At 37.6% G+C, this 72089-nt stretch overlaps 4 protein-coding genes and 1 long non-coding RNA gene across 13 annotated transcripts in view; 3 read left to right on the top strand and 2 right to left on the bottom strand.

Annotated features, from left to right (window-relative positions):
- The first annotated feature begins 2515 nt into the window (after positions 1-2515).
- On the top strand, positions 2516-5769 carry LOC131430390 (solute carrier family 35 member G1). The gene is made up of 3 exons (XM_058595325.1): positions 2516-2760; positions 2933-3263; positions 3420-5769. The coding sequence occupies exons 2-3, from the start codon at positions 3058-3060 to the stop codon at positions 4252-4254; spliced, it is 1041 nt and encodes a 346-aa protein (XP_058451308.1). The 5' UTR covers positions 2516-2760; positions 2933-3057; the 3' UTR covers positions 4255-5769.
- Positions 5770-13208: 7439 nt separating this feature from the next.
- LOC131426967 (tetratricopeptide repeat protein 39C-like) lies at positions 13209-51912 on the bottom strand. Of its 9 annotated transcripts, none has more exons than XM_058589797.1 (8): positions 51802-51912; positions 51659-51738; positions 44795-45016; positions 29791-30254; positions 29282-29728; positions 21432-21801; positions 19592-19743; positions 13209-18326 (listed from the first exon to the last, which is right to left on the bottom strand). In XM_058589797.1, the coding sequence occupies exons 3-8, from the start codon at positions 44954-44956 to the stop codon at positions 17687-17689; spliced, it is 2235 nt and encodes a 744-aa protein (XP_058445780.1). In that variant the 5' UTR covers positions 44957-45016; positions 51659-51738; positions 51802-51912; the 3' UTR covers positions 13209-17686. The 9 variants fall into 9 exon arrangements, with proteins under 9 accessions (XP_058445780.1, XP_058445771.1, XP_058445776.1 ...); XM_058589788.1 differs by having other exon boundaries at positions 51343-51738; XM_058589793.1 differs by lacking the exon at positions 51659-51738 and adding an exon at positions 51196-51232 and having other exon boundaries at positions 44795-45035; positions 51802-51896.
- A 4974-nt stretch (positions 51913-56886) lies between these two features.
- LOC131432431 (uncharacterized) lies at positions 56887-57669 on the top strand. Its single transcript, XR_009229861.1, has 2 exons — positions 56887-57325; positions 57378-57669. It is a non-coding gene; the product is annotated as an uncharacterized LOC131432431 (long non-coding RNA).
- Positions 57670-63421: 5752 nt separating this feature from the next.
- On the bottom strand, positions 63422-65417 carry LOC131430501 (soluble calcium-activated nucleotidase 1). The gene is made up of 3 exons (XM_058595535.1): positions 64585-65417; positions 64240-64523; positions 63422-64183 (listed from the first exon to the last, which is right to left on the bottom strand). Exons 1-3 carry the CDS (start codon positions 65126-65128, stop codon positions 63737-63739), a joined length of 1275 nt encoding a protein of 424 aa, XP_058451518.1. The 5' UTR covers positions 65129-65417; the 3' UTR covers positions 63422-63736.
- Positions 65418-70564: 5147 nt separating this feature from the next.
- The window catches only part of LOC131428782 (tubulin alpha-1 chain-like), a 2157-nt gene continuing 632 nt past the window's right edge, over positions 70565-72089 (top strand). Inside the window, exons 1-2 of the mRNA XM_058592827.1 lie at positions 70565-70715; positions 71304-72089. The exon at positions 71304-72089 is cut by the window's right edge and continues 632 nt beyond it. Of these exons, the coding sequence (XP_058448810.1) occupies positions 70713-70715; positions 71304-72089 (789 nt within the window). The 5' untranslated portion in view covers positions 70565-70712. The remainder of the gene's footprint in view (positions 70716-71303) is intronic.

A 72089-nucleotide genomic window follows, 5' to 3' on the forward strand; every position in this document is an offset into this window, starting at 1 on the left:
CCCAACATCACCAAGACAAAAATCGCCGAGCTCAAAAAAACACGTCTACACCAGCCGCTACAAGACAGAATGTAAACAATGAATACAGCTGAAAATTTCACCATACATTAGGGACATATGTACCAACACAATTAAAAAAATTGACCACCGGACTCTCCAGACGCGCGCAATTAAAAAATTCCGGGAACTTTTTGAACAGACCTCGTATATTTATTTTAAAATAATTTTCTGCTTGTAAAATACGGTTGTTTCTAACAAATGATGAATGTTTCATAAAAACATTGGTTGAATTAAACCAGAATTGTAATTGTCTCTATATCAACCAAGCAATTCATTAGAGTTACATGGAATTTTTATTGTTTTACAATATTTTTTTCTATGTGTAATATAAGGTTATTAGCGAACCTTACACGAGTCATTTAAAATTTCATTACTAAAAAATAATATTATTTTAATGAACGTGTATGGTGCAGTAATGACGAGTTTTCTATGCAAATTTGAAATATCATTACATAGTCATCATTAGTAATGACGAAAATAATTTTCGTCGCTATTGAACCCCGAAATTAGGTGGAAAGTACTTAATATTAGATAGTTTAGAAGTTTCGTACACCCTCATTGAACATTACCCAAAATTGAGTGATACATCACTCAATTTCATAAAAGTGCATGTAGTCTAAACTTGAGTTACCGCCCTTCTACTCATTTTTGAGTTAAGGGACGAAGCTGTCAAAATTTGAGTTGGTTTTACTCAAGGGGCAAATCACTCTAAACTTTGTCTGAACTCAAACAAGTTTTACCGGGAGTAAAAAAGTTTAGCAGGGATCTCGCTGGATTAGAATGGGATTAGAGAAGTTTAGCCGAAATCTGGAAAAGCATTATTTTGACATAAGAAGCTGTGAACGTGGGAGCAGAGATGCCAAATATTTTTCATAGAAAACCTGTATTGTTTTGTATAAAAAATCTGTATTTATCTGTATTCAGAAAGGAAATTTCGAAAATAAAATGATGTTTGAAGATGTTATTCCATTAGATTATTGTTATAGAATGGCAGATGCAAAGAGCATTCCTTTATATAGTAAGTCCTTGCTGCACGGACATGAACATTCAACGACGAAATTTAATTGTTTTTGTTATCAACCATAATTGAATTGTAAATCCATATACTTTTTTCGTTTGAAAATGATGACTTGGAATTCAAACATGGAATTCAAACGCCCATTACGCAACGTCAAGTCAGGTCATACAACTTTTCAGTCTGACAATAAAGTTTCATGACGCTGCACGAAAAAAATTTCATTTGAATATGGGTAATCAAACACGCTCAGACGGAAAAGTTTCATTATTTCTTTCTTACTTTTTGTGGTATCTGTATAAATCTGTATTTAAGTTGAGAAATTTGTATAAAATCTGTACTCTGTATTAAATCTGTATGCGCATGTAAAAATCTGTATAATACAGATAAATCTGTATAAATGGCATCTCTGCGTGGGAGCTCGAATGACAGATACACTCCAAACAAGATTAGGCAAAACTAGGTTGGATTAGTTTTAAATTACCCAAATTTATCTAGACTAGTTGGGATTAAAAGAGATTAGAGAAAATTGTTTTGGAATGACATGAGTTTATTAGTATGAGATTGTCTAGAGTTTAGAGTGATTTGCCCCTTGGTTTTACTCAATTTAGGAAGAAAATATTTTGCGGCAGTTTGACTGAGTTTACCCCAAATTTTGAGTTCCTTGCGCTCAAAATAAAGAAATGTTCATTTGTCATTTTTCAATCTTTTAAATTGGAAGCACAGAAAAAGATTATAAACCGTTCCATTTTGATCGGTTTGGAGTCAATATAGAACAATTTTGATGTATTTATGTAAAACTTCTCACTTAGCATAATTGAAACCGCTGAATTTATATTGATATCATCTATGATGGAAGATTCATGGTTTAAAAACCGGATCTAGAAACGACAATGAAAAACGATGTATTCTTGCATTCTTAAATTCGATAGGAAGGATTTATCATATTGTTCCAGTTTATGGATAATTGCGGCCCCCTGTCACGACGCCATCTTGATGAGATCAAAATCGGAACTTCAAAATCAGCTGATTGCAACGTAAACAAACAAACAATAATACATTTGTTTTACTCGTTTACCTTGTTTAGTACACAAAAGTTAGTGAATTTTGGGTCGACTCTCTCACAATAACTGAAATACAGCAGACAGTGTTTTGGGACATCAAGTGGAGATAATTTTCACAATTTGAGAGTCGCGATGAGTATCAAAACATCGCAGTGTTTGGGGCTCGAAACGCAAGGGGCTCAACGTAATCGGTATACTTTCAAATGGCTGGTGCTCACATACCGGTGTCAGATGGGTGGATAATTGCAATTAAAATCATGAGTTATGTTCAAAGAGTGTGAACGGAACCCTGCTATGAGGTAGAAAATAGTTAAAATTAAAATGTTTTACGGTTTCGTGTACGAAATTGAGGATTATCTTTGCGCTGCATAGGCTTCTGGAAAATTTATAGCTGTCAAATGAAGAAAATCAAGATTCCAGATCGTAAAATTTGTAAATTCACAAAACTATGAAAAATAGTAAAATAGTCGAATGTGATGTCTGAGAAAAATTATTGATAGAGTTAATACGATTAAAGTTGAACCTGGTTGGACGGTTTACGGGCAATCGTAGGCTTGGAACCAGTCAAACTTGTAGAAAATTTTTCCGTAGACCACGAATGGAAATGCCTCCCAAATGAGGGTAAGTGCTTTCTTGTTTTAACATAAATTATGCCTTAGGTATAATTTCGACTGTGATATAAAATAAAGTAAAGGTTTATTTGCTTTATGGAAATATGTACGAATCTGAAATTAAATGTCTATCATATTTTCATTTTTTAAGAACGAAAATATCTAAGCTCTCATATTTTCAGTCTTTGCCAGAAAACGTACTAGTCAGTAGTTTGCGGTGCTTGATTATAATCATTTCGCTCGCGCTGTCGGATCGTCGACAATTTCGGTTAGCGTGTGGGCTAATATATCACGGATAACGGGAACAATGCCGGAACACTTGGAATTGCAGCAGCTAGTTGGTGGAGTGCTTCAGGGAAGCGTTCGTCATCAATCGTTGTTCCCTTGGAGCCAGTGCTCATGTCCCTATTTGGGAATCATTCTTGCAACAATTTCATCTTTGTTCTTTTCGTTATGTTCAGTGATTGTAAAGGGACTGGTCGACATCAACCCGATTGAACTGGCCACATTCAGGTAAGCTATACAGCGAAGAATTTTGTGATTTTCGCTATTAAATATGTTTAAACCATAGTTTAAAAAATTACAGTTTTTCAAATGAAATTAAAAAAAGATTCTCAAATAAAACTGATTTTGAATGTAAACCTCATTGAAATAAAAAATTAATTTCAGATTCATCGGCGTCCTGCTTCCGTCAATACCGATTGCGATTTACAAAGAAGAAAGTTTCTTTCCTAAAGGTAAGAGGATAATATTGGTTCTTCGATGTTTCGTCGGTACGACCGGACTAATGCTGAGCTTCTACGCGTTTCGCCATATGCCGCTGGCAGACGCTTCGGTGATTATATTTTCCACACCAGTATTTGTTGCCATTTTCGCGCGGCTATTTTTAAGGGAATCTTGTGGGATGTTTAACGTGTTAACGATATTCCTAACATTGATCGGAGTGGTACTAATTACCAGGCCTCCATTCCTGTTCGGATATGGAGTGCATAACGTCGCCGACGAACAGGTCGTATCGAACTACGATGTTTGGGGCCCGGTGGCAGCCCTTTCATCGACGCTTTTCGGAGCAAATGCTTATGTTTTGCTACGGGCCCTTAAAGGGTTGCATTTTTCTGTTATTATGACCAACTTTGGAGCATTTGCACTGATTTACACTTTGATAGTTTGCTATTATTTGGGGGCTTTATGTTGGCCGTTATGTGGCTCCGATAGACTGCTGGTTATAGCGTTGGCACTGTTCAGTTTTGGTGGACAAATTTTACTAACCCTTGCTCTACAGTACGAACAGGCCGGACCAGTTGCCGTAGCTCGATCAGCCGATATCGTGTTTGCCTTTATTTGGCAGATTATGTTCTTCGAAGAAACGCCTAGCGTTTACTCGATACTGGGAGCACTACTTGTTGTCAGTTCGGTTGTTTTGTCTGCACTACGGAAGTGGGCACTAGCCCTTCCAAGAGACTCGGAGCTAAGGAAAAAACTGTTCTTTTTGGTTTTGGATTAGATAGTTAGTGGAAGAGTTTTAAGCTTCCACTATTCGTTTCAATAGAAAAATAAATGCACGGATGAGAACAATTTGCTTGCATACACACATCAAAGCACCAAACCCAAGATCATAATCTTATCTGTAAATATAGGCTAATAGATCGTGCTCCGGCCTAATGACATATTCACGGCAATGTGCTATTAAAACAAAGAAAATAATGATACGAGATATACTGCAAACATACCTATGCACACCACCGCAGATGTTTTAAAACAAACGTAATGATTTTTATCAGAATCATAACCAACTGTGAACACGTTGAATAGTTATGAGAATTACAAATCTCGCGTGAGTGAAATAGCAGCCGGGCAGTCCTACTTGTACTCAAATTATCTTGAGTAATATCTAACAGTTTTTATGACAACTAGGAACTAATCATGTAAATTTGTGGTGTATCTGTCAAAAAGAGAACATCGGTTTTGATTTTTTTCCTGGGATTTTAGATGTTTATCGTTATCATTCACGTTATCGTACGCGGGATTGTAGATGTTGGAAATTATTGTCTGCGTCCAAAACCACAGTTCTTGAAAGCCACTACATATTTCGGTTTAGTTAACTACTTAATCGACCAAAAATATATTTTTCTTTTTATTTCCACTCCAGATAATTAGGTTCCATTACAAAGTAAGCTAGGTGAACTCAGTTCTATTTCGACCAAATCTGTTTTTCAGATATAATTCGTAATTTAGAAAATCTCTCTGATATCGCACCTCAAGCTGGGCTCTGAAAATCCAAGTCATCTATTGATATTGTTAGGTCTTAGGATTGTGAAAGAAAATGCACAGACCCTCCTCTGTGTAGAAAAAAAACCATTCTTAGATAGAATTTCACATGAATACTCAATTTGTGCCACTCTTAACCTTTAATTAGGCATATACAAATCTAATCTCTTGATTGCAAGCATAAAGAGCGTCAGAGCTGCGTAAGCTTACACGTTTATACATAGATTTAAAGACTTTTAATTGGGTACCATGATAAACTCAGATAAACGCCTGAGGAATTAATAGATGTTGTATTAAAAGTAAAGTAAAAAACAACCTTATACTAGGATAACTTTTTTATGTTAACTGTAAAGTTTGAACGCCATTCAAGCCCACAAAGAAACAAGTAAACGAAATGTTACCAAAAGGTTAAATAACGGAATATTTTACGTAACAACAAATGTGATTATTGCTGATAATTGATCTCATGAATGTGTTTTTAAATTACAATCAACTTAAGTTAGCTATCATCAATTTTGTTAACGTAGCTTGTTACGTCGCAGATCAAATCTATATAAATAATTTATGATATTGAAACACGTTATGTTGTGGGTAAAAAAAAGTGATACCTAAAGCTAGTCACGCATCGATGCAAAGCAGTATTTAAGAAATTACAAACCAAAAATATTTAAGCTTTGTCGAGATACGATGTAAACTGTAACATTAATGAAAAATCTATATGATATTAGATACATCTATCAAATACTTCAAATCGTGGTTAACCTACTTTGTTAGAAAAAATAGAGAAAACCTTTAATTATAAGCTCTTTTTTTAATTTCTTTCGATTTCGGAAAATTTTCTCCTGTTTGCATTATGAAGTTGGTTAATAAATCTAGACCAACATTTGAATTTCTTTTACATTTCGCCTTCAGCTCATCAGTGCATTAGCAGATTATGTTGTCCTGTCACTGCGTCTTGGCGGATCTGCATGATCCTTTAAGCAGACGTAAAGTTTTTTCAATTTGCAACACACTTATGTTTGCACCGAAATGCAATGTCTTTTCTGTCGTGTCGAAAAAAAAACGAAACCAATTGACGACATACTGACCACCAACAGATAGTAGTCTTTTGGGGGCTTCGTTTTCTTTCGATACGACATTGCATTCCGGCGCGAGCGACTGCTTGGCGGATGGTGTTGATCCGCGAAGTCGCATTGACAGTAAAACATTATCTGGCAATGTATTGATGAGTCGAAGGCGAAACGTAAAAGAAATTAAATATGTCATGTGCACTTTTGCACAAACTAGATATCCAAACCCCAAAATGAAATTGGCCAAATTCCGAAGGGAAAATCATCTGATAACGGGGTTCTTTACGGTTCGTCTTCAACTCGTCTGAACCAAACAGTTCATATTGAACTTCAAAACCACCCGACAGGCATAAAGATCAAAACGAAGTCGCTTTCGACGTTAGTTTTAGGAGACTTGAACTTACACGGTACGGGATGAGTTTGTCTTCACCATGATAGCAGATCAACTTTGATTTATGACCTTTGCGATAACTTCAATATGAAGATTTTATATACGGGAGAAAAAATACGAATTCCTGCACCCCCATCAAGACCAAGTGCGCTGGATTTATCTCTTTGCTCGACATCGCTAAAGACTGTCCCAGAAAGTATGGACGCACTTTGATTTCGCTGTAAATAATTCACAAGTCTTAGATATTCAAATTTTATTCGATATACTGATACTACAACAACAGAATGTTATTCTCAAAATTTGCTACTTAGCCATTGTAGACTTGCTGGCGTACCTTCTTGCGACCGTTCCTCATTAAATTCCGTACAGACTTCTTGACGACAAGTTTTGACACTTTTTCCAATCTTCTTCGAACTGTTGCATGGTTTCAGCTGCCGAGACATGTTTCCTAAGATGTGTCTTCGTTAATGCCCAAAATTCCTCAATTGGTCGAAGTTGTGGGCAATTTGGTGGATTCATGTCTTTTGGGACGAAAGTGACATTTTCGGTAGTATACAATTCTACCGTTGATTTCGAGTAGCGGCAAGAAGCAAGATCTTGCCAGAAGACAGCAGGATCCTTGTGGCTTCGAATCATGGGTAGAAGTCGTTTTTGTAAGCATTCCTTGATGTATATTTCGCTGTTCATTGAAGCGGTGGTGATGAAGGGTTTCGAACTCTCACCGCAGCTACAAATTGCTGGCCAGACCATAGCTTTCTTACCAAATTTTTCGACTTCAATCGATGTCTCGGACTGGTTTAACACTTGTCCTTCTCGCACCGTGTAATATTGTGGTCCCGGCAAGGATTTGTAATCGAGTTTCACGTAGGTTTCGTCGTCCATGATTATGCAGTTCAAATTTCCAGGAAGAATCGTATTGTACAGCTTTCGAACCCTCGGCCTGATCTTGGTTTGGACTACGTTTTGGTTGTTTCTGCTTCTTATAGGTTCGAAGATTCAAACCGATGACACGACCAGGCACTCCGAAGAAAAATCTGAACAAAAACTGTTCGTGAGTGATTTACCGCCAGTTACCATGAATATAGCGACCCCTCGATAATCATGAAAATAATTTTCTTGAGCAACACTGTTTAAGTTGCTATGAACTAGTTACCAATGAGCGCTATAATAAATAAACAAATCATTTGAGAAAGTTGTGAGTCTTTTATATAAATTTAAATTTTGTTTCAACGTTCTTTTTAGATTTGCGCCGACCACAATAGTACAATAACCAAATCTGGTACTAGAAGTAGTGTTGCGACAGAAAGGTGTCATCCTATATCATTCACAGCTACTCATTTGCTTTATCTGCAGTATAGTCATCTAACTCATCCATGATGATGGTCTTTCTTTTTAGAAATATCCAGTCGAGTTTCCAAAACAAATCACTTTTGCTTAAAATACTGTCATGTATGCTGATTAGCAACGAGGGTTGAACGATTTGGAACAAGGGGTGAATTGAAATGGTTTTACTTTAGAAAGTCATTAGAAAATAACAAATATGCTTTCAATACTAAATTCTGATGATCGAACTGATAAAAAGTTTTGTAATGACGGATTGAATGACTGCAAAACTTAACACCAATTAAAAACTCATTTACATAGCAGATAGTCATTATAGATCTAAGTATGGTTACGTTGAACTATTTAACAAACATCCATGAGTATTGAATTGTGTGGAAGTCATTTTTAATATGTTCGAGCACCAGCTAGCCTTAAACACTTAAAACCATTTCTTGAGCTCGGTATAATAAAATGCCGAAACTGATCAATAATTGCTTGCTGAATTTATCAGCAGACAACAGATATGCCGACATCAGCAGAGACGTTTGCCGAGATTTCGGAATATGCGCTAGCTGTTGCCGAGATTCAGCACAACACCTGTCATTTATTGCCGCGTAACATTTTCGCTTCGCATTGCGCGATTATTTTCTGATGAAATTCTCTAGTGAAAAAATGGATAATCTTCGAAGAAGTGTGGAACCACTTGCAAGTAAAAATATTGAATAAATAGCTTGAATGTTTCGCTTTATAAAAAGCGACTTTATCAGAGCACTCGCGATTATAAGGGAAAACACCAAACTCGGGGCTTAAAGCGTCCTTGAGACAAAACTTTGGGGGATATGCGAAAAAATAACCCCCCATATTTTTGCCGAGACTCAGCTATAAAATTTAAGTGTGTAACGAAGACCTCTACCCGATTAAAATAAATGATAATTCCACTCGAGGCAGTTTTTTTTGTTTACATTTCTCAAGTCTCCAATATGCAATAATCAAGGTTGGTAACTGTTATTTAAAATCAATAATCTTGTGTTGCCAGTTTCAATAGTTTTTCAGGCAATTTCGTTTTGACATTACCAGTTACTGAGGGGTAGTTAAATTTGCGATACAGTTTCAATAGACGAGTGGCAGGTCGTATCGTCGTTCAAACGTTCTTTAGCACGAAGAACATTTGACTTCGAAGTGCCCACTTTTTTGGCCACATCCCGAACTAAAACCTCATTCTTTTGCTCGAACGCCTTCAGTATACGTTTATCCAACTGAGGGTTAGCAGGACCTTTTTTTCGATCCGTTTTCGGTTTATCCTCAAAGCTGTTATCCTCACCGAACTTCCTGATTGCATTTCGCACGGCTTTATCACTTACACACTTAAAACAGATTCTTGAGCTCGGCATGATGAAATACCGAATTAAATCGGCAACACGACATTTTACTGATTGTTCAGTAATCCATATGCTCTTTCCGAAATTCGTTATTGTATTATTCTGATATCTCGGTTGAGCGCGTTCTTTTGCCGAAGTTTGGAATAATATTATGCTGAGCTTGTCAGAAAACAACAAATATACCGAAATCAGCAAATCCGTTTGCCGAGATTTCGAACAGTGTGATAGCTTTTACTGAAACTCGGTGAAGCACTTGTCATTTAATGTCTCTTGTCGAATTTGCAAAACACCACGTAGCCATTGCTGGTGGAGCGGGAAAATAATTTACATCGGATGAGATAAGTGATTCTTATATTTCTTGAGAAGATAAGTGAAATAAAAAATTCTGCTGTTCATATATACTTACAAAAGTCTTCTTATTTTCAGGTAAATGCATTGAAGAGCACTGGAAATAATTTTCTTTAACCGTGATGTTTTCTTTAGAGGTTTGTTTTGCTTTTTTGTATACTGCATTAAAATGGACATCAATAAAACACCCTTTTCCCCCAATCTTAGCTTTTGTGATATTTATTTCATACGATAATAAAGAAAAATCCTTTCTACCTTCGATTACTGATGACTCGGCAATTCATTAATCGATCATGATCGTTAACAGCAAAATTGCTGCTGACAAGTTCGGCAATAATTGACAGTTAACAAACTTGGTATTGCCGAGATTCTCAGTAATTATTATTTTGCTGAGATGATTACCGATCTATCGGCTGTGCAAATCTCGGCATTTTTTTGCCGAGATTCAGCATTAAAAATTAAGTGTGTACTCTTTCCATTTTTGCTATATTTCTCAGTGACAGTCCGCGTTCTGTGCACCATTTGTACACAATTTTTCGACGTTGTTCTGCTGAAAGTTTACGCATTTCGAAACAAACTAATGAAAACGAATTAACAACTGCACAAGTGGTTAGGGAAGAGTATAAAGAACAGGATGCAGCCATAAAAATTGACAGATTCTGAACCATTGCGAAATGACAGCGGTTTTTGGTTGCGTCCATACTTTCTGGGACAGTCTTTACAATTGGATTGCACGTGAAAGATAATCTTTGATCCCCATACTCAAAACCATTGAAGACAATCAATGTTTTGTATGACCTCACATGAAATATTGATTGAAAAACCACGCAAACTTGAAGTCTGCGTAACTAGAAACAACACAAGAACTTCCTTACAGAGGAAGAGTACCCGTTTTTTGCTAGCTTGATTCTATATACGAGGGCCACTACCTTTATTTCAGGAATAGCGAATAGAAACAAACATTTTTAAGTGAAAATGGTTTTATTGTTTTTCAAAGTATTCTCCCAGATGATCGACAACTTTTGCATACGTTCGAATCAAACAGAAAAGCATTTTTGCCGCTGTGAAGATGGTACCTCAAAACATAGTTTTTGAATGCTTTAACAGCATCTTCTGGCATCGAAAATCGTTGACCACGAAATTTCTTGATATGCAGGAATAAAAAGAAATCATTGAGTGCCAAGTCAGGGCAGGGATGACCCATCAATTCGACGTTTATGCCGGTCAAAAAGGCGCTGGATTCGCTTTGTGAATTTGTCCAAGACTTCCGGCAAACAAATGGTTGTGTATCATTCAGAATTGACCGTCTTACGTTGCCCAAGCAGCACAGTTGCCACATTGCTCGTTCTTCCGGAAAAACTGGCGACCATTTGCTTAGAAGTGCTTCGTGCGCGAACAACTTTCGTTGAATATAGCTCGCCTTGGAACACCCACACAGTCGATTGCTGTTTTGTTTTCGGCTTATACGTATATATCCATGATTCGTCACCTGTTACGATCGTAAATATGTCGGGTGATGCACCGCGATCGTATTTTTATAACATTTTCTTTCCTTTCCTTTTTTTCCTCTGTCTAATTGTGAGGGATCCAACGGAAACAAACCTTTTTTACTGCTAGGTGTTCATGCAATATACAAGAAAACCGTCAAGCGCTGCCATGCCAATTATTTAAAGAAGGTACAACATAGGATGAAGTCTAACCCAAAAGCTTTCTGGAAGCACGTGAATGAGCAAAGGAAGGAATTTGGATTACCATCGTTAATGCGATTCGGTGAGCGTACCGGTTCGAGTACTCAAGAAATTTGCTAGCTCTTTTCGGAACAATTCGCCCGTGTTTTCTCTACTGAAGCATTATCCCCACAGCAAATCGAACGAGCGGCAATCAACGTTCCGGTATCTAATTGCTTTTTGCACTCCATTGACATAGACGTGAATTCGGTACAGATGGCTATCGCTGGATTGAAGTCTTCGAGTTCTGCAGGACCAGATGGCATACCGGCAGTTATTTTGAAAAAATGTTCTGCTGGAATAATATCACCACTATATCGTTTATTCAGAATCTCATTAACTACAGCAGTGTTTCCGGATTTATGGAAAGCTTCGTTCATGTATCCGGTTTACTAGCAAGGCGCCAAAAGCAATATGAACAACTACCGCGGTATAATTTCTCTTAGCGCAATTCCTAAATTGTTCGAAAAAGTCATTCTGACTCAAATTTTTATCCATTGCAAGCAGTACATTGATGATACTCAACACAGGTTTATGTCGAAGCGTTCAACAGCTACCAACCTCGTATCTTTTACATCTTACATAACAAACGCTATGTCAGACGGGTTGCAGACGGACGTTATCTATACAGATCTCTCTTCTGTTTTCGATAAAATCAATCCGAAGAATTTGTTGCAACGTCTGGAATTCCACAGGGAAGTCATCTTGGCCCTTTGATTTTCTTACTGTACTTCAATGATGTAAATCTTTGTCTGGATGGACCACGAGTTTCTTTCGCTGATGACCTCAAGATCTATAATACCATCCGCAGCTCAGAAGATGCGGCATTCTTTCAACGGCAATTGGGAATCTTTGCGAATTGGTGCAAAACCAATCATATGATAGTGAATCCCGAAAAGTGCTCCACCATTACGTTCACAAGGAAAGAGTTACCGTTCAAATTCGAATATTATCTTGAAGGATTCATGATTAGTAGATCGACATGCGTCAGTGATCTTGGTGTCTTTCTCGATGAGCAGTTATCATTCAAACAGCACATTAACTACATTGTTGCGAAAGCTTTGCGCTGTTTGGGATTCATATTTAGAATGGCTAAGCACTTCAATGATATTTACTGCCTGAAGACTATATACTGTACACTCGCTCGCTCTACTTTGGAATATTGCTCAGTAGTCTGGAACCCACTCTACCTCAATGGAGCTCATAGAATAGAATCTATACAACGTAGATTCGTACGTTTTGTTCTTCGACGATTACCTTGGGATAATCCACATCAACTGCCGAGCTATGAAAGTCGCAGATTGCTGATTGGGATTGGGACACACTACAAGTACGACGAGAGCTGTCGCGAGCTTTGATGATAGTTGATATTTTGAATGATAGGATTGACTACCCCGCTTTGCTCCGTGAGGTTAATATCAATGTTCGTCCCCGTGCTCTCCGTAACGACGCCTTTCTTCGACTACCTCTACGTCGCACCAACTATGGAACAAACGGTGCCGTTATAGGCTTGCAAAGATCGTTCTATCGTGTATCATCTGGATTTGACTTCAACCTTTCACAGAAAATAATTCAAGCGAATTTTTTACTTAGTATTAGAAATTATCATTAGGACTACAATGTGTCTGTTGATTTTACAATATTAAACAATATCAAATGCACGCGTGTGGAACTAATGCCCAAGGATGTCTCTATCTCACGGTATGTCATATGACGATCTTGCATCATCAGTTCAAGTACAGCATCGATGGTTTCTGGCAAAACAACTATAACTAACCAATATAACAAATATTGGTACATTGAATACCTTAATATTTATACACGACATTCATGTTAGGATCCTAGGTAAAGATTCGACACTTCCTTCAATTATTAAAAAACGCATTAAAACAATAAAACATGTTTTAATTGAGCGACAAGTTCGGAATAAAAGAAATCACGGTTACGTCCCATTTCAATATATTTATCTGACATTTATTAATTACAACAATACAATTCTATGCTGTTCGACTTAGTTTATCTGTAGTAGCTTTCACCAAAAGGTTGTTTATTGATTTAATATCAGAATGCTTCACCGTCTCTTCATCTTTATTGAAACTCTTATACTAATCTATCAATTTATTGTTATTATTTTTCTTAATCCTTAAGCTTTTTTCTTATAAGTTATTTGCCGTAATTCCTGCTCATCGGTAATATGTAAGCACAATGTAGTTAAATTTTGACAACTGTAAATTGTTTTTGAAAATATATTCAATTTGATGAACACCGGTGACGTAAAGTCATCCTATTGTCAGTGCCATAATATTCTAGTTGTCAAATCCTAAAACTAATGTTTGAAATTCAAAACTATAATCACTAATCTCTCATCCCATGGATATGCGCTATTATGGACACGTTTGAATCTGCACTTGCTTAGTTGGTTGAAACTAATGATGGGAAAAAAGGTTACGATCTTCCAGTTATGTCATTTATTTTGCTGATAACCACGTACGAACCTTACGGACGGTTGATATAGCTTTATTTCATTCGTTTCTTACCCCGTAAGTGAAACCGAAAAATTCTTAGTTGAGTGACATCACAAATGAAACATCACTAGAGAATTGTCATAAACGTTAAAAGCGCTATCTTGTGGTAATAGAAATGCACTTGCAAAATTAGTAAAAAGTCATTTTTGCAATTTAAGTTTTTTTTTCTATCAATTTGGTTCCATTGGTAAGTATAACTACATAAAATTTGCAATCCCGAATGTGCTGTGATTCTAGTTCTTCATTCTTAAAAAATGTACAAAGATGCCGAGGCATACGTGATATCGGACTTCAATCAGATACCAGAAAACCTGTATGCAGAGATGTCCATCTCCTCTATGTGACGAAGAGTAAACAAAATTTCTCCCACGCAAAATCAGCAAAATAAAACAATTTATCGTAAAATTTTCGGTTTTCATTGCAAATTTTTCAATTCTACTCACTATTAATTGAAGTTCATAGAAGTGTTCGCTCACCATCACGCGCCAAAGATCACTTGGGTGTATTTAGGCGAGAGCACGTGAGAGCGATTCGTGCGAAGAGAATGTTATTCTCTCGCACCAGCTTCTTTCAACACAAGTACGCACTCAAAGTCTGTCTGTCTGGACACTGAGAAGAAGTGCGCTTTCCTCTTTGTGTGGAGCAGAAAAAATGTATCCACAGTGTTTAATTGAAACCTACGCCCTGGTGTATCAATCTAGTGAAATGCCATCTCTGCCTGTATGTGACGGATAAGGATAAGTGTGATGTTTCGGATAACCCTCGGATACATAAAATGTCGAGGTTCGACAAGAAGTTCTCAATTTGGCAAGAGATATGTACTTTCGGAAAGCGCAAGACACATTTCGTACCCACAAACACCATTAATGGATAGGTGTGTTTGAAAGAATGGCTCCAAAAGCGCCTTCTCCCTCTCCTGAAGGATCACGATGTTCCGACGATCTTCTGGTCGGAATTGACATCATGCCACTACATGAAGATCGTACTAGAGTGGTATAAGGCGAATGATGTCGATTTCGTGCCGAAAGATCTGCACCCCTTAAACACTCCGGAACTGCGCGCAACAGAAAAATACTGGTCATTATGAAAGAGTACTTTCTTAAAACTATGTATGGTATGAATGAGGAATGGTTGGATTGATATGCAAAAAAAATCGAAAGATGTGCAGAACCTTATAGCAAGGGTTAGAGCTAAGGTTCGTCACCCGTACTGACGAAACTACCCATGCAGCATCAATCATAGTAACCCATAAGTCAACAGACAAAGTTTGTCAGCTCTATCAGTCGAAATCTAACCGTGATGTCAAAAATAGTGAAGCAGCTTCGTTCAGAAGTGTGTAGGTTCAAAGATCGGCACAATCAGACCCTGAGAAGCTTCAAGGGAAGCTAAAGAAGAAGACCGACGAACAAGTGGCTACATCCCTGCGTGCGCTTGGACGGAAGTGAAAAAATACTGGCGAGCATAAACATACTGGAGTTGCAGGCGATGACGCAGCGACAGCGGCTGAACAATTGTTTAATTGTTTTTGTTTTATTTGTGAAATTTGTTTTCTCTAAATTTAGCAATCAGTTTTCTTATTATCCTAACATCACAGACAAAAAAGATATATTACTTAAAAAGATACAATCGTTAACACAAAAACTGGGTTTTTTACGCGTTCAAGTGTAATCCCACTTGCAGCGCTCTAAATGCTTAGTATTCGAACTTTTGCACGGGCAAAGTTCCGATTCTACAAATGAGCAAAATAATTCATGATTCTGTAAAAACATCAAATTTCCATGTTATGATAATACACCAGGATTAAAAGCTCTCGGATCATGAACCATTTGGACTAGTTTCGCTGAAATTTAAGGCCATCGTCCAAGTACCATGCACGCGGGTGGTTTTTGGAAATTTTCGACGGAAATTTTGAAAAATTTGCCGAAACTAAAAACATACATACCTTTGAAAAGCTTTTATCTATTTGCAGGGTAAAAATGGCTGAAAAATTCGGAGAATTTTCCGAGTCTTATCAAAGATAACTCTGAAAAATGAGTGTTTTTGTGATCTTTCACAATTATCTGGAAAAATAAAGCGATGACATAATTTTTTTTATTCGAATAAACCTAATGATGGCTACAAAGATTACATTCATTTTCACGCTTTTCATAGAAAATCCACGAATTTCAAAAGTTTCAACGAAATCGGTTATATGAAATTCGTTGATTTTCCATGAAAAGCGTGAAAAGGTTTTCCAAAAATGTGTCCGAATGTGATCCTTGTTGCCAGCATAAGGTTTTCGCCCTTATTCTTAATAACGTCGTATCGTTTTTTCGCTCGTATTTCATTTGTATTCCCCATAACGCTAGCAAAATCAAACGTAGCTATGATTCGATCGAACCACATTCGATCGAAAAATCAATACGTCGTTATTCAGAATAAGGGCGTTTTTTTTTTAACAAAATTTCATATCATCGAATTATTTTTTCAAATAATTGAAAGATCACAAAAAAGCTCATTTTTTCAGTACTATTTTTGATAAGACTCGGAAAATCCTCCGAATTTTTCAGTCATTTTTGCCCTGCAGATAGATAAAAGCTTTTCAAAGGTCTGTATGTTTTCGGCTTTGGAAAATTTTTCAAATTTTCAATCGAAATTATCCTAAAACCATCCGCGCGCATGGTACTTGGACGATGGCCTTAAATGTTTCAAATCGATGGATGCAAAACAATTTCGTGTATTAATATATCATTGTTTCTTGATGATAAAATTTACTGTACTAGCTCAACAATTGCTTCAAAGTGTTTTCCCTGCTCCATCGAAAAGAACCATTTGATATTGGCTTACTGAATTTAAATGTGGTCGTAAAGACACCGATAATGGTAATCGTTCTGGTTGTCTAATTGAGATGGTTACTTTAGAAAACATCAAAATTCCCCAAAATGGTTATATCTAATCATAAAGTAAAATTGCGTTAGATAGCTGAGGCCCTAAAGATATCAGAATGTAGTATGTTTACAATTATTAATGAACTTGACCATGAGAAAGTTTTTTTTTAATGTGGGGTTTTTTGCGTATATGTGTGACAATGGATGAAACATGGATCCACTCTGGTATCAATTGATCATCATCTAAGTGAGTTGCAGCCGGTGAACTACGTCCGAAATGTCCAAAAGAACAATAGTCAGCTGGGAAGGTTGTGGTTTCAGTATTTTGGGATGCATATGGTAAAATCTTCATCGACTATCTTGAGAAAGGAAAAAACTTTAATATCGAATACTACACAGCGTTGTAAGATCTCTTGAATGCCAAAATATTTCTATGTCGAAGAAAAAAAACACTATTTTACCAAAACAATGCATCGATTCACTAGTCGATGGCAACGATGGTTAAATTGGACGAATTACACTTCGAATTGCTTTCTCATCCACCACATAGTCCAGATCTGGCTCCCAGTGAACAAAAAAACATGCCGTATCGACACGGAGCCGAAAATAAGTATACACGACGCGAGAAACGTAGTTACTGCTGCAAAAATACCACTCTATTTAATTTTTTACCTCACTTTCGTCAAAATGACCCTTTCGGTGAAATGATCCTTTCGATATGTCAAAATCGATCAGCTTTTACTGCCAAAGCCATGTATTGTCAAACTTCGAAAGAGTTGAGTAACGATGCATCATTGAGGCAGCTAGGTTTTACTGGAATGAATGTTGGGATGAGTGGCATGTAACATTAAATGTAAACAAATCTCCGAAAGATGTCAATTATGAACTTTGTTCATCACCGGATGAATTATCACATTATGCAATCGCTGCCGTCACGGTGTACGGCTAATTGCTATACCGATAGAAATCACTAACAATAAATTGTAACAATCTTATAGCAACATGATCTAGAAAACAAATTAAATTAAATCACTATCTTTATTCCATCTTTTTAAGCAAAGAGTGTATCCTAACGTTTATTCGATTATCGAAATCATAACCGCGATAGTTTTGCTGAGCAGTAAGCAACAATTGTTTCGCTTCCATTTTCAGTTCCTGATCCGCTTTCTGTAACAGCAGCACGGCCAATTCATAATGCGCAAATGCCGATATGTGAATATCCTGCTCAAGTTCTCCCTCTCGCATTGCAATACATTCTCGGTACGCTTCGATGGCCGCGTCGATTCGCTTTTCACAAACTAAACTAGCTCCTAGAATCAATCTACCTAGCCCGTGTGATGGCTCATTCAATTCTGACATTGGTTTATCACAGTCCTCTATAATGGTTGTTAACGTCACACGGGTGCAGCTGTTCAGTGCATTCCACATAAACAGCATTTCATAAACTAACAGCTTCCAATACTGACAATCATACTTTTTTGTTTCCGACTCGGCCGTCGGTATCTTGTGACATCTCCGGAAAATGTACTTCTCTATTTGTGACTCCTTCTGACTGGATCGACTTAGCAAGCCGGAGATTTCTGTTCGCCATTTGATGAGTTCGTCGAAGTAGCCATGCGCACCTTGGCAGATGGTGGTTAAGTAGGCGTAAAAACTTTTCGAAAATTGACTACATCGCCTGAAAGATAAGAAAACGAATAATGGCTTGGTAAATGTTTTTTGCCAGCTATTATAAAAGGTTTACCCAATTACATACTTTTGTTCGAAATTAAAAGCATGTAATCAGGTTTTGCAAGATGACGTCACGAATTAACCCGTTTGTTCATATTTGACAGTTACAACTGGTTTGTTTATATCACCCCGGTGGCAGGATTGTCATCTGCATACAAATGGTTTGGTATACAGGAACAGGGCAATCTTTTTAGTTTTTTTCAGTTTGGAACACGTTTTTTCACAGGTACTTTTTCGTCATTTTTCAATTTTTAATTTGGAGTCGCAAAACAAAACAAACCACCGGCAGCTGTCAAAGATGAGCTTGATTCATCGGCAGTTAATTTGTGGCGTCATTGTGTAAAACCTAATTAGGTTTTGCACGAACATGACATAACCTCACAAAAATGAACAGAATGAACTTTTTTTGACAGTCGACGTGTACTTGTTTACAGTTTAAAAGTTCATCAGAAGTTCATCGTTCGAATGTAAAAATTGCAAGTCGCCTCACACTCAACAGATTCATACATATATCGCTCCTTGATGCTGGAATCACATACAGGGCAATTTTTTTAGTTATTTTCACTATGGAATACGTTTTAAACAGGCACTTTTTCGTCATTTTTTCAAAACAAAACAAGTACACGGCAACTGTCAAAGATGAACTTGATTCATCGGCAGTTCATTTGTGTCGTCATCGTGCAAAACCTAATTAGATTTTTTATCGTGAATTATGTGAGGTTATTAGATTTTTTATCGTGACGTCATCACAAATGAATTCGCATTCATCCTTGACAGTTCAGCGGTACTGTTTACAAACAAGCTTAAACAAAAATCGAAGAGCACATCTAAAACAATCATCTTAACACTTTGCAACTAGTCACTTTTATTTAATAAATCTCAATAATAAACCGTATCCAATCGTGAACACATGTTTTAACACTTTATTTAGGCAATACGGACCGTAAATGGTATCATCTAATTTGCTAACAGACAAACAAAAAAATCTCTGTTTGCAATGTGTTCATCCGATTGAGGTTAGCAGTGACGATAAAAAACCTAATGTCATGATCGTGCAAAACCCAATTTGATTTTCCAAGATGTCGTTACGAATGAATGAGTAATGATCAAGTTTGATAGCTAAATAAATTTACTACATTCAGCTTATTCTGAGAGGTTTATGACATATTCGTGTAAAACCTAATTCACAACGTTTATATAGGATAGCCATACCGCAAATCTTTGAAATTATTCATTGCACTTCCGTACTCCAACTGAATCAATCTGCACCATCCGATTTCGTGCAGACAGAGTAGCTTAATCTCTCGTTGTGGAGACGATCGGTACGCCATTTCGTAAGACTGTATTGCCTCCGTGATGTCAGACTGAAAAATAGAGCAATAGAAATTTTTACAATTGACCCATTGAAATTCATTGAATTAAATCATGAATGAATAAAGTTCATTGGTTTGTTCACATTTTCAATTTCACGAATTAAAATTTTAGTTTACATCTATTAGGTTTTACAAGAAATTGACATAACCACAAATAAAAGAATTGGATAAAAATTTTTTGACAGCTATCAGTGGTTTGGTTACATGTTCAATCCATATCATTCCACTCTGCTTCATGTTATTCCATTGTCATTCAACTGCATTCCTGTGTAAACAAACAGCTGTCAAATATCAACTCAATTCATCGTTCATCGTTCAGTCTTAGCACTGATTGTTGTCAAACGACGTTCATCCATTTACTTTTTTAAGGTCATGTCATGTTCGTGTAAAACCTAATAGTTCTTAAGAACTGAATATGTATGTAAGAAATCACGAGGTCCCCAATCTGAATGTAGCAGTTTGTATAACTTGGAAAATTCTCAACAGATTCCATTTTTTTCTTCTATTATTACGATTACCGTTTTACCAAAGATAAACTCAAGATAGAGTGGTTTTGTATCACTTGAATAGGACCCCTCGATGAGCTCGGTTCACTGTCAGTTACATTTATTTGAAACAAAACAACATGTGGCTGATCGCCAGATGCGTCGTAACTATGACAATAATTGTTTATGTTTGAAACGTTATTCGTTACAGTATGAACGAATTTTGCTTCATATCCAGTGATTCTTAAAATAAGAAAGTAAAAACTACTTAGAGCAAAGTCTTGGCATTACATTCCTTTTGTGGAATTTGGCCTTTCTGTTTCAATAGACTTCGCAGCCGATTCTTAGTGTACAGAATCATGACTAGTACTAGGGATCCTACTGACACTAAGAACCCTTCCAGGTCGGGGCTCGAGCATACGACAACTGGCTTGTAAGACCAGCGTCCTATGCATTGAACCGCCAACCCGGGACAAAAAAAACTACTTAGAACTATTGCTTATTTAGTTTTTGCTTCATCTCACGAAGCATTATAGTCAATTGAAACAAGAAATCATTATATGCTGAATGTAAACAGATGTTTGCTTCCTTCCTACCTTGTATTAACGAAAGGTTCAATAAAATTACATTATTACTGAGCGAACTGGTTCACAATGACTGACCCAACATGAAAGTAAAGTCCAAAAGTCCATTGGACTATAAACGAAAATTTGCTGGATATTTAACCAACATCCGACGTTATCTGAAGTGAAGTGGTGCCATCCAGAAGAAGAAGATATCTGCCATTTCGGCTCGAATGTTGTCTTTAATAATCTTAAACTTTGTTTTTCGAAAATGCCCTTAGAAAAAGGTCCGATTAAGATTAAGAGCTTTTGGGTGTACCAATTATAAAGCGCCACTTTTTTTGACGCGCTCTCCGAAAAGTTAAAATGGTACTGGATCAAAGTTTTATATACCTACGGGTTGATAATTGTTGAAGATTTTCAGTCTTTTCTCTAAAGTGATTCAAATATTTCACACCTTGTATTATATAACATATTTTCAAGCACATTGATAATAGGTCATAATATTTCATAAACACTGGACCATTCTGAATTTTAATTTGTGCGACTGAAACACATTACATTCCGTACTAATATGGCTTTTTTAACATTAGCATTTTTACAATCACAATAAATCGTAATCCCGGCTCACCTTCAATCTCGCGACTCGTCCCTTGAAAAATAGAAAGAGGGAAGATTTCTCGAACTGATCGCTCGCTTCCTCAATCAGCTCTTGTGCGGAACAGATTTCGTGCTGCAAATTGGATCCATCCATGGCGAAGAAAGGAGTGACAATGGTGAAATACCACAGCAGTGCCAACGTTGAAAGAGGGGCTCTCATGTCCACACTGGTTCTGGAATGCATCAGACAGGCAATTCCCATTGTGCGATCACCTTCAAAGCCCAAAAAGCTGATCAATTTCAACAGACTGGGCGGAAGCAGGGAAATGCTGAGCTGAAAAACGCCATAACCAAAGCTCGCAGCACCCATCAGGCGACGAATATCCTCTGCATCGATTTGCCTGCAAGATATATAAAAATACATAAACAAAATTAGCTATGCCATGATGCTGAAGCCGGAAGAAGATGTTGTACATTTCCTTTTGTAGTTTTGAACCACGTCTCTCAATGTGCATCTGCTGTGTTTAGTTGAATGTACATATCTACAAATAAACTTTTCCCAACTTATAGGAAAAAGACTTTTCCCGAAAGTTTATCTTGTCAAGCGATCGTTTTACTGAACATAATCACACCGAACACATCAGAGCTCCGTTTAGTAGTACAATATTGGGTCATCATCAAGTAAGTCTTCAAGAAGTCTCGACCTACAAAAGATTGTAGGCATTCAATACGTTAGTCCGAATTGTATATTTTACAATTGTACGTACTCGAATCATAAGTAAAGTAATGTATATTTTTGGTATATTTATACGGGAATATAATGAACTGTCGATCCCCGATTGGATGTTTATAATAAAAAAAAATGAATACTTTATCTTTTGCCGAGTTGATTACTGAGTACTCAGCGGTGTGTAGAGCTATAAGAAATCTCGGTGCTCAGAAAAGGCTATTTTACAGCCATTATTAGTTGCCTGGTTATGATATTTAGAACTGATACTGGTTGCCTGGGTAGGATATTTAGAAAGTTACTATTGCTTCATTGATCAAGTTCGGAGATCACTTCCGGTTCCGAAGACATAGTGGTATAAGTGGCGTATTCGACAAATCGCAATGTTAAGCTATTTCAGCAAGTTTAAACTCGTTCAAAATTCATTCTTGTGTCATTGCTCAAGCTCGAAGAACCAATGGTTATCATTTTCGGTTCCTAATATAAAGGATGATTTTTTTGCTGGTATCTTAATGGCAACACTATTTTTGAAATATCATGCGTGTCTTGTGTCATTATCATTGTGTCTTGTGTCATTATCAAACTTGTTCAGTTTGGTCTATAATGTAATGATGAATCGACTTACATGTTAGCTGCTCGATATTTATTTATATTGTATACAACATTTTCAATCCGGTACAAGATGCTACAAGAACTCGTGTCTCTCAATGCATAAACCGTGAGAGCATTTTTCTACATTTCTTCGCTCCACTTCATACTCTGAGTATTTAACGGCCCTTAAAAAAATGTACAGTCTGATAATGATCGGTGCTGTGTGGAATTTACCAAGAGAGAATCGCAAGTTGAAAATTATCGAGGAAAATCGATTCGACTTGATGATTCTCATACTAGGTTGCAATATTTCAAAACCCTTGTGGCGAAATGACCCTTTCGGCGAAATGGCTTTCGGCGATATGACCCGCTCCCCATCTAGAGTGCCAGAAGCATTGCAAGAGCACCAATGCATACAAAAAAATGTCACTCTTTGGGGTGGATTATGGGTCGGTAGCATCATCGGGCCGTACTTCTTCAAGGATGACGACGAACGGAACGTTACGGTGAATGGTGAGTGCTAACGTGTGATGTTTGACGATTTTCTGCCGAAAATGGAAGAATAGGACATGCCTGACAGACGGTGCCACATCGCACACGGCACGAGAAACAATGACCTAATTGAGAACCACCTTCGGTGAACAGTTTATCTCACGTTTTTTGACCCCGTCAATAGGCCGCCTAGATCGTGTGATTTAACGCCTTTGGACTTTTTCTTGTGGGGTCATGTTAAGGCTCATGTCTACAAGGATGAACCAGCAACGATTAACGCACTGGAAGCAGTTTTTTGTGTTTTCTTTGAAAATCAAATCCTGTACCTCTTAAAAAATCACCCTTTATAATGATACATGCGACGTAACCGACCAAACATACTTTTTTCTCTCCGCTCAATTTCCTTAGAGATGACTAATTCAATGCCAGCAAGCTCAGACTTGTTTAAATGCTGTTATAGATCAAGTTCGAAAATCAAATGGCTGCTACTTCCTGTTCCAGAAATATAATAGTATAAGTGACTCAACTGACAAATCTGTATAAAATGTTCTAAACGACGTATGTAACAATGAGAGATTCTCTTTGTTAACTTTCTCTTTCGATTATTGCTAAATATTCCTGCTTTTTTCGGTAATTTCTCCAGAGCAGATTAAAAGATGATAGCTGTGCATTTTATAACTATTAATCGGAAACGGAATCACCCAGAGCGGTACACTTCTTACCTGTAAGGTTGTTCGTGGTGAAATGTCCAAAGCAATTCTGTTACAGCTCGCTTGACCTGGTGCAATGATGTCTACCGCAATTTGTCATGGCATACTATACATTAGTTATTATAAACTCGTTTGCACCCACACATCCACCCTCTTCTCAAAAAAAAAATGTAATACTAGTTCTCTTAGCTTTACTTCTAATAAATCAAAATAAAAACAAATAAAATAATCTTATAGGTCGATATACGAGAACTTATGTCAGAGAAGGAATAACGTTTCAGTGTAATCATACAGTTTCACTCAAGTTTTCAGATTTTTCGCAATGCACAGATTTTTTTTTAACCTTTGGCATCCCTGGGTGTATCGAGTGGTATATCGCTCGGATCCACGATGTAGAATTAACACTGCACACTTCGAAAAAATCCTGTGATTTTATATTTTATCAAATGCACATAAATGGAGCAATTTTACGTGCAAGAACATTCAATATTATAGCTAAAATTCCATGACATGAAATTCATTGAAATAAAAAGAAGGTTATGATTGCGACCGCTGTGACTTGAACTGAGAATAATCGGATTACAAAGTACGTCCATTGATCGACTGAGCAACAGAAGAACACATCTGTATTCATACAGTCTAACCCGCTAGCCGAATGCACACTACAATCAAACTAGTAAAATTCATGCACTACAATCAAACTAGTAAAATATTAAGCCATTATTTGGAGGCCGCAGAACAAGCCCAAACCAAACGATTTCTTGGTCCATCGTCTAACAGAAGGCCTCCAAGCCCTTGGTGGGACAAAGAGTGCTCAGGTGCTAAACACGCGAAAAAAAATGCTTTCAAAACGTTTTTAAAACGAGGATGAGGAACTCTTCAGAACTTTGAAAAATTCTTGTTTTAGAAACCAAGTACAAGAACATACTTCGAGCCAAGAAATGCAGCTATTGGAGACATTTTGTCGAAGGTTTGTCAATACGGCCAGTCGAATGAGGAATCGTTACGTAGGACATGAGAGTGAGGAATACTCGAACAGATGGATATTTGATTTTGCTTCTGTCCGCTCCTCTATAATTGTTACGTAAATGACATTGACAGCTAACCCCATGTACACTAAGACAACTGCAAAAACCATTGCAAGATACCTTAGATCACTTGTCCGTTTGGGCTGTTCATCTGGGTATCGAATTCTCTGCGGAAAAAACGGAGCTGGTCGTATTTTCAAAAAAGCATGATCCCGCGCAGCTTCAGCTTCATATGATGGGAAGAATGATACAACAGGTTTTGACTTTCAAATACCTCGGAGTGTGGTTTGATTCCAAATGCACGTTGGGAGGACACATTAGGTATCTGATAACAAAATGCCAACAAAAAGTAAATTTTCTTCGAAAAAAAAACAGGATTTTGGTGGGGTGCTCATCCGCAAGATCTAATAAAATTGTATCAAACAACGATACTTTCAGTGATGGAATATGGATGCGTTTGTTTTCGTTCCCCTGCAAACTCTCATATTATCAAACTTGAGCGAATTCAGTACCGTTGTTTGCGAATTGCCTTAGGCTGGATGCATTCGACACATACAATGAGTCTTGAAGTTCTGGCAGGAGTTCTTCCATTGAAAGATCGTTTTTAGGAGCTTTCATCGCGACTGCTAATAGCATGTGAGGTACTGAATCCCTTAGTTATTAATAACTTCGAAAGGCTAGTTGAGTTTCAATCTCAAACAAGATTCATGACAGTATATTTTATCCATATGTTACAGGAAATCGACTCTTCAAGATATATTCCTATCCGTCACAGCCTCCTGAATGTCACTGACTCAACTTAATTTTTCGACACATCCATGCAGCGTGGAATTCCGGAACACTTACGCTCGATGGAAATCCCAAAAATATGTTCAAGTAAGTTCAGTCCTATTGACTCTGAGAAAATGTTTTACACGGACGGATCGCGAATTGAAAAAGCGACAGGGTTTGGTATGTTCAACAATAATGTTTCGGCCTCATTTAGGCTTCAAGAACCTGCATCTGTTTATATAGCAGAGTTAGCAGCAGTTCATTATAGTTTGAGTGTAATCGTCACATTATCTCCAAACCATTATTTTCTTTTCACAGATAGTCTGAGTGCAATTGAAGCCATTCGCTCAAACGCTGCTGGCAAAAATGAATCATTTTTCTTGGGCAAAATAAAACAGTGTCTGAACGACATATTGAATAATAATTATCAAATTACTTTAGTTTTGGCTCCCGGTTTATTGTTTCATTCTAGGCAATGAAAGAGTTTGTCCAAACGTGGTGCTTTTGAGGGTGAAACTCATGAGAGACCAATTGCTTTCAACGAATTATATAGCGCGTCCCGCCAAAGAACACTTGCCAGCAAGCTTCTTGGGATATAGATTATCTGGGTCGGTGGATGCACTCAATTATTCCTAAAATATCGACAAAGGCATGGTTCAGGGGACTGAATGTGAGTAGGGACTTCATTCGTGTGATATCCAGACTCATGTCCAATCACTACACATCTCCTTCGAATTGGACTTTCCTAGACTAATCATTGTGCTTATGGCGAAGGTTATCGCGATATTGATCATGTCGTTTGGACATGCGTGGAGTATCGTGATGTCAGATCTCAACTAATAAATTTCTTGCGTACCCAAGGTAGACTATCCAATGTCCCAGTAATAGTAAATCGCTTGATAAAAACATACTAATATGATATTCGAAATGTATTACGTTTAAAGTACTATATATTGTGGATGCCACGGCGAAGAAAAACTTAAGCATATTGTCTATTAAATAAACGTACTTATGGAAAAAAAAATTAAGCCATTACAAATGAAATTTTCCAGGTCTTTATGAGTACACCTGTAAAATACAATTTTTTTTTGTGTGTGGTGTATCATGATGGCGAAGCGAAACTCCTACATTATTTGTTTGTACATTTTCTAAATCATTGTCAACATGTTTTCGAGTTCGATTTCACTACCTGAAGCATAACATGCTCAAATTGCACGGCGTTACTGAAATCGTTGACTCCTCGTCAGTCTGATCAACAGATGCGTCAAATGTCGTCTGATTCTCTGCATTGCTCGTACCGCTGACCCATCGGACATATTTTCCGTTATTCTCCATATATCTTGCTTTTAACACTTTTTTTTGTGGTCTGGAATTGCACGCAAAAATATGCGCGTAAGATTACTTACGAAGCAAATGTGCGCGATCTCAAAATCCGCTTTGCAATGCACGATTATTCAAATCCGCTTTTTTTTATTTGCACGGCCACGTTGCCTGCTTCCTTTTGTGCGCGACGTTTCCGGTCCGCTTATTTAAATTTAAATATTTGCGCGACCTTCCTGGTCCGCTCTGTGATGCGCGATTTCGAGAATCCGCCATTTTTATTAAAATTGCGCGACCTTCCTGGTCCGCTTATAATGCGCGACCATAGTGATCCGCTTTTTCATTCATTTCATTTTCTCTTCGGCCATTTTCGTTTCACAATTGAACGAGAAAATCTGCGTGCCAGATAGTACGATTGTAGCCGAATATTGGTATGTATTTTGAGTTGCCCAATCGGACATATTTTCCGTCGTTTGCCATATTACTTTAGTTTAACGCCTTTTTGTGGTCTGGAATTATACACAAAAATATATGCGTGAGATAACTTATAACTGAAATGTACGCGATCTAACGATCCGCTTTACGATGCGCGATTATTGAAAATCCGCTCATTAATTTTCTTTTTTTTTTCATTTGCACGGCCACGTTGCTTGCTCCGTTTATGCGCGACGTTTTCGGTTCGCTCGTTTATATTTAAATATTTGCGCGACCTTCCAGATCCGCTATGTGATGCGCGATTTTATGAATCCACCTTTTTCAATTAAAAAAAATCGTCAACATTTTTTTAAATGTATTTTAATGCGCGACCTTCTTGGTCCGCTTTGATGCGCGACCTTCCTGGTCCGCTTTGATGCGCGACCTTCTTGGTCCGCTTATGATGCGCGACCTTCCTGGTCCGCTTATGATGCGCGACCTTCTTGGTCCGCTTATGATGCGCGACCTTCCTGGTCCGCTTATGATGCGCGACCTTCCTGGTCCGCTTTGATGCGCGACCTTCTTGGTCCGATTATGATGCGCGACCTTCCTGGTCCGCTTATGATGCGCGACCTTCCTGGTCCGCTTATGATGCGCGACCATAATGATCCGCTTGTTCCAGTTATTTTCAACGTTACGTAATCTCCACCGACGCTTCTTTTTTTTTCATTTGAAAATGAAAACCTTTGTGCCAAATATTTGAATAATTTTCTGTTGCTTTAGGTGATTCCGTTTCCGTTTTGAATAACTATGCTATTTGAATTGCAACTCCTGGCAGGATCGCCATTGTGCATTTTATAACTATTAATCGGAAACGGAATCACCCAGAGCGGTACACTTCTTACCTGTAAGGTTGTTCGTGGTGAAATGTCCAAAGCAATTCTGTTACAGCTCGCTTGACCTGGTGCAATGATGTCTACCGCAATTTGTCATGGCATACTATACATTAGTTATTATAAACTCGTTTGCACCCACACAATAGCTTTAGTTATTATTATCGGTAAATGAGTGGAGAGAAGGTTTGCTAAGAGTGCCGTAATAATCAAAAGAGAAAGTAAACAAAGAGAATCTCTTATTGTTACATACGTCGTTTTGAACATTTTCTACTGAAATCATACTTTTTTCTCTCGGCTCAATTTTCTCGGAGTTACTTTTTTTTTGTGCAGAGAGCTGCGTGATGTCAACAATGACATTGAAACGTGTTTGAATAAGCTCCACTCGATAACTTTTGTTGTGATATACGACTACGCGTTTCGACCAATAAACTGCAGTCATTATCTACAATAGAATGCAAAATAGTAAACATGAATTCAATTCGTATTGATTTATAGCAATACAGTTTATGCTTCTTGAGAAACGAAGATCTAATCAAAGCAAGAGTCAGTGAGAAATGTGGTACGTACGTAATTTTCATTGACGTCATTTAGTTTTTTGATACATCTACAGCAACCCGATTGATCAAAGCTCTTCTGTACATGTACACTGTATACGGTTATTATAACACATTCAGGTTAAGTCGACCACCCGTGTTTGCACTTCATGATCGACCGAATGAGTGAAAATGCACAATGTACCAAGAAAATGAGACTTGAGAATAGCTTATCATTATCACTGATGCGGGCAACTCTAGCAGAGGAGGTTGAATAAACCAACTTTGCAAAAACATAGCAAATATGTGTTTATTTCTTCCGTGGGAGTTTCATTTTTGTCTGTTGCAGTTTTGTCGAATATAGTCTAAAAAAATAAAACATTTGCAGTGCATACTTACATGTTATCACTAGTGTCACTAACCACATCAGTGCTGATTGTATAATTCGCCGGTTCCGGAGGCAGTCTCGGTTTCTGACTAGTTAACCCGTTACGCGCACGTAACCGAGAACCCATACTTTCAATATTCAGCTTCAATCCATTCCGGCCTGCGTCGACTTTCACCACAACAGGTTCCTCGATTGATTTATTGTCAGACACGCTCAAGGCACTTCGTGAACTGTTAATGCTAGAACCCGCATTTGTTGTAGTTATTCTTTCGAATTGAGTTGTGTTACTTTTTTTCAACCCTCCACAATGTTCGATGTTTGCATTTATACTTCTGCTTCCAGTTTCCACCTGTTGCTGAAGCTTTCTGCTGATTTCCTGTTTATGAAACCGTACAGATGAATCATCAGGTTCATGTGGTAAATTCTCAGCTGACGAACAACCAACTTTCAGATGAATCCTGAGGGCGTAAGTAATATCATGTAATTAATTTCGAGCAAAAACAAAGTATAATAACTTAACTGTTTCTCATCGATTGCATCCGGTGTTTGCAGTACGGAATTTGGCACCGTCCAGTCGACCGGCCCTGGTGTGCCCAGATCGAATGATGTTGCCCCGTGAAGGTCATGACTCAATGGCGCCGGCAGAATTTTGTCATTGGAAACTGTTTTATTATACAGGTGATAGATTTGACTGTACGTATGTTGATAGACCTTCCAAGCCTTGCGCAACAACCAGCCGCCCTTCACGAAACCACTGATGTCTTGGCTGAGGGACACCAGAATGGCAAGGCATAGTTGAGTATCTGCCAGAATAATTTGCTCCTCCAAGGTCTCCGTCAGAGACTTTTGTGGCTCGTAGCTTCCGAATAGTTTCGTTCGCATCGTCCTTAGCCAGCCAATGTCAACCGCACACTTTTTTTCCAGTTCCCTCAGCATGGTTTGTGCTTCATTCATTTTATCCGTTTCCCATGAGATTACAGCGTTCTGAAAATCAGTTGTTTGCGTGTTACGATTCATATATTAGAATGATAAAATATGCGAGAAAGGAAGAAAATAGGAATTAGTTAATATAATTTCTGCGTTAAATATCGGGGTTTGAAAAATTTGAAATTCCACATCATCGGGTGACGATTCAAATTCAAAAAGACTAACCAACTCAAGAATTCAGGTAATTTTCCGAAAACTAAATCTCTGTTTATTTGCTCTATGTTTGGGACAATGGAGGGGACGTATGCTAATAATTTCAGAACTTCATTCTTAATCCTTTTCTATGTTTTCTCCCTGTTAGCACAAGAGCTTATCGATACCGCATGAAGGATGGCCGGTATGAATATTTCATTATAAATTTATTTCTATCCACGTATTAGAAAAGTAAACTAATAAAAAAATGCTTGAGGAATTATTTCTTCTTTAGATTCTAGGGAGGTTTCCAATTAGAATAATAAAAATTCCGCCTTTGTCCAGAGCAGTCAAATATTTCTTATTTTTCAGGGTGCGCTAACGGTTTGCACAACGAGACTGTATGTGTCCGAAAAGCGAATTCCATCAGTGTAAAAGCAATTTTCCTCATATGCACTTGTAAACATGTTTCAAATTATGTATGGAACTTTGTTATTTCAATTATGTTCTGAATCCGGTTGTATCAGTTGGATCAACTCCAATAACAGCTATCCGGTAGAAATATCGCATTGTATATAAACAAACGATACAATATCATTTTCCCCGACTATACGTATATTATGAATCACTATAAATAAATTTTGTGACCTAGAAAGATGATCCATAAGCAGTTATTCTGAAATATTCCGTTTAAGAAAATTGTAAACAACTAGTTCATATCTCTCTCTCTCTGTTTCATGAGTATTGATCACAATCCCGAACATATAATGTAGAATGGATGAAATAATTAAAATTGGATGCAATAACATGTCATTGCTATAACAAGAAGCATATGAAGCACAACTGAAAAGAAGACCCGTTTTAATCAGTATACCCTACAAAGTTATTTATGGAATTACCTCTCTTGATTATTGATGACTATAATTGCGCCTTGGGAATGGAGTCAAAAGGGTTGGTACAATAATTTTGTCTGTTCAAACATGTTAAACGCGATGTTATACAACATCCCATTGAAACGTGGTATAATTTTGTCACATCGTCACGTCTATTCACAAAGCTTTCGAAATTCATGATAAAATTAATCTAATTTAGTGAGATGTGTGTCAAGCATAGATGCATTATTGCATGACTGAAGGGATGGATACGGCAATTCCTTTGAAAAAGGGGAGTTCAATGTAAAACTGATCGGAATCGACGAGCAAAAATACTTATTAGTATGTATCAGCGCCGCTTTTATGTTGTCATGGGCCCGGGAACAAGATTTATTTGTGTGCCCCTAACAAACTGAATGGCCATTTTTTTAGCTCGGTGGCTCCCGTCAAGGTCCCCTAAGACCGTGGACCAGTGGCACGTGTCCCCACTGTTACTCTGTAAAAGCGGCCCCTTTTTTGCCTTTCTCATATAGAAAGGTTATGCAATCACTGTGAAAACCGACTTTTGAACCGAGGCCCGGAGGGCCGAGTGTCATATACCATTCGACTCAGTTCGTCGAGTACGCAAAATGTCGGTGTGTGTATGTGTGTGTGTATGTGTATGTGTGTGTGTGTATGTGCGTATGTGTGTATGTAACGTTTTTTTGCACTAACTTTTCTCGGAGATGGCTGAACCGATTTTCACAAACTTAGATTCAAATGAAAGGTCTTGTGGTCCCATACAAAATTCCTGAATATTATTTGGATCCGACTTCCGGTTCCGGAATTATGGGGTAAAATGTGCAAAAAATCGTGAAAATAAGTGCACTAACTTTTCTCAGAGATGGCTGATCCGATTTTCACAAACTTAGATTCAAATGAAAGGTCTTGAGGTCCCATACAAAATTCCTGAATATTATTTGGATCCGACTTCCGGTTCGAGAGTTATGGGGTAAAATGTGCTAAAAAAAGAAAATATGTGTTTTAACTTTTCTCATAGATGGCGCGACCGATTTTCACAAACTTAGGTTCAAATGAAAGGTCCTATGGTCCCATGCGTTATTCCAGAATTTCATGCGGATCCGACTTCCGGATCCGGAAATATAGGGTAAAGTGTGTTGAAAATTGTACACCCTCACTGAAAATGGGGAAAAACCTTAAAAAAATTTCTAAATCGACCTCAAATCTTTTCCAATTTGATGGTTTTTATCAGTAGACGGTCAAACAAACCGATTTCGGTTATTCTTTTAAGAATTGAAGAAAATTTTTTTTTTCGCCTTTTTGCCTTTCTCATATAGAAAGGTTATGCAATCACTGTGAAAACCGACTTTTGAACCGAGGCCCGGAGGGCCGAGTGTCATATACCATTCGACTCAGTTCGTCGAGTACGCAAAATGTCTGTGTGTGTTTGTGTGTGTGTGTGTGTGTGTGTGTGTGTGTGTGTGTGTGTATGTGCGTATTTGTGTATGTAACGTTTTTTGCACTAACTTTATGGGGTAAAATGTGCAAAAAAATGAAAATATGTGTTCTAACTTTTCTCATAGATGGCGCGACCGATTTTCACAAACTTAGGTTCAAATGAAAGATCCTGTGGTCCCATACGTAATTCCTGAATTTTATCCGGATCCGACTCCCGGATCCGGAAATATAGGGTAAAGTGTGTTAAAAATTTTATACCATCACTGAAAAGAGCGAAAAACCGTAAAAAGTTTTCTAAATCGACCTCAAATCTTTTCCAATTGATAGTTTTTATCAGTAGACGGTCAAACAAATCTATTTCGATTATTCTTTTAAGAATCGAAGAAAAATAATTTTGAAGAATACCACAGTATTATATAGGTATGATAGTATGATTGATATGAGAAAGGCATCATTACACCACTAGGTGGATTAAAACAGGTTTTTTACTCTGTAAAAGCGGCGGGACCTTTTTTTTATCAATCTGCATGTGTTTTTTGCATGAATATTCTTCGGTGTTTTAGTTCTCATGACATTATTTTAATGACCGTCGTTTTAAGACGCGGTTTGAGATTTCAGTCATTCCGACATAACCGTGTAATGTAGGGGCTGGGGTCCACTAGGAGATTGATAGTACCTATTAGCTCTCTCCGGACTGTACCAGCCTAGATGCCGTGTGGAATCCGGCGGAAAAAAATGAACCAAGAATAGATCCACTGGGTTCCTGCTTCCATGTCGTAAAAGGCGACAATTGCAGGAGTTTCTTTTTCCTTTCAGTTATCAGATATTTTCAATGTTTTACTTCTGATTACTCTATTTTACTAAATCATCTCTTTATTCAACCTATCAATTTCCGTCTAGCTTCGTAGAAAAGTTTTATTAGGAATGATTTCTTCTTCCATGTTATTGATTGTCTTTCAGGATTATAAAATGAATGATAAAAATCAACCATTGCGCAAATCCGTTTATATTACAAAGTTAATAACAGAGATGACATGTATCGGTATATTGAATACATAGTAAAAAACACTTGATATTAATATTTCAAACAGTAAATTAATATTTTTCTCGGTAGCCGGCTGCCCAGATCAACTAATATAACCAATTAATAATTTTAATAAATAATTAAAATAATAAAGCGGAAATAATAAAGAATCAAGACTCGTGTGAAATCTGTTGACCTTTGTTTGGTGATTTAAAATGATTTTATAATAACTGTTTAGAATATTTCAATGCAATGAATCAACTTATTTGTCTAAATCCTATTCGCTCGTTTATTTTGTATCACGTATTTTCATTTATAAAAAATAGTTTTTGTTCTTTACGCGATAGTATTGCAAATTTTTCTTCAGTTTCCTCGAATAAGAGCTGTGAATCAAGACTTCCCGGGACTTCAATATAGGATATTGTTGAAACGTTCACTCGGGAAGTTAGTGAGTTTAGTGGTGCATCCGAGCATCTTGAAACCGGGACATACTGAGTCGCGCGCGAATAATACCAATACTGAAATTTTTACTAACAAACATCCTTCTCCCGTGACACTTGTGGAGTGCGCAGTAGTATACACGGCCTCTAGTAACAACAAGTGTTGGACTAACATCCCTTCCCATTCCTTAGACGATCTACGTTCGGGCCTGACCGGCGCCGGTACTGATCAATCATTTCTGGGATTACCAGAAGATGTACATTGAAGGATGATTCACCAGTCCCAGGTCGGATCACCTAAAAACTCCCTGTACAATTTCAGCTAATTCCGATCAGTAACGGAGCAGCAAACAGTCATTCCAACATTACCGTGTAATGTCAAAACTGCAAATCGGATCGAATTTGAAATTAACGTGTGGCAATCGATTGAACATTCCATGAGATGTCGAGGTAAGTTCCAATTTAGAGCTTACGGCTATTTACGGTACTTCTAGAGCAGGTATTCAGGAACCAGTATAACCTAAAAGGATTCGTATAGCCATAAATTAATATATCGAAAGAATTGCAATAGTTTTGAGTCCAACTTTGAAACTTTTTTGGGATGGATTTTGTTTCACATTTCATCCTGTGGTTCCGTAATCAGAAGTCGGATCCAAACGTAATTCAGGAGCCTTGTTTGGGAGTATACAACTTTTCATATGAATCTGAGTTTGTAGAAAACGGTTCAACCATCTCCGAGAAAATTGAGTGAAATTAATTGTCACACGTATTTGCTGATCTCGATGAACTGATTCGAATGGTATATGGGTGTTATGTTCTTCCAGCATTTATTGCTGTAAGTTGTTTAAATACATATAATTATGGGATTACTTTCAACTTGAAAATGCTGCCATCATCTGGTTTACATGACGTATTCGAACGATTATGTTGCCAAAAATGAACCATGCTAAAATAGGAATAGGGAGAAAAGTCGCTTACACAAAAATATCGATATCTTCGTTAAAAATGGATGAATTTTAACAATCTATGGCTTGTTAGATAGCTATTTTCGAGCGAAATCTAAGTTTATAAACATATTCTGTATTCAAGGTCAATTGTGACAGATATTGTCGAAATACTGAAAATTTTCACATAAAACTTCGTAAAGGGTGATTTTTTAAGAGCTTGAGAACTTTTTTAAACAATAAAACGCATAAAATTTGCAAAATCTCATCGGTTCTTTATTTTAAACGTTAGATTGGTACATGACATTTACTTTTTGAAGATAATTTCATTTAAATGTTGACCGCGGCTGCGTCTTAGGTGGTCCATTCGGAAAGTCCAATTTTGGGCAACTTTTTCGAGCATTTCGGCCGGAATAGCCCGAATTTCTTCGGAAATGTTGTCTTCCAAAGCTGGAATAGTTACTGGCTTATTTCTGTAGACTTTAGACTTGACGTAGCCCCACAAAAAATAGTCTAAAGGCGTCAAATCGCATGATCTTGGTGGCCAACTTACCGGTCCATTTCTTGAGATGAATTGTTCTCCGAAGTTTTCCCTCAAAATGGCCATAGAATCGCGAGCTGTGTGGCATGTAGCGCCATCTTGTTGAAACCACATGTCTACCAAGTTCAGTTCTTCCATTTTTGGCAACAAAAAGTTTGTTAGCATCGAACGATAGCGATCGCCATTCACTGTAACGTTGCGTCCAACAGCATCTTTGAAAAAATACGGTCCAATGATTCCACCAGCGTACAAACCACACCAAACAGTGCATTTTTCGGGATGCATGGGCAGTTCTTGAACGGCTTCTGGTTGCTCTTCACTCCAAATGCGGCAATTTTGCTTATTTACGTAGCCATTCAACCAGAAATGAGCCTCATCGCTGAACAAAATTTGTCGATAAAAAAGCGGATTTTCCGAATGGACCACCTAAGACGCAGCCGCGGTCAACATTTAAATGAAATTATCTTCAAAAAGTAAATGTCATGTACCAATCTAACGTTTAAAATAAAGAACCGATGAGATTTTGCAAATTTTATGCGTTTTATTGTTTAAAAAAGTTCTCAAGCTCTTAAAAAATCACCCTTTATAACTCAAAAAGTAAAAATCCGATCTCAAAACCATTCAATAGCATTCAGGGTGACGGGGAGACCTTTCATTTGCGACTAGTTTGATCAAAATCGGTTTAGGCATCTCTTAGATCTCGATCTCTTCCTTGACAATACACACACATACCTCTTTTTCGCTTGCGATGCGTTTTGCATAGAAAACGGTATAAAAATATGCATAAAATTCAAGCAAAGAGTCTTCAATATAAAGGCACGAAAACTTGTATGTGTTTTCTATTTATTATTATAAAATTATAGAATTTGACGATTCAGGAACAATAATGCCTCACATATCATAACCATACTTGCGTTGTTATACCTAAAGCTACAGACTCAATTGAGTACTGAGTAGTACTAGTAAAAATAAATTTTATTATTACCCCTTTTATTTGGAGTATATGCAATTAACTATGGATATAATTACTAGAACCTTAATGATGCTGGATATGCGCATTGTTTTATCTAAGTGAGTTGATTCATTGATTACCTAAAATGTTTTAGCCAATAGGCAATCTGCTTATTATCGAAAAGTTATGGCTCTCGAATTTTGTGTTCTGATACCCCGTTGGAAGGGAAGCTTTGTGTAATTTATTATCCATATATTAGGAGAGGGATAGCAAAAATGTCAACAAATTATGGTATGCTCTAATTAAAAAAAAAAACAACTCAAAAAATAACTCTCGTTCAAAAAATGTTAATTTTACAAATGACCTAATACCACATACGAGTCATTCATAATGATCTTACTTATCAAATGACAGAAAATCCCATTTGCAGTGACTTTATATTGAATTCAAATGAATATTACTGGCTCCGACAATAAATTGCCTTTGGCCAGCAAGTGCGACTCTATAAATTTAAAAACACTGAAGTTTTTTTATAAAAAACCCTCATAACTTTGAAAATTCGCTTACAAACCGCATAACTTTGACAATTTGCATAACTATGAAAGTTTGTATGAAACACCGCATAATTTTGAAAATTCGCATGAAAAACCGCATAACTTTGAAAAATCGCATTAAAATCCGCACAACTATGAAAGTTCGTATACCGTATACCGCAGAACTTCGGAACGTCGCATAAATAACACAGCATAACTTTGAAAATTCGTAAAAAACGCATAACTTTAAGAAAATCGAATAAAACAAATTGAATAAAAAAAGCTGCATTAAAAGAGACCTGAGTGTACAGCATTTATTAGCCAAGCATTGATTGTTGAAAAACGAGTTTTTTTTTTTATTCAATAATATAATTATTTTTAAGGCACACTGCTTTAGCTCTAAGGTGCCAAGGACTTTTTCTAATTTTATTAACGACTAACTTAAAACTAGGATAGTATGATTGGATAATGTTGTATTGGGGTCGCAGTGGTCGACTTTGGCAGATCCAACCTTCAGCTGGCGATCGGCACCGGCCGGTGGGTGGAATATATCATGAGTCTTCCAGATGACGTTGGCCGCATCCCTCGGTCTGTGTGGGTCCGCGGGAAACACCCCCAGGCTACGAATACCCGGCGGGTGGCCCGCATGACTAGAGCGACCTTCCGTGGGCGATGATGGTGATGTAAATATAACGAAAAAATATAGAGAAGTAAATATTGCGGAAAACGAAGTAAAATGGGGATATGGGAACGAAATGACTAAGAACGACAGAGATCTAATTAGTTGACATCGAGATGGAGAAGAGACGGGGAGGGGGGAAGCGAAAAGGTTAGTGACAGCAAAAAGATCTTGTTAGTTCCGATGAAGATGGTGGACAGATGAGGAATCGGGATAATCGGCGGAAGTTAGTGTCGAGCCTGCAGGTGAAAATAATTCTTAGCCACAGTTGAAATAACGTCGATAAATAGGAGGAACTTTCTAAGCAAGATGTAACAGATTACACTTGTATATTAATGTGTTTGAGGAACTGGTATATCAGAAGCATATATGAACTATCCCGACTCGCCAACACATCCCGAACCGGAACCTCAGTCGGTCTACCTCGGGCCCTGAGGGATTCCAATAGCTCCGATCTGGCGTCGCGATACTCTACGCACGACCACACGACATGCTCGATGTCCTGATAACCGTCGCCACAGGTGCAGAGCCCGTTCTCCACGATCCCGATACGCCGGAGATGTGCGTTGAATGTATAGTGATTTGACATGAGTCGTGACATAACGCGAATGAAATCACGACTCAAGTTCATCCCCTTGAACCAAGGTTTCGTCGATACCTTAATGGAGTGTAGCCATCGTCCCAGTTCGTCATTCGTCCATGAAGTTTGCCAACTTTCGAGAGTTTTCTGACGAGAAATACTGAAAAATTCATTGAAGCAGATTGGTCTTTCATAAATGTCACCTTGTAATGCGCCCACCTTAGCCAATGAGTCTGCCTTTTCATTGCCCGGAATGGAACAATGCGAAGGGACCCATACTAACGATATTGAATAAGACCGTTCAGATAAAGTTCGCAAGTGTTCCCGTATTTTCCCCAGGAAATATGGGGGATACTTTCCTGGCTTCATTGCCCGGAGAGCTTCTATTGAACTTAGACTGTCCGTGACAATGACGTAATGGTCTTTGGGCAATGTTTCAATGATCTCGAGGGTGTACTGAATAGCAGCTAATTCTGCGACGTAAACTGAAGCCGGATCACTGAGTTTGTAAGAAGCGGTGATGTTTTGATTGAAGATGCCGAAGCCTGTGGACCTGTCGATGTTTGATCCATCAGTGTAAAACACCTTTTCACAGTTGACTGTTCTAAATTTATTATAAAATATATTAGGGGCCACTCGAGGGCGTACGTGTTCCGGAATTCCACGAATCTCTTCTCTCATGGATGTGTCGAAAAACACAGTAGAATCAGAAGTATCCAAGAAATGAGCACGGTTGGGAGCAAACGAAGAAGGATTAATATTCTGAGCCATGTAATCAAAATACAAGGACATAAAACGGGTTTGAGAATTAAGCTCAACTAACCTTTCGAAGTTTTCAATCACCAGAGGATTCAAAATGTCGCATCGAATGAGCAAACGATATGAGAGATCCCAGAACCGGTTTTTCAACGGTAAGACGCCCGTCAACACTTCAAGACTCATCGTATGAGTTGATTGCATGCAACCCAAGGCAATACGCAAACAACGATACTGAATTCTTTCCAGCTTAATGAAATGGGTGTTCGCGGCGGATCGGAAGCAGAAGCATCCATATTCCATAACGGACAATATCGTTGTTTGGTACAATCTGATCAGGTCTCCTGGGTGGGCACCCCACCAATTTCCGGTTATTGTACGAAGAAAATTGATTCTCTGCTGGCATTTTTGTTTCAGATACCTAATGTGACATCCCCAGGTGCCTTTGGAGTCGAACCAGACCCCGAGATATTTGAATGTGAAGACCTGAGCTATGTTTTCACCCCCTAGTTGAAGCTGTAGTTGTGCTGGTTCTCGCTTCCTTGAAAATACAACCAGCTCAGTTTTCTCCGTAGAGAACTCGATACCCATTTGAAGAGCCCATGTGGATAAGTTGGCAAGAGTATCTTGTAACGGCCCTTGCAGATCGCCAGCTTTGGGTCCTATAATGGACACAACGCTGTCGTCGGCAAGTTGTCTCAGCGTGCAAGATGTGTTGATACATTTATCGATGTCGTTTACGTAAAAATTGTATAAAAGGGGCTTAAGCATGAGCCCTAAGGAAGACCCATGTAACTGAATCGTATTGTCGACAAATCACCATGCGCGAAATACATGTATTTTTCGGACAATAGATTGTACAAAAAGTTATTCAAAATTGGTGAAAGACCATGCTGATGCAACTTCTCAGATAGGATATTTATAGAAACTGAGTCAAAAGCCCCCTTGATGTCTAGGAAAACTGACGCCATTTGTTCCTTACGAGCAAATGCCATTTGAATTTCGGTTGAGAGCAACGCAAGACAATCGTTCGTTCCTTTGCCCCTGCGGAAACCAAATTGTGTATCTGAAAGTAAGCCATTAGTCTCGACCCAATTGTCTAGACGAAACAGAATCATTTTTTCGAACAATTTCCGGATACAGGAAAGCATAGCAATCGGCCGATACGAATTGTGATCGGAGGCTGGTTTTCCTGATTTTTGAATGGATATCACTTTCACTTGTCTCCAGTCATGTGGAACAATGTTGTCCTCAAGGAACTTATTGAATAAACTCAGCAAGCGCCTTTTGGCGGGGTCAGGCAGATTTTTCAACAAATTGAATTTTATTCTGTCTAATCCCGGGGCTTTATTGTTACATGACAAGAGCGCAAGTGAGAGCTCTACCATCGAAAACGGTGTTTCGTTTGTATTTGGTGTCGCGGCGCGGGTGATCTTCTGTTCCGGAACAGAGTCTGGACATACTTTTTTAGCGAAATCGAATATCCAGCGGTTAGAATATTCCTCGCTTTCATTCGTTGTGTTATGATTGCGCATTCGTCGGGCTGTGTTCCAAAGAGTGCTCATAGATGTTTCTTTTGTTAGGCCGTCTACGAACCGACGCCAGTAACCGCGTTTCTTAGCTCTAATCAAGTTCTTAATTTTAACGTCTAACGCCGCGTAATTCCGGTAATTATCAGGTGTTCCATTTTTTCTGAATATTTTATACGCGGAGGCTCTCTCCGCGTTTAAATTTGTGCACTCTTTGTCCCACCACGGGTTGGGAGGACGGATGTTAGTTTTTGCGCCGGGTACACGTTTCGTCTGAGCTTGAGTCGCGGTGTCGAGAATCAAGCCAGCCAAAAACGTGTACTCTTCCTCCGGAGGAAGTTGTTGTGTTCTTTCAAGTTTCTCAGATATCGCGGTCGCATAGCTATTCCAATCAATATTTCGTGTGAGGTCATAGGAAACATTGATTGTCTTCGATGGTTTTGAGCCGCTGGTGATTGATTACGATCGGTAGATGATCGCTACCGTGGGGATCAGGAATTACCTCCCACGTGCAATCCAACCGTAGCGATGTCGAGCAAAGTGATAAATCCAGCGCACTTGGTCTTGCTGGTGGTGCAGGAATCCGTGTCATTTCTCCCGTATTCAAGATTGTCATATTGAAGTTGTCGCAGATATCATGGATCATAGCTGATCTGTTATCGTCGTGAAGACAGCCCCATCCCGTACCGTGTGAGTTAAAGTCTCCTAAAACCAACGTCGGTGCGGGAAGGAGCTCAATGATATCACTGAGCCACCGATGCCCAACCGAGGCTCTTGGGGGAATATAGATTGAAGCAATGCAAAGATCCTTGCCTTTGATTGTAACATGACATGCGACAGTTTCAATACCTGATATCGAGGGGAGGTTTTTTTTTTGTTTAGATTATAGAGGTTTTAACCTTAAGGTCATTCGCCTCTTCGGGCCAGAAAATCTTTCTGACCCTATGTGCGGGGTTGGGAATCGAACCCAGGTGGGCTGCGTGAAAGGCATCGAATTACCCATCACGCTATACCCGTCCCCATCGAGGGGAGGTTAATTCGATAAAAAGAATAGCACTTTTTGATCCCCAAAAGTACTCCTCCGTAGGGATCATCTCGATCCAGGCGAATAATGTTAAAATCGTGGAAGTTTAAGGATATTTCAGAAGTTAGCCAAGTTTCGCACAATGCAAATGCGTCACATTTCAGATTATTTACTAGAAATTTAAGGGAATCTATTTTTGGGATAATACTTCTGCAATTCCACTGTAAAACATTGATTAGATCCGTGACCTCGATGGATGATTTAGCCATCGAAGGATACAATCGCTGAGAGAAGGGGCCAATTTGCAGTCAACTGCTTTAAATATGTTTTTACTGTTGGCATGAAAGCAATTAAAATGCTTTTAAGAGGGTCAGAAATATTAAAAGTTGTAAAAATCCAGTCCACAACATCAGAGAACTTGATAAGTCCAGCACCTAGTTGGTTCTCTGATAGATTTTCAGGGACGTTTGGGGATTTTGTTGTCCCGGGAAGTGGTGGGAATTCCATCTCGGAACTGAGTTTTCCGAGACCAGGAGCCTTTTGCTTCGGTGGTTTGTCCCGATTCCCGTTAGCTGTAACTTTTCGAAGCCCTTCGGAAGACACCTTCGAGCCCTTACTAGGTAGCTTATGAGAGGATTTATTCATTCTTTTCCTACAGCTATGAGGGACCGCCGATGATGGACCTTCCAAAGGGTCGTCAGAATCGCTCTCGTCAGTTGACAAGCAGGCATATGGGTTCGTTGTCAGTTTAGGAGGGGTGGCACTCTTAAGCATCTCGGCAAAGGAACGCTTGGAGTGTTCCTTCAGGGAACGCTTCATCCGATCTCCTCGCAGCTTATACGCAGGACATGCCATTAGGTCATGCGGACCCTCCTTGCAGTAGAGACACTTTTCAGCATCCTTACCGCAAGAGCCATCCGCATGAGCCTCCCCACAGTTAGCACACCGGGGCTTATTGCAGCAATGAGAAGCTGTATGCCCCAATTGTTTGCAATTGGTACAATTCATTACTCGAGGTACAAAAAGACGAACAGGCAGACGAACCCGGTCCAAGAGGATGTAGTTGGGCAAAGCAGAGCCGGCGAAGGTCACACGATAAGAGTCAGATTGGGGATAAGACTTTGTTCCATCCCCGGCGATCGATACTGAATGCAATCGCTTGCAGTCCAGTATCTTGACGTTCTTAAGTGAGGGGTCCTTAAAACAGCCCTCTCCGTACTTAAGAACGTCCTCGCAAGTCAAACTCGAATCGGTGACCACACCGTCGATTTCTACTTCGCGAGCTGGCACGTAGACGCGGTACTCCCGCGTAAAATGGTCATTTTGAACGAGCTCATTTGCCTGCTTTGAGCTGGTGAACAGAACCCTGAGCTTATCTGGTCGTATTTTATCAATACTTTTTATAGTATTGTATCGCGAGGACAGATCCCGCGATATTTTCAAAACATTCAATTTTTTTTCTTTAGCCTTGGTCCGGAAATAAACCGAGTAAGGCCCGGCCGAGAGTGCAAGCCCATCGGGATAACTCTTTATGCGAGACTTATTGCTGCCAACAGAAGTCTCCATCTGATCATCGAGAACGGAGGGGTCGGGAGTCAAATTTGACATGTCGCGGAGCTACCTCCGCGCAGAAATAAATGATTCGAAGGGGGGGGGGGGGGGGTAATGAACGGTCGAATGAAGAAGAAAAAAAAATATACAAAATAATAGTACTTAACTTTTAATCCAACGGGGGCCACCAAGGCCAAGCCCTCGTCGATCGGCGTATCGCCGCTTCGAGGGTGTGCAAAAAACCTCCGAGAGGAAAAAGCACACTCACTTATAATCCGCACAGTATAATCACAATGGCCACTGAAATCTGGCCTTGATCGATCAAACAATCACCGGCTAACGGTACTGTTTCGATCGTCCGCTCACAACAATGCACTGCTTCAGTGTATAATGTACAAAAAACCTCTCACAGAAAAAAGCACTATTGTCTATTACACAATAGCGATATAATCTAGTTTTGATCGTCCGGTCACGTTATCACACACGGCACTGGTTTTTTTCGCAGTAAACACAAAGCACGTCCGTTCGCTCGGAAGGTTGAAACGGCAAAATGAAAAAAACGAGTTGCTGAGATCGCTACCAGTTTATAGATTTTCATGTCATGGAATTTTAAAATCACACAATATTACATATTCTTGCACATAAATTTGCTTGAACTATGACGCTCAGTACATGCATTCTATGAGATGTAAAATCACAAGGTTTTTTTCGAACTGTACTTATATGTCATTGAAAATTATAAAGTATTCGGAATAAGGATTGTTTTCGAGGTCTTTCAGCATGAATCGTCATAAAATCTTTACTAGAATCTTTATAATGCTCTTACAGGAAAAGCAAAGTTGGAAGAATAGTGCCAGGAAGAAGATGGTTATCAAAATCGTGTCTTATTTCTGAGCAAAACTTTTCATTCTGTTCCTAACTCATGATCTAAAGTTTTCCTAAAGTTGAGTACTGTTTGATAGTTAAGCGTCTCTCGTCAAATGAATGTAAAACTTGAAAAGTCATCATCGTATCACGGTCCGGTAGATTTTTGATAAGTCCAGCAGCCCGACAGTTACTTCTAGGCTAGACACTGCCGGGCAAGGCCACAATGAAGAATTTTCTGTGAGACGAATGACTATAAATGGTTATTGTCGCTAAAAAAATTCAGAATTTAGAATAATATTGGAAATATCGGCTCTACCATCTCTGAGAAAAATGAGTAAGATTCATTTTTGAGTACATGACTACTATATCCGGACGTTAATCGAAAACCGGGAGCCAGAGCCTGGAAGTTGGATCCGGATAAAACTAAGAAATTCCGTATGGCTTTCCTTTTTGTGTGGAACCACCGAACGCATCCGCAGTGTAGAAATGAAACTGACACACAGGTGTACCACTCTTGTGAAATATACCAGTTCAGTATGAACTGTTATCTACTGACAAGTCGAATACGAAACGTAAAAAAAAGCCTCTGATCACTACAGATATATTCACTTTTTGGTTACATTCAGTTGATTGTGCATGCAGTTGTCTCACTTACCATGAAAGCAATGAAGGTATGACCTGCTACAATGTGTATACTGGCCTTACGATTGCTGAAGCTCTCCTCGGCCGCTTTTGGTTGATTGTTGAGCCACAGTGCAATTCCACGTTTGACGTATTCCCAGTCCTGCAGGTCTTTATTATCCACGGAAGTTGCCATTCTTTTGTTGTCGTTGAGACCAAACAGAGCCACTATTGTACTGATCAACAGCAATGGAGCCTGCCAAGTTTAGTTAGGGCTGCATAACAGAAAACAAAAATACATTGTTAGTGCATTCTACAGTTCATTTCTTATCTTAATTTTTATCTATAGCAAGAAGTATTCTGTGGATAGAATTCAAGACATGAAAAAAATGATAAAACTGGAGATAAAAAGTTATGATGAACATTATCTAGAAGTTTCGCAGTTACACATTTATTTTCCTCTTCCGCAAACATCTGTATTTTGCATAACATCTTTCGCAAATGTAAAAGATGCTAGAGCACAAGGTATCTCACATTCATAATATTCGAGTCATTCGCTGTTAGCATGAATCGTCACATAAGGAGGTGCACGTATTCAGTAAGAAATACAAGCAACTGCAAAATCCGACAAGCGTATGTGAATTGCATTTTTGTGTGCACGCATTGATGCCACATGAGTCACAGTGGAGTGTCATTCAATGATGTTGTAAAAAAGTTCATTTGACATCATAGAGCATGCTCCCATCTAGTCAGCAATGGAATATGTCTGCAAAAAGTGCTCTTTTGGTAGGGTTTCTGAAAAAACTTTCTCTAGAAAAGCTCCTTAATTTGGCTAACGATAGTTTTCAAACCACAAAAGGTTGAGCTTCACGATTCAACATAAATCTCAGTTCTTGTTGTTCATTTGTGGAATTGCTTATATGTCAAAATGTTCTGATAAAAAAAAAAAAAGTCTTGGCATTACATTCCTTTTGTGGAATTTGGCCTTTCTGTTTCAACAGACTTCGCAGCCGATTCTTAGTGTACAGAATCATTGCATGGCTAGTACTATGGATCCTACTGACACTAAGAATCCTTCCAGGTCGGGGCTCGAACATACGACAACTGGCTTGTAAGACCAGCGTCCTATGCATTGAACCGCCAACCCGGGCAATGATGTTCTGATGTTCTGTGTTTAAGTCAGACAATTTCTGCGGCAAGCGAGAACAAAAACAGTTAGGTTGAAAATTCTTCGAACTAAATCTGTTTTTAACTTGTTTTCCCATCCTGGCTACTATAGAAAAATCAATTTCCTGTTATTTATGCTGATGCACGAATTTAATACATAACAATCAGGCAAAAAGTGCAAGGAAAGCATGTAACCTCCCATAAACCACACGTCGCGTTGAAACGTTAGAAGGATTCTAGTGCCAAACGGGAGCCTCCGAGTGAAGTAGAGTAAAACTGAAAAATCCTTGTTGTGACTAGCACGTGCTAGTCTGCCTATGAGTGTTGGTATATACAAACGAAACAAACATGAAAACCTTGGTTGAGGGCATAAGTACTCGACCTGGTTTGTTGCCATAAAGTTGCGGTTAAATCATTGCTACCATTGCCGTTCGGGTTGGACTGCTGCTTGGAAATGTTATGCTAGACCTGAACTTGAAATGATTTAGGCGAAAAAAAATAAGGAGCAAGGGCAATACGGAAATGCAATTTGTTATCACCGATTCAGCCATCTGATTGTTTTCTTTCGTTTTTACTTGATTTGTGGCTTTGGTTAGATACTACGAGCAATCCGGATTTGTCGCTTTTATTAAGTTCTAATAATTAATGATTGAAACACTTCGATTTTGAAAACGTTCGACAGACAAACATTTATCGAAAATTGTATCACTTTAATTAGTATTAAAGACCACATACTAATCACTATTCAAGATCTATGGTATAGCGCATTGGAAATATCTTGGTTAATTGTATCAGTTCTAATAAATATTTCTCTACTCAGCCCACAGGTGTAAATCGCCTGCCAATCCTTGTATTTTTTTCGGGAAAACCGGTCAAAGTTGGGAATTTGGTTTCACCGGACAAAACCGGAAAAGAGCCGAAAATTTTAAGGCAAAGCCGGGAAAATATCATTAGTTCAAATATGTAAAATTTTCAGCGTTTTGATTTTTTTAATCAATAAGTTGAAAATTGGAGGCAATACCGAATTTTGCATTTGAGCAGAAAGTTTAGAAAAAATGTTACATATACTATGTTTAACAATCCATTGGAAACTCGGACAACACCACATTTCTCATCCAACGATGTTTTAATGTCTTAGCAGCAGTTTTAAATCAATCAGAAAGCATAAGAGCTTTCGTAGTTGTTATCAATAACAGCACAATGAAAGCTCATAATGAGAAATAACGGAACATTTGGATGCTTCTGCTGGATTTCTGTTAAGTTCGAGGAAAAATATGAAAATTATTGTTGGCAAAGTGTCATGGTAACAACAGGAAAAATTTCCTGTTCATAAGTTTTAAGTCCTACTTTCATCACCATTTGTCTCAGTATTGTCTTGTATTATGCTCAAATTTGTGTGTGATATTGATTTCAATAGGACTAACAAAATGGAAAATGTTATCGACTTTGACTTTATCCAGTTTTTGATTTCCTTCTTCAAGACCTGAAACTGGTTCGAGAGCTGAAACTGGTTTTAAAGGACTTGTGAAGAACCTTAGAAAGGTTTAGAATATGGTTTGATTTGTTCAGTGAAAGTATGTTTAATTTTATTTTGAAGGTGGATTCCATAGTAGGACATAATAGAGAAGAAGATTGTTGATGATAGGAGAATTAAATTTAGTTAGGGCTTTTGGCGCAAAAAGACTCTTAACTTCAATTATGTAACGATTCAAATAATATATTTCTGTGGCGATATTTCCCAACACAACTTCAGAGTTTACATTGCTTTCGTTATGAGATATCTATTCTATCAAATTAGTTCTCAGATGGTAACTAATTGAATTAATCATTGCCCTATTTGAAATCCTGAATGTTATTGGGAGATTTTCCGAATCAGAATCTGTTCGAGTATTTAGTCCACTACAAATGTAAAATTGAACTACTGGAACCAGATCTTTTGTAGAAGGATTTCTCATAAAAGGTAAACTAGTTGGGCTATTTGGAAATAAAACTGGCCTGAAACGAGCGGAGAGTTCATTATGAACTCGTATTTTTTTAAGTTTTTCTGGTTCCACGAGAGATGCTTAGCATTTAGAACCCTATTAAGAAAAAAAAATACAAACATCTTGTGCGTTTTTTTGATAATTTCATTTTTTTTATTCGCTCATCATCAGATGACATGACGGATGTACCTATTGACTACATTTAAAAAAATTGGTGTTTTAGAAGAGCCAAACGTTGCAGCAGAACGGTTTGGTATTATTTGGTATTTATGAGCAAATTTCAATTTCTCTATATGATCATTCATGAAATCATACACACATACAGATATTCGTCGATTTCGACGAACTGTTTCGAATGGTATATGACACTCTTCTTTCCTAGTTTCGATTCGGAAGTTAATCTACAAATCTCAAAATTGATGGGGTAAGGAATTTAATTTCCGTCTGCTTGACAGCCAGCTACTGACGTTCTATTGAAAAAGTAGTCATTTTTGCATCGAATTGTGACTTGCGATGAAAAGTAGATAGATTTTGAAAATTCTAAGCGGATCAGGGTCATTTCGCCGAAAGCCATTTCACCGAAAGCCGCTTCGCCGAAAGTCATTTCACCGAACGGGTAATTTCGCCGAATGACATTTCACCGAAAGGGTCATTTCTCCGATTCCTGCAATTGTCTTAATATTATAATTGGAATTGATTTCACAAAAACACAAATGAATGATAATAAGTTAACGCCGTTTGTTGACCTACAATTGTACTTCTTGAATAAAGATTGATTAATGAAACTCAGAACCCAAGGAAACTTGTTGACTATTAGCATAAATCAAATAAACATAGATTTCCCATTTACGGAGACACTAACAGCGCTTCTAGTGAGAAACGGTTGCACTTTAGTTGCCATTAGCAACTGTGGTTATGTTAAATGCGCAGGCAACTTTGTACATGCATTTTAGGAGCATTTACGCACCCATTTTACACCAGACGGCGCTTTTGGTGTCACGGGTTGCTCAACTACAGTACTATTACACTGGGGAATCTAGGTTTATTTTATTTGTGCTATTAGCCACTAAGCATCAAAGCAATTGCATAGGTGTATCTATCAAGTGAATGTATGTGATATTTTCCGTTTACTAAGTGAAAAAATGTCTAATGCGGCTTCGCCACTTCGATTTGATTCGTGTGCTGCCCGACCTCGCTACCGCTCGTTCGGACCTAACTAAAGCAAAGAAACCTAGCTTTGAGTAGACCGGGCAAACGAGGCGGTTACAGGTTTGTATGCAAGAGGCCGCCGCTTCCGACAGTGGGTCGGTGGCCAGCTCAGCTGGAGAAATGACCCTAAACAGAGGCGATTTGGCGATACTTTAAAAATCGGGAATTTCTACCCCACAAACCGGAACAACCCGAAAAATTGAAATCAACAATTGCCTTGCCAGCCTGCCATTCTGATTCGCTTTTAATCATATAGCTTTAAAATATTGAAATAAAATTTAAAATCATTTTAAATAGATTTAGGGGTTAAACTTATTTTGTACTAGGGCACATAACCAATTTCACTCTGCACCGACGAGTCTAAGACGAAACGTAAAGATAGTGATTATAAATAGATTAAAAAACTACTACATAAAAAATACGCCAAATACATTTTTAAACGATATCAGATTCTAGAAACGGATGAAGAGATTGTTTTTAAATATTGTTGTTTTGATTGTTTAGTGGTTTAGCGACACTCGTGAAATATTTATCTTAAGTCTTGTTCGGAACAAAATCAGGACACGTGAAATATTTCGCAGACTTATTATTATCCCCATTGTGTAAAATCAATTTTTGGTGATTGGTGATAAAAAGCGGGTCTGTCAGTAAAAAAAATTACAAAAATGCTTGGCTTTCCTGCATGCACTGTCCATATTATTCTTAAATCTTTTGAAACACATTTGATAACAGCCAGGAAGGCTGGGGGCGGAACAAGAAGTCGATGCCTTTAACGTAGCCCTCTTGGGTTCGATTCCCAACCCCGCACATAGGGTCAGAATTTTTTTCTGGCCCGAAGAGGCAAATGACCACAATGATAAAACCTCTATAATCGACACGAAAAAAAAAACACACCGGAAGGACGCGAAGGTGAAGCAAATATTGCAGAAGAGACAAGATCTTTCGGTACGTATTGTGGCTAGAAAAATTAAAATGTCTCCAACTTTTGTGCATACTTCCAAGCACCGGCATAGTATGAAATCGTTCTAAGTGAAAACTGTATCGAACCGTGATGATAAACAGAATGTGACGTCTAAAACTTGAGCTTGCAAACTGTATTTCGAATATTTGACGAAGTTTTCTTGCGTGATGAAACTTATGTACTGGAGGACTTTAAGCCACTTCCCGGAATGTCGTTTTATATTGACATGCAACGGAACGAAATAGAGGAGCATATTAGGAGTATTAGAATAATATTAGAAAAATCCAAATTTCAAAAAAAATTTTTTTTTTTGATTTGACAGTCAATATACAGCTGTAGTTGAGCAAGCGAAAGCTTCATCACTACCGGAACGGTAAACAAGAAAATATATCGTGAAGAATATCTGAAGAAGTGATTGTTATCATTCCTACGCCGCCATGAAAAAAATGAACTTTCAGCTTTGAGTTGCTGAGAAACGAATCACAACTCCGAAGAACCTTCATACCATCCCTCCGAATTCGAGTCCCGACTTGGAAGGGTTCTTAGTGTCAGTAGAATTGTAGCATCAGCCATGCAATTGTTCTGTACGCTATAAATCGATTGCGAAGTCTGTTGAAACAAGAGGTCAAATTCATCTGAAGGAATGTAATACCAAGGCTTCGCTTTTTTATAATTTAAATTTAATGAAAAGAAAAGACATTGCATTTCGTTTCAAAACAGAAAGTGTTCTGTAAGTAGCAGAAACTTTACGTCTGCTTAGCGGTTCAAATTGAACTGCCGAGTTTAGCACTAAGCAGTTCAATTTGAACTGCTCTGCACTGATGAGTCAAAGACGAAACGTAAAAATAATACGATTGATTGTTTTATTTTCTATTAACTAATGATTAAAGCTTTTAATTCAGATCAAACCAAAGTTCATAACTTGAAACTGCTGGTAACAATCAACAGACAATCTCTTCTGTTTTGTGATTTAGTTTCAATAAAGACAACTTCTCATTCAAAATTTTTCACCGAATAGAATTTCAAATTATTCTCGCTTTCAAATTATTCTCGCTTAAAAAAGTTGCTATGAATCGTGATGTCTAAGTAATCATATAAACTAAAATGTATACTTACTTCAGGTTGTTACTATTTTAGTCTAGTAGTTATGAAACTATAAGGTCTATGCTTAGTCACATATTATTCACTGTTACATGATCAGTATTTTCTTCACACTGTCCAATGACTATGCATATCGTTCAATTACTAGTTCACAAACTTAACTCGTCTAGCAAAACTATGCACTCGGCAGAACATTTCATTCGTTATCTGCTTCAACGCATTCCACCCAATGACAAACACATATGCAATATACGAGTGTCAGGGACAGTGACAAGGATACGGAATCATACAGCCACTTGCCACATTCTACATGGTTCCACGCACAGCTGTTATTAACTTTCTTCATTGAAGGAACCCAGAAGGAGAATCATGTACGGGAGCACCGTCGGTCGTCGACTTGTGGGTTGTGTTTTCCACTTCAATTATCCCCAATCATCGATAGATGTGGGATGTATAGATAATTAGCATTCGAACGAACCTCTAGTTCCGTATGAACTTTGAACTTTTCCGTTCTACATTACAATGGGGCGTATCAATTATTGTGCTTAGATAACTAATCTGTAATATAGCAACACAGTCAAGAATCTCCACCCTGCAAATCACCATCGTGAAAGAACAAACCTAAAGAGGGAAATTCACTGATTCACTTTTCACTGACAGAATTCAACCGCACTGCGGATCACACTTTTGCCATCCAGTGCGTCAGTCGCTAAGGACGATTGTCACACGAATGGAAACAGAAATCGAAGGAAGCTTCAACATAGAAAACTTATTGCTGGAAAACTCATGTCGCTCTCTCGCTCTCTTTCCTGTGTTTTTTCTCCCAGAAGCTCTCCTATTTTGCCGATTCATATTTTGTTTTGGATCGTGCCGAAGAATGAAGTCGGTAAACATAACTGCGACCGGTTTCCATATCACGTGCTATCGATTCGTGATGTAAGTGGAGGAGGAGAATAGTCGTTTGAAGAGCACTCGCTTGAATGAAATATCAGCTGCGGGAGTAGGGAAAAAAATCCAATTAGATAGACACATCGAGTAGTTATGTTACATTTCAAGGGCCCTCCATGAATTACGTAGTCTACTCACTGGGGAAGGGAAAATAGTCTTTGTTTGTATATACTGATAAGTGAAATAAAGTATCTATCCAGGTGGTGATGAACTCACTTCGTCCGCGTCCCTTGCCGCCATTATTTAATATGGCGATTCCAATACATTTTCTTACTGAACAGACTGTTTGGATGCTTGGTTTAGTGTTTATATGACCAACTAGAAATCTTTCCAATGGAAAGTAAATGTGAAGAGGAGTTCGAATTAATTAGTCTGAGCAGGTTATGGGATTTCTCGGGTGTCGAGTGTGAAACTGAAATAAATCACATTCTTTTTTTAATTATTAAAATATGATTTCGCTTGAACGAACTTGTTGAGAATTAAAGAAATATGGAAGAAAATTTCACACAGTTTCATACTTCGTACTGTTTTAGTATTTCAACTATAGTAGTTTTTTTCTACTAAACTCTCCCTTTGTTCAACAAACATAGTTAAAAATATTTATTCTTAATTTTTCGAGAGAATCAATCAATTTCTTGTAGCTTCTATAGTTTTATCCGACTAAGTTCGTTTTCTTTTTTCCTATTATTTCTAATCTTTAGGATTACAATTTGATTGATAAAAATCATCACTCGTGAAAATACTTTAAAATTGCTGTATTAACGGATTAGGGTCATTTCGCCGCATGCCATTTCGCCGAAAGCCATTTCGCCGAAAGGGTTATTTCGCCGAACGACATTTCGCCGAATGGGTCACTTCGCCGAATGCCATTTCGCCTAAAGGGTCATTTCGCCGAATCCTGAAATCGTCTTGAAATCGTAATAAGAATTGATTTAAATTAAAGACAAACGAAAGATGATAGCGTTAACGCCGTTTTGTTGACCTACCATTGTACTTCTTGCAAAATGATTGATTGTTGTACTCTTGAATAAAGATTGATTCATGAACCTCAGAAAACCTTGTTGACTATTAGCTAGTAAGCATCAAAGCAATTGCATAGGTGTATCTACCAGGCGAATGTAGGTGGTATTTTCCGTTTATTAAGTGAAATTGAAAAAATATTTAATGCGGCTACGCCACATCGTTTTGGTTCATGTGCTGTCCGACCTCGCTACCGCTCGTTCGGACCTAACTAAAGCAAAGAAACCTAGCTTTGAGTAGACCGGGCAAACGAGGCGGTTACAGGTTTGTATGCAAGAGACCGCCGCTTCCGACGGCGGATCGGCGGCCGACTCAGCTGGCGTCGGCTCGGCGGCTTTGTGCCCCCGAGCCATCTTGGCTTCGGTTATGTGGCTGCGCCACATCAGTTATACAGGAGACATAACATGCAGGAGATATGACCCTTTCGGCGAAATGACCCTTTCGGCGAAATGACCTTTTCGGCGAAACGACTTTCGGCGAAATGACCTATTCGGCGATACGACCCGCTCCCGTATTAACAATGTAGATAAATCTGCCTCACTGCTTTTGTGATATGTCGTACAACTAAAAGGAAAATATTTTACACGATTAATCATCTCACAACTGATAACCGATAGTAGGTCTTTAGTAAGGTTACGCGGCACACTTGTGACTATTACAAGAATAACAAATGATTTTTTCCCGGTAGCCGGCTTCCCAGATTAACATATTTAAACATATAGGTTTGAAATCGATTTTCAACATAGTTTTTCAATGCGCTATATCAGCAACTATCATTTTTTGTGTTATATGCTGTAGTCGTTGAGAACAGTGAGGAGGAAAGGAAACGTCCGTGGTCAAGAAGTGCTGCGCCAATTGTTGTTTGATACTGGTGGTTATTCAAACCTCCGCGCTCACGTGTGTAATTATACGAATAAGCAGGAACCTTACGTTTTCTGTTCAAACAACGTCGAGCTCCTTTTGTTTCGACAATTGAAGATTTCTCTACTGTCTGGGAAAAGACATCATCACAGCTCTAGGTAGATTGAAATAGGTTTTTCTTTTTTTTTCCTGGATAAAAACGAGATGAAAATATAAATTATGTGAAGAGATAAAACCGACTTTTTCTCTCTAATAAGGTTTATGTTTATGCAATGTACACATTCCTATATGGATTTTCTCTTGCAGAAATTATTGCGAAATGAAGATTTACGTACCTGCTTTCAGTAATCCTGCAAAATAGGAACCTTTAATTTAACACGCGAAAGGCAACACAAGTAACCATATGCATTATATCATTGCACATTTACAACTTTAGTATAACATCGTTAACACTCCGAATACCAAGGGGGTAAAAAAAGTGGGAACGCTAGTTTTGACTGAAGTTTTTTCACCATTAGAAAGATAAACTCATTCGGAACAAAACCAAATTCAATCTACATAAAAGATCCTAGATGTGAAATGGTGAAAAAACTTTTGGAATCGGTTCAAAAATGGCTAAGATATAGTTAGTCAAAATTAGCGTTCCCACTTTTCAGACTACCTTTGGTAGTCCGCGTAACTTTTTACGTAACTTTTAGCGTGCATTAGTCTAAATTTAGCTTTGTTTACAAATATAATAGTTGTCGGTAAAACAAAAGTAAAATGTATTACCGACATTCACTTACATAGCACAGATAGCAGAATATGTACAGATTTATTAACAGAGAAGACCCAAGTAACCACAACGCATTATATACCTACATTAATTCCACCTTATATAAATTCAGTGCGACTCTCTACAAATGCCATAAAACATTAAGAACTTTTATAATGTAAATATAAAGTGGAAATGGGCACTTAAACGACTAAAAAAAATTCTATGTGTATAACACGTTATTCACACTCATAACGCTGAAATACAGTACTTAATTCTTCTTTATCGATTTAATCATTGCATCCCAAATAACAATCAAACCTTTTATATACACTGCGAATGCACGCAAGACAGATAGAAGACCACTAAGTCGTATGTCTGCTTTATATTTGTTTATGTAATGTATGTAGGACTTGTAACTAGTGGTCTTCTCTCTGTCTTGCGTGCATTCGCAGTGTATATAAATGGTTTGATTGTTATTTGATATGCAATGATTAAATCGATAAAGAAGAATTATATACTGTATTTCAGCATTATGAATGTAATTAACATGTTATACACATATAATCTTTTATTAGCTGTTTAAGTGCTCATTTGCACTTTATATTTACATTATAAAAGTTTTTAATGTTTTATGGCATTTATAGAGAGTCGCAGTGTGTAGTGCGATTTAATACAAATGCATTAAAGCAGTGTAACCAACTTTTTTAATTAGGGAATTAAAATCTACATTCATAAAATTAGAGTGCCTATAACCAGAGTGTTGACAGCTGTTCGTTTGGAATGACAGCTTTGTTCCAAACGAGCAAACGACCTGTCAAATACAATGTAAAGCTAACGAAACTAACAACATATCGGATTTAATATTTTGAATTGTTGCCACATAAAAAAAATCCACAAGTTAACCTTATGTGGAAAAGCACGTAGATTCCAAAAATGACTTTGTCATCGGAGTTTACGTGATCTTCTTAACAACCATCAGATCATGATTGAAAAAGGATTGAACCATATGTCAGAATTATTGATGTTGTCACATTATTTTTTATGTGTCACGTACTTACTTGAATTCATTTTGTCAACCATACGTTCATTTTGTGCTCGCAATATGGCGTCTGTTGAAAAACCTCGATCAAATAACATAGGTCAAATCCTTTTTGACCCTTCTACGGTATTGGTCACAGTGTTTTTGGGGTAAATAATTGCTCATTATTCTTATCGAAAGTTATGAAGTCCAGCCAATTTCTATTATACTTTCAGATCTAATATCAATACCAAGCAGAAGTATAATTTATAAGCAAATGTACAATTTATTGAGTTTACTAAATGGCTCTACGAAACCAACCCTCAACAACTTATTTGCATGAGCAATTGGTATTACGCGAATTCTGTGCATCAAAAATGCGAAACTGAAACACAATTCAATTTTGTTTTTTCTACAGTAGAGATCAAAATGCAAAACCTCTAGATTGTGCTCCAGCACATCAATCTTCTAAAAGTGGATTAACGAAATCACATCTTGAACTACTAGTTTTAGATGAATGCATTCCTTAAAGGGAACAATGTTTGCTTCAGTTTAGCTGCTCCGGAGAAAGGATCAGATCGTACATTTAGAACAATGCGTTCAGTATTTCTGATATTTTTCACCAGTGATTCAACAGAAACGTAATTTTATATCATTGAGAGTAAAATTTTCAGAATATTTATTAGTTTTTAGTACCAATTACATTATCAAGATTCAACATAGAACTTAGTAACAATTACATAAAAATATTGCGACTATTAAGTAAAATTCTGGCAAAAGGAGGTTCAGATGAAATTAATTTTTCAGTACAATTTAAATGAACTTCGTATAAATTTCACAAAATTAATCTATAGAATCTACGAAAAAAATCACGTATATCTTATGAGATACAAATGTGGACTAAGATTTCATGAGTTCATTCTGTGCTATCTATACTTCACATAAGTATTATGAGAAAAGTTCTATGGATTAAAATGACATACGTTTTCACGTAGCATTGAAGTGAGGATTTTTCTGAGTGTACCAAATAAAATGTACGTAATACACAAACTACCAACACAAGTAAACTTAGTTTATATTAGATTCTTAAGTGGCATGCAATCACAAACGAATTCAGACATGACAGTCACGATCTTTTTTGACGCACATCTACGGTCCTTCGTGAAACTGGCACCAATGGTGATAAATTGGTTGTACTGCTGAGTTCCCATCATCACCAGCCCGGTGGCAATGATAAGGCGCTCCAGCAAGTGCTATCGTAACCAACATCTCGGTCCTTGGGGCCTTCAAAGCTAGCAAGTCAGTGAGAGTAAAGTAAACAAAATGGAGTAAAATACAACACATCATCGCATATGAAAACCTTTTTTGAAATCTTGTAAGGTAGTTTTGAAAGAATATTTGTTGAATTATATGAAAAAGAGTGCTGACGATGCATATTGCCAGAAATGGTGTAGCAGGAGGAAGATTAGGCATCGAAATTCACAAAATGGAATGAAAATCAAACAGTTGAATAGGCAGCAAGTTCTATTTCTCTTTTCTAAGTATAAGTTTGCAGTGTAAAGCCAAATCGCATAGTAATGAAATTTATTCCAGATAATCTTCATTATCAGAATAACGGGTAATGTGAAGTGAATAAAGCATTAACCACAAAACCGAAGAGTGCAGATTTTCAAAACCAATGTGTGTCTAAGCAACTATAGAATAATGAATTGTTTGGAGGGTAAGCTATAGTTTGATGAGTATCTAGATCCCAGGAAGTAGCAAACGGTTGTCGTCGACATAGAACATATTGTGAACAATTTCCATAGCCACTATATTACATCATCAATATAATAAATATGAATTTCCATTAGTTTTGAAAGTAAAGTGAAATGCAATACAAGGATTTGATGCTGTTTTATTAATTCGTCACTAAAACTGCAGACCCTCAATTTCCTTCAAACAGGATGAGCTTAGTCAATTTCTGACGATTTGTTGCTCTGAAAGGAATCATTGTTTTGGCATATTCATTTATGCGAATATCAAAAAAATGTTCTAATTTTTTCGATGAGAATGGGAACATGATCTGCAATAGTGCGGATACGATTATGTCGGAACATGGTATAGAATTCATTTTTAATCGATGCTGCGGTACAACGCATTTCATGTTTTCAAACCGAAAGATAATCTTTAACGAATATTCCAGTGCGGCTCTCGGTGTTCAATAATTGTGTATTATTAAAATTTAAACAGTTAGCTTCTCCTAAGCAAACTATTGTTTTGTTTTTATTTAAACGTTTATAGCATGCTTTCAACTGACTGGCATTTGGATTGTCGTTGGAACCACCTTTTGCTTGTACAGCCCCAAAAAACGTTTCTAGATGGTCTTGACTCAATCGATATGTGTACAGTCTAATGCTTCTTGATCCGACTTTTGTTCATCGAGTCCTTTAAAACAGTACGTACGGTATATATCACATATAATCACAATATTCACCAAGAATTCTAAGAATCCCGTTTTATATCGAGAATCAAGAAGACTCGTTCTATCCCGCAGTCTCATACTTCGGATGAAATGATCAATGTATTCAAACGCATGATAATAAAGATCAAAATTTTGGTAAGACAAAGGTTTTTTAAACCCGTCATTCGAATCATCAGATCAATCAGAATATCGAACAGGTCATTAAATAAACCCAGGAACTCGACCGTTGGCAAACAATTCGCGATATCTTCCTCGATTTCTTGTAAATGTTCTAAGGCTGAAGCAACGCTGTTACTAATGACCTGGGTGGCTAAGATTATCTTCATTTTCGAGTCATGGAAACAAATGTGTTTGTCAGTGAGTTTTGGGGCAAGCTTCATCCCATTTAGTTGTTGATACTCGTTCAGCATGCGGACATATTCCCATATTCTGGCTTCACCTTTAGGAGTCATGATAACTTTCTGTGATTCTAGTGTATTTCTAACTAATTTGACCATATGAACTGCGTCGAGTAAAACATTCACTTTATACTCAGCACATGGATGTTTGAAAGCCGCCCGAAAGGATTCTTTCGAGTGAGCTTGTATGTCACATCCAAGTGCATTGGCCGTGGCGATGTTAGTTTTCGTACCATCAAAAGTGAATACTGGTATGATAATGCCAGTATGATGGAGACATTTCAAGATGGTGATTATGATCTCTTTCTTTTCTTGTGAATTCATTCCATTGATAAAAAAATAGGCAATTGGTATTTTCCAGCTCTCTTGCATACCAGTCACCATAAAAACGAGTGCTTCTCGTGCGGCAGAAAGGCGATCTAAATTGTTTCTGTTAGTACTGTCTATAAAGTGGTGCTGTACAACTCCTTCGAATTTTTTGGTGAAACGGTTCCAGATTATTTGCTGACGTATAGCGATTTCGTCCATCATCAAACATCCGAGAATTACTTTACCCTGGATAGTATACTCTTCCGCCTTTACTTTGATGGCAGCAATCGATTCTGCGGTTATTCCTGGTTCTCCATCAATACTTGTGTACCAAAGAATGATTGTTCTTTCATGGGGCAATGTGTTATTAAAAGTTTTTCGTACAAAACGATAGGCGCTAGGAGAATAGAAATGAAGAGTTGTAGCGAAACTACGTAACTTATCACTGTACGGTTTTCCTGCTCTTCAGTGCTTTAATTGATTAAATAAATCATAGTTTGCGAATTTTTCTGAAAAATGATTAGTGAAGATAAAAAACATATTCGATGATTCATAAGAAACGAGTTATTTTACCCTAAGTAATGACGAGCTCTTCTGACAAAAGTGGCTTCGTCTGGAGTTCACGATAAAGTTCTTCCATATTCCGTACCTTGTTATGTAATTGTTTATTCTGTGCCCTAAGTCTTCTTACAGATTTCTGATTAGAGATCATTCTGGCACGCAATTTCGGAACGAATTTCATCACATTTTTGGGAGTTAAATTTTCTTCAATCATATCTCCAGTATAACGGATTGTGCTAATCAAAAAATAATAATGCAAAATTCTTCGTTACAGAAACAGGAAATGAATTATGTTACCAATTTCGAATGATGCGATCGGAAACCAGACTGTCTGGTGCACTTTCAAATTTTTCGCTCAACGAAAACGCAACATCATTACTTTCGGGATGTCCAGAACCTGGTAGCAAAGATCTCGAAATATTGATTGCTTTGGATATAAGAGACTCGTTTTCGACTTCAAAAACAGTCGGAATGGCATCCAAATTGAGCCGTCGACGCCTTTGTGCATTCGGTCCCGTGGTGAAACAATCCGGGATGAAACGTTTTGAACATATGCGTGCATTTTTAAATTTTGCCACCCTGGCATCATAATTATTCATTGAAACACTATCATTCACTATAGCATTAATCCACTTTGCACGTAATATAAGATCCAGCGGAAATTTATGCCTGGAGCAGCCCGAAGATCGATTGTGAAAGTCAGTATTACAATTTGGCACCGCACATTTCATAACGACATCACAATTATAATCAAATGTACAAAAATCAACTTTGTTTCCAAAAATCTCGAAGATATTCAGCATCAACCAACTTTTGTTTATGTTTACATACTAAAGGGTGATTTTTTAAGAGCTTGAGAACTTTTTTAAACAATAAAACGCATAAAATTTGCAAAATCTCATCGGTTCTTTATTTTAAACGTTAGATTGGTACATGACATTTACTTTTTGAAGATAATTTCATTTAAATGTTGACCGCGGCTGCGTCTTAGGTGGTCCATTCGGAAAATCCGCTTTTTTATCGACAAATTTTGTTCAGCGATGAGGCTCATTTCTGGTTGAATGGCTACGTAAATAAGCAAAATTGCCGCATTTGGAGTGAAGAGCAACCAGAAGCCGTTCAAGAACTGCCCATGCATCCCGAAAAATGCACTGTTTGGTGTGGTTTGTACGCTGGTGGAATCATTGGACCGTATTTTTTCAAAGATGCTGTTGGACGCAACGTTACAGTGAATGGCGATCGCTATCGTTCGATGCTAACAAACTTTTTGTTGCCAAAAATGGAAGAACTGAACTTGGTTGACATGTGGTTTCAACAAGATGGCGCTACATGCCACACAGCTCGCGATTCTATGGCCATTTTGAGGGAAAACTTCGGAGAACAATTCATCTCAAGAAATGGACCGGTAAGTTGGCCACCAAGATCATGCGATTTGACGCCTTTAGACTATTTTTTGTGGGGCTACGTCAAGTCTAAAGTCTACAGAAATAAGCCAGGAACTATTCCAGCTTTGGAAGACAACATTTCCGAAGAAATTCGGGCTATTCCGGCCGAAATGCTCGAAAAAGTTGCCCAAAATTGGACTTTCCGAATGGACCACCTAAGACGCAGCCGCGGTCAACATTTAAATGAAATTATCTTCAAAAAGTAAATGTCATGTACCAATCTAACGTTTAAAATAAAGAACCGATGAGATTTTGCAAATTTTATGCGTTTTATTGTTTAAAAAAGTTCTCAAGCTCTTAAAAAATCACCCTTTACTTCGTTGTTTTCGTCTTTGCGAAAAGATGATGGTCACAAGAACATGGCGGGCAAGCAGGTAGCTGCAATGCAATTAATCTTGCGCTCCACCAAGCGGTGAGTGCGGTCATTTTAGAAAGTACCGGGAACGAACCAGATTTTTTTTTAATATTTGTAAGCACGTGCATGTCTTTATTATTTATCTGGTATGGCTATCAACCTACCCTAGAGGTGACGACTTAGCCCACAGTGGCGAACTAGGACCACCCTCACCTAAGAACTAAATCTAGTCTAATGGGCAACATTTCAGTTGTGTACCTTTCATACTACCGCAAAATCTACAAGAAATGGCATTATTTCGACCATACAAGGTATAAGGTCAGTGAAGACATGGCGCCACGGTGTAATTATTAAGTGGTACTCAAAGTGGGAGTAAAAATTTCGTCTGTATAAAGCGCTGGCGAGTTGATCACGAAACGCAAAGAAACAAACAGAGTTTCTATTGCCAATAAAAATGGTAATTTAAAAAAATGTCAGTTTTTACCAAACGTTTACTTTCGCAATAATTATATGTAGTAAACCTTTGTATAGCGGCCCTTACACGAATCATTAAAAATATCATTACTAAAAAATAATATCATTTTAATGGACGTGTATGGTGCAGTAATAACAAGTTTTCTATGCAAATTTGAAATACATCATTACTTAGTCATAATTAAAAATGACAAAAATAATTCTCGTGTAAGGGCCGCTTATAATAACGCAGATATACACCCTCATTCTTGTTTACGGCCGTATGCGATACGTTCGAAAGTATAGCAAATTCGTATTCCCGTTTACGTTCGAATCAATCACACTTTTAAACATCGTACATGCTTAAAAACAATGCCCATCCAACTTTAAACTATCAGTTCTGGTACAGATTTGAGTTGTAAATAAAAATCTTTGATATCATTTGTTATTTGACTTGTTTTTTTCACTGATTTTGTATCATCATGTTTGCTTACGTCCGTATCGACCATACGACGAACACATGCTTTCGAACGAATGCGAACAAGCCATTCTTGTTTTCACTCGAACGTGTACGTACGCGATTCCTGTGCAAAAGAAGGATCGGTAGCGCAGGTAGTTTTTTAAGGAAGATTGCAAGCATCAAGGAAGTGACGAATGCTACATAATAAATAAATATCGTACTCAGGACCAATTTTATTCAAGTCGGTAAATGAAATTTTCAAATTAAACTTCGTGCAAAGTAAAAAAAAAAGCATTTGAAATAGCAGTCCGATCAGTAGTATCTGCGAAAAATATGTTACATTTTTCTTGCAATTTTGTCATGTTTTCGATAGCCTACATATTTATTTCATTGGTAAAATCATGCATTTAATATAAAATAAAGCATGTTTACCCATGGCGTATATTCCATAAAGTACTTAATAGATGCAAAATTGATGCGTAAAAACTTTGAACCTCGCATATATTCAAAGGCTCCCCAGAAAAAACAGCATTTTACTATACTGCTATGCTTTCTAAATGATTTATGCAAGACACTAATTTATGATTTGATTACAAATCACCTTTAGATTCAAAAATAATTTTGTTAGAGATCGGCTAAACTTTTTTCAATGTGTTCGAACGGTTGATTCGCAACATTAAACTGACCAATCGAAACCACGGCATTTCGTCTATTCGTCCGTAAACGGGAATGGGACATTTCGTTCGTACGAATGATGTTCGAATACACGTTTCGTTTGAAACTAAAATGGCATACATTCTAGCGTTTCGCATATGGTTAATCACATGAATTGGACTGATTACATCAAGGCTTAGCATTTATTTTAAGAAGTTTACTGATATTTGAATATTTTGTGGCAAACGAGTCGCGTTCGAATTCATTCGAGTGAAAACAAGAATGGCTTATTCGTATTCGTTCGAAAGTACCCGTTCGTCGTATTGCGGATACGGACGTAAACAAGAATGAGGGTGATAGTCGAAAGAGGAAGTAAACAAAGAGAAACTCTCAATTGTTTTTATGCCCTTTTGAAATGTTGACGTCAAATTCACAGATTTTCATACTTTTAAACTTGGCATTGCTACTTGAGATCCGGATTAGCGATACTAGGAATGTTACCTTGGGAGAATTCGGTTAGAGAAATAAAGGTGTACTATTATGTTTTTGAATAAAGCTTTCTATTTAATTTGAAAGTAAATATCACATTATGAACAAACAATTGAAGCCTGCTAACTTGAATTTCATTGCTTGTAACGGAGGATATAACATGACTATTGAATTCTCTAATTTTCGTGCGTTCCTTAGCAAACCAAAAAAAAAAATCAGTGACTTGGTGGTTAGTGAACTCTTCGTAATACTATTTCGTGATACTTTATGCGAATATCTACACATCAAGATTTGCTTGCTACTATTTACACTCGATTTTGCCCTTTCTAGGTCGACTTTGGATATTTTACATTCGAATCGCATTCTAAATAAACTCTAGGCCTTCAAACTTGTAGTTTGTTGGTATCTTTGTTTCCGGCATTAACATTTCTCCGCTTGTGTCGAAAACACTGATAAAACTTGATGTTTTACCATTCAGCTCTTCGGTCGACAAAGCTACTATAATCCTCTCGTCTGAGTTTGGAAGAAACTTGAAGCTTGAGAAGCCGTGCGTCGGAGAAGCATTTCTCCGTTTCAGTTCAACTGGCTTGATGGAATGAAACGACTCATCAGCAGAGATAAGATAATTGCATCCCATGTGCTCGTCTCGTGTTTCATTGTAGCGTTCTTTCGAACAACGTCTCGGCAGGAAAAACCAACGTCTCAACTCACTTGACCACACGCCGGATTCGTGAATCATATAACCGGGCCATTCAATACCAATGGCATTGCGAAGATTTTTGAAATTAGATGACCAGTCCAAGTGATAAATCTATTAATAGAAAATTTTAGCAAAAAAGCATGGCTTTTGATAGTGATTTGACAAACCTCCCCATGCACTGTAACTGCCTTCACAAACATAGGATTGTTGTTTTCGAAGTCACCACTTGCCGTAGTCCATTCTTTGCCCATTGAACCTACGTACAGCACCTGATCCTTCACGGTAGCCCATTCTGATTTGAACCCTTTGTTTGCCTTTCCATCACCGTCCATTAATAGTAGCCACGGATAGATATTGTCCTGATCAATCACGTACACCAAACCAGTTCGATCGTCAAACGTCAGTAGCTTTCCGTCAAACACTACCAACTCGGACAATTCCATACCGCGACCTATTCAAAAAGAAGACATATTTCATAACATTCAGATTTTTGTTTGGACTACCTTATTTACCTTTCAATGAAAAACTGGATTTCAATTGTTTCGGTCCCGTTTCGTCCCACGAAACTGTAACCGTCCCTGAAGAAGGAACATAACTGAGATAACCCTTCATCAGAAAACTGCTCCAAGTATCCTTTCCATCGACTCGTGAACTAGTATCTAAATCGGCAATGATTCCTATCCGATATGTGTACATTCCATTACTAACAATGGGACTACTCAGTGGATAAGTGTGATTATATAAAATCATGGAGCTTTTGTCCAATTCGTGAATGCTTGGTCCATTCGATAAAGGCGAACTGCTAATAATGTACACTAGCAGAACTACTATCGCTCCCAGCACTGCCAACGGCCATATCAAATGCACCTGTAGCCGGATGGTGCGATTGCCTAATCTGTACGATGGCGGAGTGCGCAACGCCTGGCGCCAGTCTCTTAGATACATTCCGGTGTCGATAACAGTGGCACCGTTAGTGCTAACCGTCGCTGGAGAGGCGAAGCCAACCTTCCCTTCCAAATCCCGTTGATTAAGTTTACTGTAGTTGTACTTTTTCATCTAGCACAGCAGCAGTGTAGGATTTTGAAGGTATAAATATTTACCCAGTTGGTCACGGAAATGACCTGTGTAGTGCTGACAGTGTAGGCTTACCGCACTACTTCACCATGATTCTCTATTGAACGTTCCTTTTTTCTATTTAATAATTATTATCTTACATATTTGTTTAGCACAACAGAATGTTATTTAACTGGCACACGAATTTGATTGAAAAGATCTTTCTATCATTAAATTCGATATTGCAAAAGCAAATCGTGAGTCGTGGTCCTGTCTTGATAAATGCGTTTAAATGTCAATGCCAGAAAGATAATTTTATGTGCAGGGTATTTTTGTATTTACACTGATCAAGAAAAGTACACTAAGAAAAGAACCATAGTAACCGTACACGCTCGTTCAATGTTACTCTAAAGTGAGTACAATTTCACTCACTTTCGTTAAAAGTGGAACTACTCTATAGTGAGCAAGGCATGTTTACTCACTTTTGAGTAAATATGGTATTTGTCAAATTCTGAGTAACATTTACAAATGGTAAAATTAGCTCGAGTGAGTAAATATTACTTAATAGTATTCGAATTGAGTAAGGGATTAAAATAAGGAATTCTTTGCTTTAAACAAATACTGACTTACTTCTATTAAACGAATGAAGGAAGCCGCTACCTGTTCATCGGTCATTGGAAAGGATCCGTCTGTCTTTCTCCGTTCCGCCTCCGACAAAGGAAAAAGTTCCGCCTCCGACAAAGGGAAAAGTTCAGTGAACGTAAATTTTCACACAACGTTTTCAAAGCTCTGTGAGTTAAACTTGTCAATTTAGAAACTGAGTCTAAGTTACTCATTCTTCTAAATCAATATTACTCACTTTTTGACATTTGAACTAAATAAGCAAAAGTGAGTACAAATTACTCACTTGAGAGTAACATTGAATGAGCGTGTAACCTGTTTTTTATTGTCATTTCAACTATACGCTAAAATAGTAGCAAAGAGCATGATATATGACTATTCACCATTTGTATTGTATAAATTACTAGACAATAAAGAATACGACTTGACTAAACTATTTGTATTTATGACTTTTCTGGCATGGTCATCCTGACAATGGAAGTCATCTCAAATATAAGAACAAATAGTTAAAATCACAATTTCTAGTAAGGCTCTCGAGCCTTGATATAGATGAGAAGCGAAATAGTTATTGCTACTAGTAAATATGTTCACAATATAATAATGTTACATTGTTACCATAAATAGATACATGGTTTAAAAGACGATTATGAAGTTTGAAAACACTATTCATGTAGTCCATATCAACAGAGTTTATGTAGTAAGCACATTATCGTATAGTGTATTTCAACCTACTATGTATTACATTTGTGGTGACTATACAAATTGTCAATGAACGAATGTACTGTTATTGTCACATAAAGTTACAATTTAGCAGAAAATTTCGTACATGGGTAACACATCAGTGATGGATTTGAACAAAATATTCTATATTGTGACTGTGTACTTTGGTAGGTCTTGCAGGTAGGTAAAGTTTGTAGCCTTACTAGTTTCCGTCGTTGAAATTCAATTTTTCCAAAAAATTTCCGGCAACGGTAATGTTTTCCAGTGAAATCAACATCTCGTATACGGTTTATTATTCATTATCGGTCGCTGTAGAAACAACATCAAGCGATTGATGAAAAGGAAGTTTATCATTTGATTCCCGGATTCAAATCGCTCGAATCCGACGGAAAATCGCAGGTGGGTATCGAGGTTTGCATCTGGACTTGGTTAATAATTTATTTCCTGCTGCCAATTCCTGCTTCAGGAAAAACTCCACCGGACAGAGCCTTGGATCAACTGATGCTATCAAGCAATGCTAAGCAATATTTCACCAGGTATATTATCATTCGATTTGATGCGAAAATAAAATAGAGTTTAATGAAATTATTTTGTTGTTCTAATTTTAGAATTCAAATTTATAAAACTTTTCAACATTAGCTCATGTTTTGCTGATCTTCAGTATTGTTGAATCAACCACTGCTTTTAGTTTCAAAATAACTAGAAGTGAAATGTCAAAAATACCATGACACTGGTTATAGCAAAAACTACAATGTAAAAAAAATATTCGGTCATGGTTAGGCTAACCATCTCAATCGTATTAGTTATTCATACAATACACTGTTCAATATTACTATTCTAGAGCCGATACCATTCATAGTAAACATGAACTTGACTATTGTTGAAATCATCTGATTTCATAGTCGGCTGAAAACCACTATACGCTCATGGTCAAGTTGGCCCTCTATATAGTAACAGTTACCATACTATTTTTCTGAGTGTACTGAATAATTGCGCTTATATAATATCAGCGAGCACCGAGTCGTGGATTTTTTTTTCAAAATGGACGTTGATAGGTGGCTTATTGGCCGTTATCACAAAAAACGCGAGATATCTCGGTGAATTTTTCAGAAGGCTGTTTAAGTGAAAACGGGTGTACTTTTTTCCATTAGCTACTGTGGTTGTATTGAATACGCAGGTAACTTTATACATGCATTTTAGGAGCATTTACGCACCCATTTTTCACCAGACGGCGCTTTTGGTATCACGGGTTGCTCAACTACTTTACTATTACACTGGGGAATCTAGATGTATTTTATATATGTTATTACGAAGCCATTACTGCAATTCCTTGAATATTGCTAATATAAATCGAAAGCTTGATGTTTTAACTTGAAAGTTTTGCGAAGAGTAAGGCGTCAAATATAAAATCAATCCGGTGAACCGCGAAAAAAAGGAAACAAAGAATTGCAGAGTTAATTTGCAGTTAGGCCCTTTTTTCGGTATGTTAAATGTGATACCGTGCGACCCGTAAAAAAATAAACCATTGATTTTACAGCATAAACAATTGATTCACAATTAGATATATGAGTTACAATACATTTTATTGTATCTTGACAAGATTTTTTTCATTTCCAACGATTCAATATATTGTTCCTACGATTCTACAATTGAATTTATTGTACACGTGGTGTTTCAAACAATATGCAAACTATACATTTTATTGTTTTCCAAGAAAACATGTATGAGAAAATTTCATGATTTGAATTGTTACGATACTTAACAACCTATACATTCTATTGTAAAAAGCATTTTCACAGTTGATTGAATAGTGTATAACAATACATTAAAAAAAATTTAAATGGTCCAAGCAAAATTGTGGCAGGTTTTGTAACAACAAATCGTATTGTTTTTCAACAATATTTTTTATTCGGGGATAGTGTTGCTTAACTGAAGATTGATTTCGTTCCAAGCTGACGGAGTAGTCTAATAGAAGTAATCAAATCGTAGAAGGGCGAAACTTCATTATTCAGTGGGAATATAAGGGAAGTGCATCAATTTGCATATATTTTAAAGATTAACAAACAATTTATCGACAGAAGGATAGAACACATTAGATTCTAATGCTAATGCTTGTTACAGTACATTAAATGTGCTTGAATCAAATATGTCGCAGTATAGATTCAAATAAAAAATGATGTGACTCTTGAATTAAACTGAATCAAATATACTGAGTCTTAGCTTCAAATTCATGGATGTTAATTAAAAATTGTCGTCCTTTGATCGAATGTCAAAGATTTTTGATTCTAAAATATTTTCATTGAATCACTTTTGCTAAGATTTCATTTTATGACATCATTCAAACGGAAAACGTCTTGAATCTACACATAATCGCACGAAAGCCTGATTATAGAAACAAAATCAATTTGCTTTGAATCAAATAACAATTGTATTTGATCCCAAGTGAAATTAAATTAGATCCAGGTGGATATGCAATATATTTGAATCTAAAGCACAAAATATTTGGATTTAATGCTCATTTTATTTATTTCTGTGCGCGCAAAAAAAAACAAAAATTATTTAGGGGTTTGGTACCATGTGGGTAACGGATTTGCACACTTAAAACCGATTCTCGAGCTCGGCATAAAGAAATGCCGAATTATATCGGCAACACTTAATTTTACTGACTATTCAGTAATTAACATGCTCTTTTCCGAAAATCGTTAAAGTTCTATGCTGATATATCGGTGAAGCGAGATCTTTTGCTGAAGTTTGGCAAAATATTGTACTGAACGTGTCAGTAAACAACAAATATACCGAGATCAGCAAAACCGTTTGCCAAAATTTCGAACAGCGACTTAGCTTTTACTGAAACTCGGTGGGACACTTGTCATCTAATGTTTCCTTTCGATTTTCCAAGCATCACGTCGCCATTGCTCGTGGAACTGGAAAACATCTAAATTGGATGAAGGAAAAAGATTTGTATATTTTGTTAAAAGATAAGTAAAATCGAAAACTATTTAATTTGCATATATATTTATATCCGCTTATTTACAGGTAAAGGCGTGAGGAGCACTAAAAACAATTGTCTTTAGCCGTGATGTTTTCGTTTGGTGTTTGCGCTTTTTTGGCTTGCTGAATTGAAATGAACATCAATAAAATATTCCTTTCACCAACATTAGCTTTTGTGATATTAATTTCATACAAAAATAAAAAAATATCTTTCTTTTTTTCGATTACTGATGACTCGGCAATTTATGATTCCTTCCTGATAACTTTTGCCTAGCTGACAGTAAAATTTCTGCTGACAAGTTCGGCAATAATTGATAGCAGAGATGTCTATCTCCTCTGTGTGACGAAGAGCAAGTAGGAATTGAACTAAAGCCAAAAAAAACTATCGCTGTTTTTCACCCTGTCAACAATTTTTTTCATTTATCACATATTAAACTAAAAAATACAACCTATTTTCAAACGGAGTTGGACTTAAAACAACAATTTTTTTTTGTTTTCCCTCGTAGACAGCATCGCCTTTTTGCGAAAAAGTCCCGCAATCAAAATTCATACAACCTGCGCATTTTTACACACGACTTGAACCAGAGTTGGCAATTATTAAGAATTAATTATGCATCTTGTTTGCAGTTCAAAATAAACAAAACAACGCGGAACTCTGTGTAAAATATTTCAAACTAAACTGTGTATAATTGAATGATTATTCATAACTATTGGGATTTGAATATTTTTACAACTAACGAAATGAATTGTATAATCTTATGGGAATTTATGTGATAATCGTGAATATGGGAACTCTAACCTGAGCTCGCAACGTATCCAGCGATGCCATTACAAAAATCTGTAATTCAGCTCAATAATCTGCATCATTCAAAATACTCCACATAGAGAAGTATCTGTAGAAATATTGAATATTAATTATATCAAATTATTGTAAATTAGAAGTTTAACAAAAAGAATCATTATTTTCGTAACTATTGATAAATCAGAAATAAAATATTTGATTTTGGAAAATTCTATCAATATGGTAACCCTGCCGAGTTGTTTAACGAAGCGAAGCCGAGTAAAAATCGTTATACCACGAATGGTTCTGTTTCCAAGCGTTCCGGAGTAGTAAATAAAAGGTTCGCCGCTTCGGATTTTTCATCATTCTCAGTTTGGAAGGCGTCCTTGTTAGCTGCTCCGAATCGAGTTGAAGCTTAGCTTTTTTCCAAATAAATCAAGTTTTTTGTGCTAGTGAAAAACTACATTATTCAAAATGGTAAGTTATTTTTTATTACATTAATTTCAAAAATCTTTGTACAGCAGTTGATTCGAAAATTGAATATTGGCAAAAAATATATTCAATAGCTTCCACGTCACCAGTTTTTTTTTCGAGTGCCGGCATTTATTGCCGGAAACATCTCAACTAGCATAGATTTTTTTCTGCGTTTTTTCTAAACTGAAATTATAAAATTTTTGCGTTAAATTTTACTTGCCACGCCCTGGTGATGAATCATTTTATTTCTAACTTGGCATGCCGGGAGAAGGAAAGTGACGCCATTTTGCCTTCTTGCTAACACGCGCATATTCAGGAAATTATGCTGCAGTATGAGTCATGCTTCGCTGAATCGATATTTATTTTCCAATTGAACGCCTCTCTGGGCAAAAGGTCATTCGCTCAACAATTATTACGAATTGATCTTTAATCGGATGAGGCTAGAAAAACATTTCTCTCGAATTTTATGATTTTCCCATTTCCGTTGGGAAAATCACTATGTAGGGGGATGAACACCGCTTAAGTTCCGTTAAACCGTTAAAAAATAATTTATGAATGAAAAACTGACGGTTTCTTTTTTCATATTTTCAGCGTGAATGTATTTCCGTACATGTTGGCCAGGCCGGTGTCCAAATCGGTAACGCCTGTTGGGAACTGTACTGTCTCGAGCATGGAATCCAGCCGGACGGTCAGATGCCTTCGGACAAAACCATTGGTGGCGGAGACGACTCTTTCAACACTTTCTTCAGTGAGACCGGTGCCGGAAAGCATGTTCCCCGTGCCGTCTTTGTCGATCTGGAACCGACCGTAGTTGATGAAGTCCGCACTGGAACCTACCGTCAGCTGTTCCATCCCGAACAGTTGATCACTGGCAAGGAAGATGCTGCCAACAATTACGCTCGTGGTCATTATACCATCGGAAAGGAAATCGTCGACATTGTACTGGACCGCATCCGCAAGTTGGCTGATCAATGTACCGGTCTGCAAGGTTTCCTGATTTTCCACTCATTCGGAGGTGGTACTGGATCAGGCTTCACATCTCTGCTGATGGAACGTCTGTCCGTTGACTACGGAAAGAAATCGAAACTGGAATTCGCCATCTACCCGGCACCTCAAGTATCGACGGCTGTCGTAGAGCCGTACAATTCCATTCTGACCACCCATACTACCTTGGAACATTCCGATTGTGCTTTCATGGTTGACAATGAAGCTATCTACGATATTTGCCGACGCAACTTGGACATTGAACGCCCAACTTATACCAACCTGAACAGACTGATCGGACAGATTGTATCTTCGATCACCGCTTCGCTACGATTTGATGGTGCCTTGAACGTCGATCTGACCGAGTTCCAGACCAACTTGGTACCGTATCCT

This window comes from Malaya genurostris, chromosome 2 (assembly GCF_030247185.1).
Source record: "Malaya genurostris strain Urasoe2022 chromosome 2, Malgen_1.1, whole genome shotgun sequence".
In the NCBI taxonomy this organism is placed as follows: Eukaryota; Metazoa; Arthropoda; class Insecta; order Diptera; family Culicidae; genus Malaya; species Malaya genurostris.

Bases quoted from the DNA above. Each gene is read 5' to 3' on its own strand.
- LOC131426967 (XM_058589788.1), bottom strand. From the start codon at position 51,375: ATGTTCTGCCGAGTGCATAGTTTTGCTAGACGA. The intron at 30,255-44,794 runs GTAAGTGAGACA...ACTGATTTTCAG, and splicing joins ATACCTTCATTGCTTTCATG to AACGCTGTAATCTCATGGGA. The intron at 21,802-29,281 runs GTAAGTATGCAC...TATATCTTGCAG, and splicing joins AGTGACACTAGTGATAACAT to GCAAATCGATGCAGAGGATA.
- LOC131430390 (XM_058595325.1), top strand. From the start codon at position 3,058: ATGCCGGAACACTTGGAATTGCAGCAGCTAGTTGGTGGAGTGCTTCAG. The intron at 3,264-3,419 runs GTAAGCTATACA...AATTAATTTCAG, and splicing joins ATTGAACTGGCCACATTCAG to ATTCATCGGCGTCCTGCTTC.
- LOC131430501 (XM_058595535.1), bottom strand. From the start codon at position 65,128: ATGAAAAAGTACAACTACAGTAAACTTAATCAACGGGATTTGGAAGGG. The intron at 64,524-64,584 runs GTAAATAAGGTA...CTTTTTGAATAG, and splicing joins ATCCAGTTTTTCATTGAAAG to GTCGCGGTATGGAATTGTCC. The intron at 64,184-64,239 runs GTTTGTCAAATC...TTCTATTAATAG, and splicing joins CAGTTACAGTGCATGGGGAG to ATTTATCACTTGGACTGGTC.